At 38.8% G+C, this 72,089-nt stretch overlaps 5 protein-coding genes across 5 annotated transcripts; 2 read left to right on the top strand and 3 right to left on the bottom strand.

Annotated features, from left to right (window-relative positions):
* Positions 1-18,251: 18,251 nt before the first annotated feature.
* On the bottom strand, positions 18,252-20,608 carry LOC143534007 (purine permease 3-like). Its single transcript, XM_077028644.1, has 2 exons — positions 19,835-20,608; positions 18,252-18,682 (listed from the first exon to the last, which is right to left on the bottom strand). Exons 1-2 carry the CDS (start codon positions 20,513-20,515, stop codon positions 18,335-18,337), a joined length of 1,029 nt encoding a protein of 342 aa, XP_076884759.1. The 5' UTR covers positions 20,516-20,608; the 3' UTR covers positions 18,252-18,334.
* A 5,914-nt stretch (positions 20,609-26,522) lies between these two features.
* Positions 26,523-27,468, bottom strand: LOC143533919 (bet1-like protein At4g14600). The gene is made up of 4 exons (XM_077028565.1): positions 27,410-27,468; positions 27,149-27,272; positions 26,749-26,805; positions 26,523-26,666 (listed from the first exon to the last, which is right to left on the bottom strand). Exons 1-4 carry the CDS (start codon positions 27,466-27,468, stop codon positions 26,523-26,525), a joined length of 384 nt encoding a protein of 127 aa, XP_076884680.1.
* Positions 27,469-42,744: 15,276 nt separating this feature from the next.
* Positions 42,745-43,681, top strand: LOC143541891 (uncharacterized). The gene is made up of 2 exons (XM_077034610.1): positions 42,745-43,006; positions 43,071-43,681. The coding sequence occupies exons 1-2, from the start codon at positions 42,745-42,747 to the stop codon at positions 43,679-43,681; spliced, it is 873 nt and encodes a 290-aa protein (XP_076890725.1).
* A 4,385-nt stretch (positions 43,682-48,066) lies between these two features.
* Positions 48,067-50,303, bottom strand: LOC143553962 (transport inhibitor response 1-like protein). The gene is made up of 2 exons (XM_077043866.1): positions 49,787-50,303; positions 48,067-49,184 (listed from the first exon to the last, which is right to left on the bottom strand). Exons 1-2 carry the CDS (start codon positions 50,198-50,200, stop codon positions 48,420-48,422), a joined length of 1,179 nt encoding a protein of 392 aa, XP_076899981.1. The 5' UTR covers positions 50,201-50,303; the 3' UTR covers positions 48,067-48,419.
* A 16,647-nt stretch (positions 50,304-66,950) lies between these two features.
* LOC143533834 (zinc-finger homeodomain protein 2-like) lies at positions 66,951-67,565 on the top strand. The gene has a single exon (XM_077028500.1). It carries the CDS (start codon positions 66,951-66,953, stop codon positions 67,563-67,565), a length of 615 nt encoding a protein of 204 aa, XP_076884615.1.
* Positions 67,566-72,089: the final 4,524 nt, after the last annotated feature.

Raw genomic sequence — 72,089 nt, 5'->3', positions numbered from 1 at the left:
TTTGCCCTCCATATCTCTCCAGTCATGTGTTGCAATTATGCATTTCTAGTCTTCTACAACTGTCCATTTTAATAATATTAACCCCATATCCGCCGGTGTATGAATAATCATGATTTCACACACGTATTTAATATATAACATGATGAATCATTTTTGCCCTACTTTAACTTTATATAAACAGCTCATTTCGAAAAAATTTAGGTATTGTTAAAAACTTGGACATTTATGAACATTTTAACAAAAATCCATTAACTAAAAATTAGTAGAAACTATTAGTCTGAAGTGCAGCATTTTAATATTTTTTAAAAATTAAAAATTTCTCACACACATAGTGGTTAGATACCGTATGAAATGATTTTTGTGTTCGATATGTTACGAAAGATTCATAATACGACAAACAAAATTTAGTGTTAAATCCACCATTATATATACGTCATTATATATACGCAGGGCCGGCCCATAGAGGGGGCTGGGTGGTCGACGGCCACAGGCCTGACACCCCGCTAGGCCTGAATTTTTTTAAAAAAAAAACATATGTATTTTTATTAAAATAATATATATATTTATTGTTTACACATTTGCATAAACATTAGCTTGGTCTAGTCGCAAAGAGGTATCAATCCCAACCAAAAAGTTATCAGTTTTAGTCTCATTTGAGACATGTTTAATCCTATTTTTATACAAAAGTTTTTTACACAACCTAAATTATAACCAATTAAGTCAATATCAAAATTAAATTGTTTAAACCCAACAAAATACCCTTTTTAATTAAGGTCCAAAAAAATTTTTGCCTTCGACCCAAAATTTTTTTTGTTTTCTCGGAGCCGAGCCTGTATATACGTTAGACACAATTGTCAATAGTACATTAGTTTTTTTTAGGTGCCATGATTACTTAAAAATTGAAGTGTTGCTTTTAGAAAACAATACATAACCTATTTCTTAATCTATAGTAATTTGATGTAATGCATAGAAAAAGATTACAAACTTGTTTTTTCTTTTTTCTCAAGATTTATTAATTCTTTAAGAAAACAATACGAACCCATTTTTAAATCTATTTTCAAGTCCTTGATCAATATCATTTTTTTTTTCAATATGGAGACTGATATCGTGTAAAATATCTCACCCACTCTTTAAAACTTATTCTAACAAATTATAAAATGGTATAATCTTTATTTTGCACAACTACAAGTGGTAATTATGGAAATATATTATGATCTTAAATTCTTAACCGGTAGATTAGTTGATGTATATGGATACACAGTTTGTAGATGATAAAGGCTAAACTTTACCCGGATTCGATATTTCAATCTAACTTTCACTAGTTTTCTGTCTTTTTATTCTTTCGAAATCACCACCTTAACACAAAGTCACAAATTGTGCTCTTGATCCATTTGAACTCACTGAAAGTATTTATCAAAGTATTGATATATTGATAAAGTCACGTAAGTATACCTGTAACAGAATCCACGCGATTTACTTCCGTCGGCAAAGAAATGCTAGCAATGAATATGTGGTGTATGGATTTTCATTTTATTATTCTCCTAGTGACATAATCTGCAATATACAATTATGCTAGTTGAAAAATGGATGCGAGTAACAATTCATGTCACGAGCTTTCCTTTCATACCAAACAAACTAGACATATAGTTTAATCTCCAATTGATTTCAAGCCATTAACATTGTAACATAAACAAACCCATGCTTTGAAATATTATATGTCCTAAGTTAATAAAACTTAATGCTCATATTGATCACCTCAAGATATTGATTAAAAAACTGCAAAATCCGATCCATTTTATAAATATACTAGTTTGAGACCCGTCTATTACACGGGTAGTTCTTGAAAATTCAATATTTAATAAATAATCTATATAAAGAAACAATAAACTTATTAAACACTATTAATACATAGTCGTTGTACGATAGTTTTTAAAACAGTTTTAAAGTAAAATATTATTACAAATATCAAATATTTGAAAAAAATAGGAAGTAAATATTAAATTAACAAATTTTGAAGCATAAATTTTAAAAATAGTAAATTATTATTTTGCTATTATAAATTTGTTAAAATGATAAAGTTTAATGTGGGAATGACAAGTGACAAAACTTGTAGCTTTTTATTACAGAGTATAGATTATTTTTTCAAATACCTTTGTTGCTAATCTACTTGTGACATTTAATTGCTTGCGATGGAACTCACTTTGCGAAAAAAAGTAACTATCAATAAAATATAAGGACAATGTCCTCAAAAAATTGATAGGTGCCGGATCCAGAGAGAATTTATATAGCTTTGTATATATTACAATAAGATATGCTATAGATACAAAAGACTATGAATCATCAAAAGCATTATGACTTGCTAGCCTAACAATTTAAATAAACATCAAGAGACATATACAACTTTGTACGTATAGCGAATATGGAAAAAAGACCCCACTCCATGTCATTTTCATACTGTTAACATCCTAGAATATTATCCATAACTTTATAATGGTTAGGCTACAAAAGTTTGAAACACGACATCGATAAAGCAAACATATTTTTCTTATTTGAAATAATGCAAGTCTACTCTAATAACTCTACCTACTCCACAACAAAACATCAAAAATAAATAAATAAACAGGAAAATGTGACCGTTGCCAAACATGTGGTAAAATTGGCCTACCAAGATTCTAAATATAATACGGGTGGGGTCACATGGGCCCTAACCAAACCCATTTTTTTTGGGAAGTGCATGAACCCATGAATGCAAAGTTGTACTTGTGCATGTGGTAGAATTGGCACACCGATATTCTAAATAGAATTCGGGTCGGGTCACATGGGCCACAATAATGTGAGAAGTGCATGAATGCAAGTTGTATTTCGTTGATCATGAGAAGGTAGTGGTTAGGTAAGGTCATCTTTCGTTCAATTTCATAATAGAGCACATTAATTAAGTAATAGTTAAGTTTTTTTATATTATTATTGGATTAATCTACAAAATCTACTATTACATACTATATCACATGCCTTGAACATAACGTATATTCAACACAAAAGTATACACATGAGTCGATATATGTAAGTCATTACCTCCTTCAGTTAGTTATCACTAACACATTTTTAAATATGGGGGGTTCAAGGAAATTGACTGTGGCTTATCCTTACTATTCTCCTCCACCACCGCCACCAAAACCTGAATGTCCTCCACCACCATCACCGCCTCCGCCTCCACCGCCAAAGCCTGCATGCCCCCCTCCACCACCACCGCCACCACCACCAAAACCTGCATGCCCCCCTCCGCCACCACCACCAAAACCTTCATGCCCCCCTCCACCACCACCACCCGTTCCATGTCCTCCACCAAAACCAGGACATTGGAAGCCACCACCTTCTCCCTCCCCTGAGACACCAACTTACCCTCCCAAAGCCCATCCACCAAAACACGCACATCCACCACATGGTCCAAAGCCTCCTACTCCAAGTGGCCCGGCTAGTCCACCAAAAGGAGCAAAACCACCAACCCCTGGAGGACATGCTTATCCACCTAAGGGATCAAAACCACCTACACCTGGAGGACATGCTTATCCACCTAAGGGATCAAAACCACCAACACCAGGCGGGCCAGCAAGCCCGCCTGAAAAGTCCAAGCCACCAACACCTGGTGGCCATGCTTATCCGCCTAAGGGATCAAAACCACCAACACCTGGAGGCCATGCTTATCCACCTAAAGAGTCAAAACTACCAACACCTGGTGGTCCGGCTTATCCACCTAAGGGATCAAAACCACCAACACCTGGTGGTCATGCTTATCCGCCTAAAGAGTCGAAACCACCAACACCTGGTGGTCCGGCTTATCCACCAAAGGGATCGAAACCACCAACACCAGGTGGCCATGCTTATCCGCCAAAAGGATCAAAACCACCAACACCAAGCAGTTGGCCTCCTAAAGCGCAACCTCCTCTACCACCTTACCCCGTCTGAAGAGGTAGGTCCCAGCAGAGCCCAGTTGGACCCGCAAGACTCACCTTGAAAAGGGACGTCTGCGCAGTTGAACCCGCAAGACTCCTTAACGGACGTCTGCGCGGTTGAACCCGCAAGACTTAACTTTAAGGGACGTCTGCGCAGAGACCAACTGGATCCGCAGGACCCACCATGCTCAGAGACGTGACGTCCTTACGCGCAGTACGCAAGCTGGTCCCGCAGGAAAAGCCTCCCAATGGTGAAGTACTCCGCCTGTTCCCGCAGCTGCGGATACAAGCCATTAGGGAAGGCTACCCGCGCAGCAAGGCTACACGCACAAGGCACTTAACTCATAATAATTCAGTAATGTCACCTGAAGAAGGAATGAGCAAAGCCGGGAATACTCCCGCCCAAATGAGCCAGTCCGTACGATACTGGAGGATCTTTTGTACTGTACCTGACGAGGTATGGACAAAAGATCTGACCAAAGATACGACAGCTCACTGACAACAGTATGAAGAGCAGCACGCTCTTGTACTGTATGTCACTATTAGCCGCTGCCTACTCACCAACCTGTCGGAGGACGTACATAGCCTGCAGTTGGTGGAACAGGAATAGTACACAGCCGGCCTGGTCACTATCAGCCGCTGCCTACCCACCAACCACCAGCATGGCATGTGCGTAGCCCACAGTTGGCAGAACAGGAACACTATTCAGCCGGCTGTACCTGCTTGGAAACCTACCTTCGGCTATAAATACTCCAACACCTTGGAATGGTAGGATATATCTTATCTCATATCTTATATCTTGATATATTACCTGATATCTGCTCTAGTCATTCTCTTAAATTCCAGAGCAATCTAGTCTGATTCTCACGCCGGAGGGTGGTCACAAGGAGGTACCCCCCCCCTTCTCAGTGACGAGCTCACGGTGTCTGTTTTGCAGGTTATCAGAAGAACCATCTTTGCCGGATCTAACCCCACGTGGGAAACATCTATTTAACCCCCAGATTATCCGTAATCTGCCCGGGGACGATTAGTGTTTCTTCATTGGCGCCATCCGTGCATAAAAGCTAGAACTTAATCCTTTTCAGTTCTCAAAACTTCTGGAAAGATGGTTAAAGTTACTCCGGTCCCAAAACCAACGAGTGACCAAGAAACCCCGGTAACCACAACCCCAGCTACTGGGGGGAATACCGGCGACTACACAGTTTTTACGAACACTACCCCGGTTACCCAAGCCAGGGCAAGTGCAGTAAATTTTACGAACACTACCCCAGTTACCCGAGCTGGGGCAAGTGCAGTAAATAATCTTTCACTGGGATTCACCGATACCCAGTTAGAGAGACAACGAACGAGGCTCCCCCGCCAAACACTCGATGAAGTTAAAGCGTAGGCGGAAGCACGTCAAAAAGAATTCCAAGCTGAGTTGGATGAACGCTTACATTCACTCCAACAGGCTGATGAATTCGGAGAGTACTTGGACGATGATTCGGAGGAATCCGATAGTGACGCAAACCCTCGTCATAGGGCGAAAGGGGAGCGTAAGGAAACGGACTCCCAACCGAGAAGGCATTTTGGAGAAACCTTCAAACCAAAAAACGCGGGTGAAAACCCACGTGACTTCTTCAAAACATTTAGACCAGCTGCAAATACGGGAACGTCCAAATTTGCAAGGGACATTGCGGAAGCAATCGCCCCGAAAAGTGCCAAACAGATGTCCAACATCGGCACTTACGTGGTATATCTGATGCAGACGATCATTTGAACAGATTCATAGCGGGGGCAACCGTCAGTAGTTGGACGGAACCTACGTGGTGTTACATGTTCCAAATGACGCTTGTTGGGGCAGCTAGAGCGTGGTTCGATCGTATAGACCGGTCCACCACATCTACGATTGGGCAGACTTCCAGCAGAAGTTCAGCCAACACTTCAGCCAACAAAGAAAGTATACCGAAAAGCAATGGACAATCCTCAACTGCATCCGAGAGGAAGATGAGTCTTTACTAGACTTCATCACGCGCTTCAATTCAAAGAAGCTAAGTCTGGGTAATATTAGCGAAGATCTTGTTCGCGCTGCTTTCATCCAGGGCGCGAATGACCCAGAGCTCATCCGCACCTTAACGGGTAAAGATTGCATGCCATCCACATGGGATGCCATCATGACAGCAGCTAAACGCTTTGCGGAAACGGAGAAGCACCTGGGTAGAGATCTCCCCCAGAGCACAAACCTCTACCAAAAAACAAGAGAAGACAACGTCCTTACCGCCCGACTAAACAAAAAGCGGAAGCTAGGCATTTGGCAGTCAAGGGTAAACTTTGACACCTCATCCGGCTTGCAACATCGGTTAGGCGGAAGGGATAACGTACAGTCGAACCAGAACTCCAGATGGACGCCACTCACCAAAAGCGTCACCGAGATATTCGCCACTGAGAAGCTCCCATGGCCAAAGGCTCCAATAATCCGACATCGTCACAATGCTGATCGGAGCAAATACTGTGACTTTCACAGGACAAAAGGCCACAACACTGAAGAATGCACAGATTTGAAGGACACTGTCGAAGCATTTGTCAGAGATGGGACGCCCGCGCACCTCGTGGCGTAACGAACGCTGAGCAGGCTGATGCGTGTAGAACCCCAGTTGGGGAAAACACGAATAAAACTGCAGCTTCAATGTTGGAGACTACATACTGCGTAAACAACGAGATTCCGAACCAAGTGCATATCGGCTCGAAAGGCTCGATAACACTCCCAAGAACATGGAAGGGAGCTCAATTACACAGTCTGCATGTAGATCAATTCCAAACTTGTAGAAGAAAAGGCCCAGAGCCACTTCTAATGGAAATGATTCTCCTTACCACATTGATGCTGATGGTCTTACATTTATACTTAATGAACTTTCCACACTAATATGCCGGTCTTCACCGCATACATAAGTGGCGAAGTAAGTCGTTGCTTGTGGAAGGCGGCAAAACCCGCATAAACACAAAAAACGGCAAACCTTCACGCATGTCAGTCATAGGTAAAGTTTGGTGATCCCACTAAATGAAAGTGCCGGTCCTAACCGCACAAATCATGATAGAGGAAACCGAACTAACCTATTAATAACCGCGCGTCGAACGGTTAATTTATTCAAAACACTGATATGCCGGTTTTCACCGCATAAATAAGTGTAAAGAAATCGTTGCGTGTGGACGGCGGCAAAACCCGCGTAAACACAATAAACGGAAAACCTTCACGCAGGTCAGTTATAGGTAAAGTTTGGTGATCCCACTAAATGAAAGTGTCGGTCCTAACCGCACAAATCATGATAGAAGAAACCGAACTAACCTATTGACAACCGCGCGTCGAACGGTTAACCTATTCAAAATGCTTAGAAAATTTCTAACGGAAGGATGAGGAAAACCTCCACGCAGGTCAGATATAGGTGAAGTTTAACCATCCTACCAAGTGCAAGTGACGGTTTTACCCGCGCAATCACGAAGGAGGAAGCAAAACTTCAACCTATTATCTACCACGTTCAAAGGTTATCTTATTCTAAACACTTATAAAATTTCTAACGAAAAGATGAGGAAAACCTCCACGCAGGTCAGATATAGGTAAAGTTTAGCCATCCTACTAAGTGCAAGTGACGGTCTTACCCGCACAATCACGAAGGAAGAAGCAAAACTTCAACCTATTATCTACCACGTTCAAAGGTTAACTTATTCAGAACACTTGGAAAGTTGCTAATTTAAACTAAAGTATGCACGAGCAAGTCATATAACGTTTATAAAGCAAGTCATCAAGTGAAAGTAGCGGTCTTACCCGCACAAAGATTTATATTTCATAATAATTCATTACAAGAATGGCCGGGTAACTACACGCCTACATGAATATAAATCTATACAATGTAAACCTATCCTAACAGTGGGAAGGGATCTTAAGGTTCAAGCTTCAGGACCACTCCCTCCAAACCCACTTGTACCCGCACCATCAGTTGGCTGTGGCGGTTCAAGGAAGGTCTTTAGAATGGCTAGCCCATCATCAGCAGCAGCAACTTCGTTCACCTTCTCCACCACCGGATGCGGGAAGGCGGCATACTGTTTCACTGCTTGGTCATATACAGCTTCAGTATCCACATCATATAAAGGAAAGTTGGAAGGCGGGATGCCCTTCTCAACGAACCCTAGACCAAGCAGGAAGCCGGCCTTTTCCCCATCCTCATGAGAAGCGTTGAGGGCTGCGCTCATGGCATCGTCAAATGATGTGTCCGTGAAAACTCGATGCACAACCTACAAGAAAAAATACAAGTATCAAAACCTTTTCTATGTACAAAGAAAAGCGTAAAGATATTATGAAATTACGCATACCTGAGACAACGCTTCTCGAAAAAGCCATTCATTGGCAACCAGAGCCTCCTGGAGGGCAGCTTGAGCTTGGTTACGGGCGCGTTCGGCTTCACTTTTGCTAAGGTTGGCGAGCAACACTTCCTTAGCAGCAGCCTCTTCAACGCCCTTTAGCTTCCGATCAGTGTGGTCAAGCACGCCCCTCTGGTCCAAGATCTCCTGGAGCTTCTTGGCGTCTTCCATAGCCAAGGCATCATGAGCCTGCTGGAGCCTCTCTAGCTTGGCTTTAAGCTCCTCATTCTCAATGCGTAGAGGCTCAGCAACAGCTTCAGCCTTGGTGGCCCTCTCAGTTGCGTTCCGTGCAGTTTCCTTAGCCAGCCGAAGTTGTTCGTTAACAGCTTGGGCAGCCTTGGAACGGGCCTCGAGACGGGCCTGAACTTCAACTTCAAGGGCCTGGAAGGCCTTCTCCTTTTCCGCAGCCACTGCGGCAAGCCTCTTGTTCTCCTCCCGGATGGCCCGCGCCTGAGCCACTTCCAGGCTACGCGCCGTCTTTAACTTGTCGTTTTCACGACAAAGTAACTCGACGCGCGGCTGCATCTGGGCAAGGAGAATCCGCAGTTCATTCGACAGCCTACCCTCCTGGTAGCTGGACATGGCTTCCCCCAGCGCACCAGCGGGGGCGGCGTGGCGCGCCCATTCGACGCATTCTACAGGCGTCCGAAGGGTTGTTCCTCGGCGGATGTTCCATCGTGGAACATACACTTCATTGGAATCCGACACTGCAAAAGCAAAAAGCAGTTAGGAAAAGATGATAAAATATATATATATATATAATAAAGGCCAAAATAACCCTACGCACCTGTAGGGTCGACGACAGGCCTGTAGCCGCCAAACCCATCACCCGAACCTAACGGATATCCATCCAAGAGGTCAGGCAGATGGGAAGGAGGCAGAGATTGGCTTGACGCCCCAACCCCGGACATACCTGAAGGACCGGGCGTAGTCGCCGACGCCGGAGGAGGCATAGCGGAGGCCGCCGTGGTAGAAACCAGCGGAGGTGAACTCACAACCGCGGCCGCGGCTGTGGAAGAATCAACAGAAATACTCACCGCCGGCTCAATGAAAGAATCAGTGAATATGGCACTGACAGCCGGCGGGGACGTCGTCACAGTTGGAACAGTTGGCTCAACTGGGTGAGCAACTGAACCAACTGAAGCAGGCGCAGTCGCCTGGGTCATCGCCTCAGGTAGGTTGACCAAGCCTACCGTCATGGGTCCGGAGGTGCTCCTCCCTGGAATGCGGTAGCATCCACGCCTACACGAAGACAAGATATATAAGTATAATGGTGGAAAGATATGAAGTTAAAAGTAAAGGAAGTTTGTACTTACGGGTTTTCTTGAGCCTAAAGGTGCGAACAGGCGGGGACGAACCCGATGGAGCCGGCCTCTTCATACCGGTCACCGTCGTCGTCCTGGGCTGCTCGGAGGTGACAATCGTCTCAGCCTCCGGAACAGTGGTCTCAACACCACCTGGGTTCCCCGCCGCCTCCTCGCTCTCGGTCTCCGAGTTTGACCGGTTCCCCGGATCGGCAGTGGAGGCAACCTTCGCCTTCTCTTTCCCGCCGGCAGCCTTCTTCTTCCTCGCCAATAAAGGACCATCTGCGGATTCCTCATCAGAAGATGACAAAATTAGAGGAATTCCCGCAGAGGTTTGAGCATTGAGAGGGCGAGGATCAAAAAGTTCTTTACCTGGCCGCCTGGCGCTCAGGATCTCGTGGCCTGGCGGGTAGACCTCCACGAACCGATCCGCCGTTTGCTCAATGATGGGCAACTCGTGCTCATCTAGAGCACGAGTACCCATCCGAGCGGGACCATCACTCTCCCGCGGCTGCAGGAGAGACTGCAAGTCGTTTCCCTCTGAAATAAAAAAAGAAACAGTTAGAAGAAAAACCTATATCAACAAAGAAGACAGAGCATACCGTAAGGGACAGAGTTCAAACCGTATTCGAGGACGATGGGAATCTGTGACGCCTCCTTCCACACCCGGTTCATCCCGAGCATCACCATCCCGGACTCCGCAAAGCGGTACACCGGAGTCTGGATCCGGGAGATCTTGGCGAACCATTCCGCCTCCTGGTAGTTGAGGGCGTGAAGGGCGGGGAGTGCTCTCCCATTCTTAAACGTCATCGCAAGGGGGACGACGCGAGCGGAGATATAGAAAAACTCCCGCTTCCACGACCGAAGACTGCGCTCGGTAGCGCAGATCTTCAAACCCTTGATCCGATTGACCAAGGTGTACCACTGCTGGATGCACCTCCAGGAGTAGAAAGTCATCAACCGATCAACGTGGGGCTCCACGCCCAGAATGAGGCACACCCACTCAAAGTGGCGGATCTTGGCGATCGCCATCGGGTGTACCTCCGTCAGATGCACACCGTGCCTCTCCAAGACACGGTATACAAACTTCGTCAATGGGAACCTGAGATTCCCATAAACGAAGAATGCAGCGTACACCCCTATCTTGCCCTTGGGGGCATCGTACACCGTCTGGTGTGGCTCCGGAAACTCAGGCTCGAACGGCTCGAGCATGAACTTCCGGACGACGTACTGATAGAGGTCGGCCGGAAGAGCACACTGGCACTCGCCGGCAGTACTCTTGTCATCCTTATCGGAAGTGGACGACGGATTCTCGACGAACACGTCAGACTCCTCGGCAGTAGCCTCAACATCATGGGAAGAAGACATTCTGGAAGGATGAAAGGCAACGATTTCAGAAAGAATATTCGCCGGAAATCGCTTAGAAGGAGAAGATAGAAGTGAAAGTGTGGATTACAAAGGACCCTCTCCCCCTTTATATACTCATCGCAATAAATGCGATGAATTTAATGCGGAAGAGAGAGAAATCAAAGGTGCAATGAAACTATGACACGTGGCAAAGACCAAGCTGGCAACAGCTGTCGAAAAGACGCATGCCATAAATTTCGCGGCCACGCGCCCACGCGCCTGAAAAAGCGTCTGGAATGACCATGTACTGTCACGTCGCATTAACTTCCTGCACGTCCTGACACTGTCAGAAGAAACCGTCGGACGACGTTTCAACAGTTTGGACTGTTCTAATCCTTTCACCAACTCTTCGAATTTCAAAAAGATTCAAAAGTAAGGGGAATATACCCCTTACCTTGGCAACCAAGTAACTATAAGACAGGTGCGAGTACAGTGTTGAGGCAAAACCCTTCACATACTTAGCACCTGCAGGGAATTGAAGCCAAGAATACCTCGGCAACCAAGTAACCATAAGACGGGTGCGAGTACAGTGTCAAGGCAAAACCCTTCACATACTTAGCACCCGCAGGGAATTGAAGCCAGGAATACCTTGGAAGTAAAGTAACTATAAGACGAGTGCGGGTACAGTATCAAGGCGAAACCCTTCACATACCTAGCACTCCGCAGGGAATTGAAACCAAGAAGGATCTTCTGGGCAGTGCTTGCGGAAACGGGAATAACATCCCCGCATAGCGGGAACGTCGAGAACTAGATTGTTTGAACCTCCAAGATGGAATTGGTTGTTTAAACATAATTGATCACTATGTTCAAAACTACCAAAACCTCATGGAGAATCTACACAAGTGGAACTCAACGCTCCTGACTTGCGAGGAGGTTACAGACCTACCCGCATCACACCCAAAGATCAAGCAGAAAAGTCGGGAATTTCTGTACGTGACATTAGGACTTCCGCGGGAAGAATCCCCATGGAAAACCTTAAAACTAAACCCTTTTCAAAACCCCTTGCTTAAGTCCAAAAGTTCACCTCACTTATTAACAATTCATGAGAAGAACATTGGACTGGGGGGACTTGAAGAGGTAGGTCCCAGCAGAGCCCAGTTGGACCCGCAAGACTCACCTTGAAAAGGGACGTCTGCGCAGTTGAACCCGCAAGACTCCTTAACGGACGTCTGCGCGGTTGAACCCGCAAGACTTAACTTTAAGGGACGTCTGCGCAGAGACCAACTGGATCCGCAGGACCCACCATGCTCAGAGACGTGACGTCCTTACGCGCAGTACGCAAGCTGGTCCCGCAGGAAAAGCCTCCCAATGGTGAAGTACTCCGCCTGTTCTCGCAGCTGCGGATACAAGCCATCAGGGAAGGCTACCCGCGCAGCAAGGCTACACGCACAAAGCACTTAACTCATAATAATTCAGTAATGTCACCTGAAGAAGGAATGAGCAAAGCCGGGAATACTCCCGCCCAAATGAGCCAGTCCGTACGATACTGGAGGATCTTTTGTACTGTACCTGACGAGGTATGGACAAAAGATCTGACCAAAGATACGACAGCTCACTGACAACAGTATGACGAGCAGCACGCTCTTGTACTGTATGTCACTATTAGCCGCTGCCTACTCACCAACCTGTCGGAGGACGTGCATAGCCTGCAGTTGGTGGAACAGGAATAGTACATAGCCGGCCTGGTCACTATCAGCCGCTGCCTACCCACCAACCACCAGCATGGCATGTGCGTAGCCCACAGTTGGCAGAACAGGAACACTATTCAGCCGGCTGTACCTGCTTGAAAACCTACCTTCGGCTATAAATACTCCAACACCTTGGAATGGTAGGATATATCTTATCTCATATCTTATATCTTGATATATTACCTGATATCTGCTCTAGTCATTCTCTTAAATTCAAGAGCAATCTAGTCTGATTCTCACGCCGGATGGTGGTCACAAGGAGGTTACCCCCCCTTCTCAGTGACGAGCTCACGGTGTCTGTTTTGCAGGTTTTCAGAAGAACCATCTTTGCCGGATCTAACCCCTCGTGGGAAACATCTATTTAACCCCCAGGTTATCCGTAATCTGCCCGGTGACGATTAGTGTTTCTTCACTGTCCCTCCTCCACAGCCTTACAATGCTGTCCCACCATCTGGTAACATTCTCACACCGCCAACGCCACCAGGTGGCGGTGGCAACGATCACACTGTCGTCATTGCCGTGTGTGCATCACTAGGTGGTGTATTCTTCCTAGCATTCTTAGCAGCCGGACTTTTCTGCTTGGCAAAGAGAAAGAAGAAGCCAATCTTAGTCCCGGCAGCAACTCCATATGGTCATGGCGGCGGTGAAGGACATGGTCATGGCCATGGCGGTGGCGGTGCTCATGGTGGCGAACACTAAGTATGAAATGCATAAAGGAAGCCACTTGGTGGTCACAGCTCATCACTTTCGTAATAATATTAAATTTGTTTTATAAATCATTTAAAATCGTTGTGTGGACTCAAAAACATTCATGTTGTATCATGTGTTGTACGTTGTTGTATGTGAAAGGGGTATAGTTTTTAGGTAGGGCTCGTGAAATTCAAATTTGTACTTAATTTGATCAATAAAACTTGCTCATTGTTTGCATTAATTCTTGTTATTCATGTTGCAAAATATGAAGTTTTTTTAACGACCAACAAATAAAGTTCGGGTACTCAGAATAACCCAATGATAAAAAGTGACCTCATACATCTAAGACAATTTTAGATAGTCCAAACACACCATCTCCTGTCCGGGAAAAACCCGTTGCTCGAAGGCCTACTGCGGTAAAACCCGATGGGATTGAATTCCAACGTGAGACCTTTCAGCCTCTAGTCTAATTTTTCACTTCTCTTCCAATGCCAGTTGAGTTAAAGCTAACCGGCAAAAATATAAAAAAAAATTAAGTAAATAAAATAACATAAAAATTGCAATTTTTGTTTTCTTATGTTATTGTTGTGGATATACAAAAATAAGAAAAATATGATAAATGCTTAAATCAAAGAAAAGTTGAACTCTACAAACCCAAAGAGATTTGAATAGCTTTCAAAATAGTGATATTAATTAATTGACAAAGTATATAATTGCACTAAATTAATTATGTTGTTAACAGCCTACCAAATTCTAAATAATGTTTATGACAGAACTGAAGCTGTGTGATAATATTCGAATAATCTTTTGAATATGTTACTGTCTTTTTGTGTTTTTGAAATCTAGCGATTAATGGGAAACAAAAATATAGTCATTAGAAAAACAGTTAATTCTACTTACAAGTTGCTTCGGAAATTAAAAAACGATAATACCCGCACATATTTTGATTTATGCTTAAAAAAAATAATAATTTATACAAAGTTGTATTCCTTTCTGATTTATTAAACATAATATGATAGGTTTGATTCTCACTACATATTTATGTTTGGGCACGTACTGTGAAATTATCTATAGATGTTTTTTTATCTAATGTAGAAAGATGTCATATGTTTTAAAATTCTTTAATCATGGCGAGGCATATATGCAAATAGGATGTATGTTAAATTAAAATGGTTTTATTTTGTTGATGGCAATATGCTATAAACTTTGGTGTTATATAACAGTTGACATTACGGGATTCAAATTTGGGTAGTGATGATTGATACGGCGGATCGAAACGACGGTTCAAGAAAAATATAATTTGCATAAATTGGTTATGGGTAAGTATTTGCGAGTGAAAGGTTTTAAGTGAAATTTTGGTGTTAAATATGTGTTGTTTATAAATATATATATATAATTTGCATAAATCTTATTTTATTATGTGGAAGCATTATGTGCAGAACCAGAGGTGATTGATCCTTCCATTGGGTTTCAAATTCAACCTATTTAAATTTCTTTATTAACAGCAGCATACCTAAAAGTCGCTATTTTTATTTTAATTTTTGTTTAGTTTTGACCCCTCAAATTATAACAGAAGTTGATATGAGGTATAAAAAAGGGAAAATTCTCAAAATGAGCATTTATGAAAACAAATTTCTAATTTTAGGTATCATTTGAAAAAAAATTTAAAAGGAGGTATCATAAACTAGTCGTGACGAGTAGTTTGTAGAACCAATTAAAACTTGTCGCATGCCCTTAAACTAACCAAAATGAGTACGTTCACTAATCATTTACTTGTCAAAAATAAATAAGTTTCATGCCTCGTAATCAACGCCACAAGTAATTCTAAGTCCTTTAGTCGCGACGACTAGTTTACCCGGTTTACATTCCCTACACGAGTAGTTTATTAGTAGTTAACTCGCCTCGACTAGTTTAACCTTATAATCTACTCGTCACGACAAAATGACTTGTGAATTACTCGTGTGCGTTGATTACGAGACATGAAACTTGTTTAGTCGTGACGAGTAAATGATTAGTGAACGTGCTTGTTACGGTTAGTTTAAGGACACGTGACAAGTTCTAGTTTCTACAAACTAGTCGTCACGACTAATTTATAATACCTATTTCTGAAATTTTTTACAAATGATACATAAAAATAGAAATTTGTTTTCATAGATGCTTATTTTATGAGATTTCTCTATAAAAAAATCCTATTCCTAACAAGAGGACAAAAATTGAAGATATAAAAAGTGGACAAGAAAGAAGGGAAATTACAGATGATCACCTCACTCACCAACTCCATTACTTACTAATGAGTGAAAGAAAAATGAGACAAATGTGGCGGCTGTCAATAAAATCCAAAATGATTTGTTGGCAGCTGAATAATTTACACATGTTTTAGTTCATTATGTATATATTCTACATCAGCAAATTGTGCTTTATATTTTTATTTCCACCAACTTAGGGCTGCCAGCTAGCTGGCTCATTTCCAAACATTCATATTCTTATAGAATGTGATGATTAGGCAATAAAAGTTTTAAGGAAGAATCATCAAAACAGCTATGTTGAGTTATGAAGTTTAAGAAACTGTTATTTGAGTACACAAAATAATGCATCCATTAAAATATTGATACATGTCCTTAACTTTATAGCCAAATCAGATCATAATTCATAAGTTACATATTTATGTCACCTACGTCACATAGACACATGAACATGAAATATATGGGCCATGTTTTCAATAATTATACCACTATGTGCCAAGTTGGAGCATTAATATGGGAGTTATGCGTCAAAACAAATCAAATTGTTAAAACTCCGTAGAGGTGCACAAGCCGGAACAACATCTAAATATCGTTTGATTTGTGAAACTAAAGTGTAAAGGTGCACAAACCGGATTTCAGGAACCAGTTCCGGGTATGGCCAACAAAAGTTAAAACCCGGTCAGGGTATAGTCGGGTATTTGACCGGGTTTTCGGGCTTTTTTCAGGTTTCGGGTAGGGTAGGGTAGGGTCAGGTTTTGACCGGGTATTCCCGTTCCAGGTCCGGGTCGGTTCCGGGTACGAGAACGGCTTTGAGGAGAAATCCTATATCAGGTCCTACCCGCGGGTACGGTACAGGTAGGAACCGGTTCCGAATCGGGTTCAAAACCGGGTATATTATGCATCTTTGCTAAAGTGCATTGAAATCCAATAGCAATTTCCATTTCCTTTGCAGAAGATAAACTCGCCATCCTTGTTCGGCCCAATGTTATGAGACCAATTTGTTGAGGCCCAGTCATAAAGTGATTGTCAGCCCAAATTTGTTATCCTTGACTTGAGTTGCTGGAGCCTGGAGCCCAACAAAAACAATAATGACCCAACATTGTCGTACATTGTGTTTGATAGGGTAATAGGGGTGTTCAGGGTCTGATTTTGACAGTTTTTGATAAAACTGTAAGCCAAACCGATAGTAATGGTTTTTGAAAATTGAAAACTGAAACCGAACTATTTAAATTTAAGACCAAACCAAACCAAAACGTTACGAACGGTTTGGTTTTATGGTTTTGATCAAATGCAATTCGAGTACCTAATTTCAAGTAACATACGGAACAAAATTTTATTTACCTTTAAGGGATTGGAAGGATAATCAATTGAATAATTAACTAAAAATAAGAACATCGTCATAGAAAATGTTTAAATATGTTTAGCGTTTAAATTCTGTAGTAAAATTTTGATTTGACTTCTACGCTATAAATTGTGCAAATGAAATAATGTATAAGACTATCTGAATAGCTATAAAATGGGGAGATTTTCGACATATGGCGCCACGTCAGCAGATGAGCGATTTTTATTTTAGTGGTGTAGTGGTGTTCATACCCTTTGTAGCCTCCTTTTAAATTTATATTATTATTTTCATACATATACATGCAACAAAGGTATGCCCCCCCCCCCCCTCCCGGCGATTTTTGGGTGCCAAAAATTACATGTGGACCTAGTGGAAGGAGCTTTGTAGGATTTAAGACCAAAGTAAGAATGAGAAAGCGCAAACAAATCTACCAACAAACCAAGTAACTGATAAATAAAAAGAATAAAATAGTTAAATATGCCTAATAAAATATATCTAAAAAATTTGTATTTCCGATCCAGTTTTATATGACCGGTTTTCGATATAAACTGTAAACCAACATTTGCTATGGTGAGTTTTTTTGAAACTGACCGGCCGAAAGTAAAAGGAAAACCAGTCACAAACAAAACTGATAGTCGTTTAGGCGATTTCACGGTTTTGAACTAAACCGTGAACACCCCTAGTACCGTCTCATTTGTAAAGAAAGGTAATTCAAGGAAAGTAGAAATGGTTAATTGAATCTAGCCTAGATAATTAGGTTGATTGTCATGTTTGCTATAAATGTATCCCAAGTTAAGAGTTGTATTTGGCACATACAAACATACGGTCATGGTTGTAAAAATCTTGACTACACACCGATCAATCGCCTATTAATCCTAATTAATCATGACTAATTCAGAATAAATAGACCTTATTAATTGCTAGTCCCCACCCACGACTAAGGATTACTGCAATATTATATATGGTTATAACTCCTAACACACAAATAAAAAATAAAGAAAAATCTCACTTACTCTCGGCATCATCTTCACTATATTCAATTTAGATTCTCTGGTAGAGTATGTATTATCGAACTGACGAACTAGTTTAAATGTATGGATGTTATATGAGAGCAACTTTAACACTCACCATCTTTGTCTTTGATCGAGTCTTCAATCATATTGTATGTGCTAAATGTGATTTATCAGAACAATTTACTTCACACACACTAGTTATATAACAAAGCTTTTAATAACCTAACTCCATTGACATATTCTACATATAATTTTGGAATAAACCAATGTAAAATCAAAATAAAAGTACTCTAAACAATTGCATATCATACTGCAGAGCAATTAGTTTGAGGTTGATCATTAGAAGATTGTTCTATATCCTTCTTTTTCATGCTTTTATACTCACCGTAAAAATAAGATGTAAATCCCCAAAGAGAGAGAACAAGCGCGATACCCTTCTCGACGTGAAAGGGTTCTTTATAAAAGACCACAGCCAATGTCTCAGTCACTGGAAGTAGGACGGCGATTATTATTCCTGATAACAACGAGGACGCACAAAAGACCACTCCAATGGCTCCCAGAAAGAAGCATTGCCAAAATACTACATCAACACATAATACTACGTAATATGCGCCTTTGCCTAGACCAAAATGCGTCGCCTCTCTCGGAATTACCTACATAGTTAATGGAATCATTTTATAATTTAAAATTAAAAACTGAATTAATCAAAATTAAATTTTGATAACCCAAGCTATGACTTATTGATAAATAATAATCTACACTCATAATGCAACCAATGTTACTCCTAATTAAAGTACATTACTCCTGTATAATTAAGAACTTTGGTGCCGCAAGTGTCCTATTGGGCTACTTGGTGGCACTATATTGGTCTGTGACTTTTTTGTTGTTTTGTTTTTTTTTTGTTTTAGTTCGATTACTATAAAGAATGTAAAGGAAACCGACCAAGTGTCATTTTTTTAGTTCCGGCAGAATAACAAATCTCACGGAAGCCAACCAAATTCACGCAGACTCGCCATCTCAATGCCCATGATCGACAATGCTCGGATTTTACCAAAGCGCAAGTTTACCGACCGACCCCCCCCCCCCCCCAATTGGCCATTAGTTCGCCTCAATTTTTATATATATTTTTTTCGTTTCTTAACTCTGGTACCGACTATTCGTATCGAGTTACCGCCTCAATGCCCCGGACCGATAACACTTGGGAACCGTCCGAGTTTGCCGACCAAATAAACATCATTTTAAATATTTTGTTTTTGTATACGTTAATTTGACGAATTAATTTTTTGGGTTTTAACGCTCAAATTTTACCAAATGGTGTGTATACTGTAACAAACGTAGTGGTACCGACCAAATTCGCGTCAACCCACCGTAGTAACACTCAGGTTTTATCGACGCCCGAATTTCAACACCGGTGGTTTGCCAACTGCCCTAGCGTGTTATGCCGGGTAAAAAACTAGTTGTGAATTAAAACAATTCACTATAGTGAAATAGTAACACGCTTTATGTTACTCCTAACTCCTAGTATCACACTCATAATGCAACTAATGTTTCTCCCAACTCCTAGGATCACTTTTGTTGTCAAAACAATTACACTCCAACAAAAAGGTACCCTTGTATACCCTTTAGGCTTTAACTTTCATTTATGTTTTTTCAAAACAAATTACAACATTTTAATTAAGTTTAGGATCAGTCAGTTCTTCATTAGGGAGGGTATGAAATTGTACAATGGTCAACATTGATTATTATCGACTAATGAACCATACCATAAAAGGAACTTAACTTAATCAAAGCCTTGTAAATATTACCTTAAAATCATTGTTGATGATCATCCCAATGATGCAAAAAACTGTAGCAAATAGACACAACACCATTTGAATCTCCAACACAAGTGTATAAGTAATCGCCTGTTTAGCTTTGTTATAGGTAAGTTCCACCTTCGACACCCCGTTGGGGCGGTCACTGTTCGTGTGAAACGCGAGCACAGCTGCCCCAACGGTCAGCAGCACCACCGCGTTTATTGTGTAGGCAGTGAACTTCTGTTTCACTAGCAAATACGCGAAAAACGCGGTGAAGCTAAGCTGGGAGGCGATAATAAGCGACGTGGTGGAGACCGGAAGCCGAGCTACACCACACGCGTATAGGTAGTCATCGAGCCCGGTCATGAGACCGAGAACTGCCGCCGCTAAAAACATCCTCGGACGCATGTAAACAACCCGACAATGGTCCGAGGTTGTTTTACAACGGCGGCAAAAGTAGAGAACTATAAGAACGACTAAAATAAACGGCCAGCCAGCCGTTTTGAGGAAGGCGGAGAGCCAGATACGTTTGCCACCGTGAAGAAAGTAAAGGCGCATGACCAACGGTCCGCCGGAGTTTCCGACTGCTAGTAATAAGCAGTTGAGGATCATTAGTGTCTTTTTGGCCGGTGGGCTGACTTTGGTGGCCACGGTGGTGGTGGAGGCTGTAGTTTCATCCTCAATATTCATTGTTAAAGTAACGAATTGGTAGCATGGATTATTAGTGTGTGTATATTTAGTATATGTTTTTGATAGGGTTACAAAGGTAAGGATATTATGAATATGAAGACGTAGTCAAATTCAAATTTTTATAGATATATGTTGTGGGGTGTTACAATATCTTAACAGATTTGAATATTTCTATACCAAAAACTGTTTGCAGATAATAAAGGGTTCCCATTTTAGGTTGGGAAATTATTAAGTTCGCTCCAATTCAAGTAGGATTACAAAAGACTTCAAACGTTTTATATGGGTATTCGAGTGTTAAAATGAGTATTTTAGTTTTGTTGCGGGTATGGGATGACCATGGTACTAGCTGATAATCGGAAGATAACCAATATATGCGTATTTGTTCATCCAAATTATAATTAGGCAATTCTATGTTTGTTGGTTGTTTAAAGAAAAATAAATACAATTATTAAAAAGTTAATATATATAGAAATGTATTTGGGATTCTGAGATATATAGTTATGGCATAATTAATTGTGGGATTATCTTTTATGACTATTCAAACTTTAAATAATTACGGGATTATGTTTTCAATCTACTTTTAAAACTCTGGTTATCTTTTCTTTCAAGTTGATTCCTACTTTGGCAGAGATTGTAGCGTTTGACAAATTAATGAGTACATAATATGTGTTACTTGATCAGAAATTAACTCACGAGTATTAACCTAGATATGATGTTACAAGACTGGAAACATCTGGATTATAGATACATTTCAAGTCTTAAGAAGTACTTCACACTAATATGATTTTACGATTTGAAATTGGTAGCTACAACCTTTCTTTTTTTAGTTATATTGGGTCCCTCAAGTTTTGGCGTTCAGGTTTTTGTCTTTAAAAGTTGCATGCATAGAAAAATGTTTCCTTCTTGTGACTTCAAGTTTTTGGCAAAATCATATGATCAGCCATTCCGACTCTTGATGATTTTTATTTTTTTTTGTTTTGTCCAATTATAATTCTGCGTTTCATACAGTAGCATGTGATTTTCCATGATTCCTTTTGTTGTTATATGTCTTAGACAAACACTTTGTTCCCAAGTCTCATTTAACAAGGAAAGTGGAAGGAAACGAGAGGAAAATATGAAACAATTATGTTCCGGACATTTTTTAAGAAAGGGAAGGAAGGGGAAATAATAAGAAATTATAGCTTTCCTTTCTATTCCTCTTAACTCGGGAAAACCAAAAATGTTTAATTTCCTTTTTTTTCCTTTCTTTTTCATTAAACTCAGATACACAAAATAAAATCACATATTTTCATTCCCTTAGCTTTCTTTCCTGTCATACTTCATTCCCCTTTCTTCCCCTCCTCTCGTTAAATGAGAGTCGAAAACACAGCGTAAGGGGCATGGATGTTAAAATGGCAATGAAAGATAAAGCGGCCCTAACGCCAGCAGCAAACACCGTCCCCTCATGTTGGGGCAGCTCATCGATAAGAGAATTAGGGTAATTCCACGACTAAATCACCGCCCATTTTTTTAAAATAATAATTAATTTATCAAATAATATAAATAAGCCCACATTATTCATTTTTATCTCACCAACAAATTACAAATTTCTCTATAGTTAAACCCTTAATTCAATTTTACTATATGGATTTTCATCCAATGACGGATCTAGTTCACTCGTTCTGGTTGTTATACACCCGATTGTGACATGCAAGAGCATCATATTCTTATGTTGGATTTAGCGGATCATATTTACGACCTATCAACAAATTAGTGATGCTTTTTTATTCAATATTATAAATATAATGTAATGTTTTCAAATATATTATTTTGTTTTTTTATTTAGTAATAAAATAAAAATGTTATTTTATTTGAAAGTGAGGGCAACAAAATTAAGGAGTATTTCCTTGATAGAGTGGAAGAGAGTGGAATGGAATAGAGTCGGGTGTAATGTGTCAGTGTCCTAGCACGATAGGGAGAGTGTAAAAATACCAAAAATGCCCATGGTCGTAATCATTTTGTTTTGATTGATACCTAAAACTTGAAACTAATCTATAACAATTTTAATCTTGACCCTTGAGGTTAAAATGACCCGTCACAATGAATGTAAGAAAGTCTCTTTGTTTTAAATTTGACCCGTTTACAAATTATTGATCAATATAACTTGTATTCAAAACTTCTAATTGCATTTGCTAAAGAAAAAAATATGAAGATGGTTCAAATATCCTACTGTGATTCTTGAAAATGTACAGCTTTTATTTAGCCTTTTTTAGCTTCCAATTAAATTATTACTGAATCATGTTATCAACTCATGAGATTACCAGTTTTATCAAGCAGCCTTGTTAAAAATAAAGTTTAAATGGTAAATTTTGTAGTTCGGTATGAACTATACCAAAACCTAAAAACCCTAATCATATTTTTCTACGAAACAAAGAGAATTGACTGAAAATAAATATACTAGACTCAGTCACTTTCTTTCTTAGGCTTTACCAAACAATTCCTAAATAGAATAAATACTTAATTTAAAGATTATCGAGTTTACCAGGAAGATAACAAACCAAAAAACTATTCGAATTCAACGGAAAATAAAAGCTAGATACAAGTTATTACCTGTGACACCCGTCAAACCAAGTCAATATTCGTACAACTCTAAACACTGGTTAAACATGCTTACCTTATATAAAGTGTCCTCCCATTAATCAAACTATAATAACTAAAAAATATAAAAAGAAATCATTTATTTTTATGACTTATTTCTCTACTCTCTTAATTTTTTATCCCACACAAATATAATTATTTATGCACTACAATTTCTTACTATGGAAAAAGATTTTCTTCAAACTCAATCTATCAATATTCATCAACACATAACTTTCTTTATAGCCATCATCACATAATTTAATTCAATTAACATACATACATGCATACATACATACATAGATACATACATACATGCGTACATACATACATACATAAATACATAAAATAACACGTAGTTTCATTTTGATGAATAATATAAAAAATATCCAACACATGTTTGCATTAAATATTTTTAAGTCTAAGATTTGAGAATATATTATCGATTGGATGATCTTGATGGATTGCCTTATGTTAATGAAGTTTCGCGTTAACAAAGATTTAAAGTTTTGAAGGAAGTTTCGCATAAACTACTTGGGTTCTTCATGAATAGGCGTTTTAGCTTAAAACAAGGCTTAAGGGACTATAAATAGGGAACTAGACCTCGGAGAAGTATAAAATGAAAACCCACTTGAGTTGTGAAAACTTATGTAACATCGTTTTTTTTTTTGTTACACACGTAATATATGTTGTAACATTTAATACAAAACATCGAAAACAAAAAAAAATGTTTTGCTATTTTTTAACATTTTTTTACTAATTTTTATATATATTTTCAGAAGAAAGAAAAAATTATATTTATGTTTACATTTTTTATTAACTTTAATTGTGGATCACAAAATTTAAACTTCAATTAAAAACATGTGGTTGAGAATGGGTTTCTAGAGTTTTTACAACTCAAGTGAGTTTTCATTTTAACCTTACCCACTAAGTCTCTACTTGTTGGGATTGGTTTATGTGTGAGCCACAACCCTGGGGGAGCTTACCCGAGGTGGATGAAAGTTATGTAACCATTTTATTTTGTACTCGTCTTTATTGTAATCATAGCTTTCGATCTACTATATACTAATATTTATTGTTTGTTTGGGTCGTAACAACCCGTCTCTACCATTTCTATCAAAAACAAGCTTGGAAAGAAGGTCATGGATTCTAAAATACTAACAAAAAAATATGCAACATACACAAAAGCATATAACCTACATTTTTTCTGAACAACCTATACAAAAACATGAAGCCCACGCATGCAATTTAGTATCAACAGTTATATATAAACTACCCGAAAAAATGCATATATCCTACATATGTATACATTAAATATTAATAAAAATATATGCCTCACACAAAAACATAAACTTACACTATATCTTCATGTGTACATATTTCAGCATCAACAATTATATATAACATACACGAAAATACACATAGCCTACTGATAGCAAATCACCGGTAACGGGTATAAAAATTGAAATGAAAATTAAAATGGATAGTTCAACGATCGATTTCGGATACAGATACACCAACGAAATAAATCGTTGGGCTACGATCTTTAACCGAAGATACAGACACACCACTTCGGATAAGAAACCGTGTCTAAGAACACCACTCGAGATGCAAAATCAAGCTAGCATAGACAAATCAACTTTATTCAAAATTCATTGAGAAAATTAACCAAAATTTTTTGTTTTTAACATAAATCATCTGCCTCATTCATGACCCTTTAAATAAGGCAATTACATGCGGTTATAATCCCCTAAAATAACTAAACATGATACCCATGTTTTACTACCACTACTACATTAAATAACTGAAAAAAAAAACAAATTTGCAAACATAAATAAACAAAAGTAAATAATTAAAACTAAACATATTGCATGGAGGTAGTGGAAAATGTCACGTGTACTTGAAATGGGAAAAAAAGGTTGCATGAAATAGGACCCACTTTATTATCATGCCATCTTCGGAGCCGAATCGGATTGACCAGCTAACGGACCCGCCTTTAACAAGTGACCATTGGCTCGATAGATGTCTATCACCTACACATACATTTAGTATTAACAAAAACATTTGGAAGCTATATTTTAAAATACACATGTGTAACTTATATATACTTATTGATGCTGAAATATATATATATGTTATATGTTTTTTATACATTATATGTTTTTATGTAAAAACACAAGTGCATGTTATATATTTTTGTATAGGTTTTATATTTTTGTTAATATTTAATTTACACATGTAGGATATATGTATTTTGTGTAATTTATATAATTACTAACTAGGTTAGAGCTCGTGTTTCATACGGGTGAAAAATATAATAAAAATAAAAAATTGTTATATGTAATACATTAATTATAAGTGAATTAACAATATATCATTTAGAAGTCAAGAAATTCAACACAACAACTGCTTAAGTGGAGTTGGTAAGCATCTTTAGTTTGAAACATGGGGTCTTGGGTTTGAGATTTGTATCACACAATAATTTATTTTTCAAAATTTTACAAAATGTTATCTTTTGTGTTTGAAAGAAGAGATGATAAAATAGGAAACTGTTCACATGGCATTTATGTGGCATATTATGTGGAAGCCCTAGAATGATGTCATACGAAAACTTGATTAGATTAGATAAGATGTTAAATTACATGGTAGATTCTATATTTTTGTGTATGTTATACGTGTTGTTTTGTTTTGTTTTCCTCAAAGTATAGGTTATATGTTTTGTGTAAGTTTTATATATATTGTTCATATTACACATGTGTGCATGAAACATAAAATACAAGCCTAAAATAAGTTAATTAAAACCGGCCCCTTTGTGATTCTACCCGCAGACCTCCATGAGTCCAAAAGAGGCCCAAGGCCTTCACAACCCGAACCCTTTAAATTCTTTGAAAAGCAAATATTGACAATTTTTCTTGAAAGGAGAATTACTTTTTAATCTTTATTGTTTATGAGACTTGAACCATAAATCTTCCCCTTCTAAACCCATGTTTTTACCTTTGCCAATGGATCACCGCCTCAGTGGTGTGAATATTGGCATTGACGTTAACCATTTGATCGATGCATGAATTTTAAACTTGTTCTTCCCACTACTTAATCAAGTTTTCTTCTCAAATTTGATTCACCCTCCAACGCATTAGAATTAACTCTTTACTCATATGTAAGTGCTCTTTGGCTAAATAAACATATGGAATAGAAGAAATGTTACATCTGCCCTAAGTTAAAAGGCAAACTTGTAAAACTGATAACTATCTTGATTAGTGTTTGGTTTTGGATAGGGTTTCAGAAACATAGTTTTACATACATGTATGATATAACCTAATGTGAACAAGTGGTATAATGTAAATCACATTTCCTAAAATACTAAAGCACATATGAAACACACCCTAACAGTTCATCTTCTTGAAACTTTCAACCAAATGTAAACCATGAAAACGCAAAAAAGTGCAAACAGAACGACATGAAGAACATGGTTCGATCCAGACTGAATGATGCTTTTGTTTAACTTTCTCATATTGTTCTTCAATAGTGCCATTTGCTGCATACAAAAAGACAGATTAATAAACCTCACATTTTCCAAAATTTGTAAACTAGTTTTCTAAATTGTTATGAAAATGCACCAGTTGATTAATAAGGTCATTCTGATTCTTGGCTTCTGACTCTATCTCCGATGCTACCTATTACACCACAATTAAAAAGCAACTCATGAAACAAAATATATCGTCGGGTGTTTCACAATAGACTACAGTACAGTTCATATAATCAGAGGCGAAGTTTACTTAGGGCCCGGGGTGGGCCCAGCCCCCCTGTTTTTTGCGTAGTAGTGTAAATTTACTCGTTTTCTCACGAAATTTTTTATACGTAGTGTAAATTTAGCCGTCTTAGGCCAAAATTTGTAAATTTTTATATACATTTTGAGTCTTCCCCCCCTGGGGTGTCTTAGTCCAAGCTTCGCCACTGCATATAATACAAAAATATAGTAGCACATAAGTAAATAATAAATACAAAAGAGTTACTTACATTCTTTAACTGTTTAACTTGCTTACGTAGGCCGTTGATCTCATCATCCAGGTCAGCATGCATCGGATCAATGTGCAGCTGGATTTCATCAGAATTAGTAACAGGCCTGGTGCTAAGACCTTCTCTGAAATAAATAAATAAATAAACAAAAAGATGTAAATATACAATAAACAGTTAGTGAATTTAAACATTCTTTTTAATTTTATTTTTCTACTAACTTACTGTGAAATAAACTTGAGAAAATTACAATATACAAAGTACCTTGATCTAAATGGAACCGCGCCATAGTAACTGCTACCTTTGTGAGAACTAGATGCCATTGCAGTGATAGAAAATCTGAAATTCATATGTAAAAGTTTTATTAAACCGTGTTAAATTCAGAGAGCTTAGCTTAATAAATATCATCATATCATTATGATATGAGCAACATACAATCAGACACAAATTCAAAAAGGGGTTCTTACTTTTTAAATCAAATCTAATAAAAAGTTGAGAATATTATGATACGAGCAGCATACAATTTCAAGCTAACAAGAACATAGATGATGATGATGATGATGATGATGATGATATAAACCATAAATCCATACAGTAATCTCAATCATCATTGAAGAGGTAGGTCCCAGCAGAGCCCAGTTGGACCCGCAAGACTCACCTTGAAGAGGATCGTCTACGCAGAAACCAACTGGATCCGCAGGACCAACCATGCTCAGAGACGTGACGTCCTTACGCGCAGTACGCAAGCTGGTCCCGCAGGAAATGCCTCCCAATGGTGAAGGACTCCGCCTGTCCCCGCAGCCTCGGATACAAGCCATCAGGGAAGGCCACCCGCGCAGCAAGGCTACACGCACAAGGCACTTAGCTCTCAATCACTCAGTGTCACCTGAAGGAATGAGCGAAGCCGGGAACAATCCCGCACAAGGGCGGGAGGGGGAATACTCCCGCCCAAGTAAGCCAGTCCGTACGATACGGGAAGATCTTCTGTACTGTACCTGACGAGGTATGGGAAAAAGATCTGAGTAAAGATACGACAGCTTATTGACAACAGTATGGCGAGCAGCATGCTCCTGTACTGTGTCACTATTAGCCGCTGCCTACTCACCAACTACTGCTATACCACGTGCGTAGCCGGCAGTTGGTGGAAAAGGAATAGTACACAGCAGGCCTGGTCACTATCAGCCGCTGCCTACCCACCAACTACCAGCAGGGCACGTGCGTAGGCCACTGTTGGTGGAACAGGAATACTGTTGCAGCCGGCCACACCTCCTTGGAAACCTACCTTCGGCTATAAATACCACAAATGGTATGATCATCTGATCTCAACATATCTTATCTTATATCATCATATTATACCTGATATCTGCTCTAGCAATCTCTTAATATACATTTATATTTAAAGAGCAATCTAGTCTGATTCTCACGCCGGAGGGTGGTCACAAGGAGGAACCCCCCCCCCTTCTCAGTGACAAGCTTACGGTGTCTGTTTTGCAGGTTATCAGAAGAACCATCTTCTCAGGGTCTAACCCCTCGTGGGAAACATCTATCTAACCCCCAGGTTACCAGTAATCTGCCCGGGGTCCGGTTAGTGTTTCTTCATTGGCGCCATCCGTGCATAAAGCTAGAACATTTTTCTCCAGTTTTTTCAAACTTCCAAGATGGTTAAAGAAACTCCGGTAACCACAACCCCAGCTACTGGGGGGAATACCGGCAACACAGTTTTTACAAACACTACCCCGGCTACCCAAGCCGGGGCAAGTGAAGTAAATTTTACGAACACTACCCCGGCTACCCAAGCTGGGGCAAGTGCAGTAAATAATCGCTCACTGGGATTCACCGATACCCAGTTAGAGAAACGAACAAGACTCCCCCGCCAAACACTCGATGAGGTTAAGGCATGGGCGGAGGCACGTCAAAAGGAATTCCAAGCTGAGTTGGACGAACGCTTGCGTTCCGTCCAACAGGCCGACGAATTCGAAGGATACTGGGAGGATGACTCAGAGGAGTCCGACTCCGACGTGAACCCTCGCCATAGGGCAAAAAGGAAGCGTAAGGAAACGGACTCCCAACCGAAAAGGCATTTTGGACAAGCCTTCAAACCAAAAAGCACAGGTGGAAGTCCACGAGACTTCTCCAAAACATTCAGACCGAACGTTGCAAATGCGGGAACGTCCAAATTTGCAAGGGACATTGCGGAAGCAATTGCCCCAAAAAGTGCCAAACAAATGTCCAGCATAGGCACATATGATGGTATATCCGACCCAGATGATCATTTGAACAGATTCATAGCGGGGGCAACCGTCAGTAGTTGGACGGAACCCACGTGGTGTTACATGTTCCAAATGGCACTGGTCGGGGCTGCTAGAGCGTGGTTCGACCGTCTACCGGTCAACCACATCTACGACTGGGCTGACTTCCAACAGAAGTTTAGCCAACACTTCAGCCAGCAAAGAAAGTATACTGAGGAGCAATGGACAATCCTCAAGTGCATTCGAGAAAAAGATGAATCTTTGCTAGACTTCATCACTCGCTTCAACTCGAAACATTAGCGAATATCTTGTTCGCGCTGCCTTTATCCAGGGCGCGAACGACCCAGAGCTCATCCGCACCTTAACGGGTAAAGATGGCATGCCATCCACATGGTATGCCATCATGACAGCAGCTAAACGCTTTGCGGAAACGGAGAAGCAACTGGGTAGAGATCTCCCACAGAGCACAAACCTCTACACCCAGAAAACAAGGGAAGACAACGTCCTTACCGCCCGATTAAACAAAAAGCGAAAGCTTGGCATTTGGCAGTCAAGGGTAAACTTTGACACCTCATCCGGCTTGCAAAATCGGTTAGGCGGAAGGGATAACGTACAGCCAAATAAGAACTCCAGATGGACGCCACTCACCAAAAGCGTCACCGAGATATTCGCCACCGAGGAGCTCCCATGGCCAAAGCCTCAAATAATCCGACATCGTCACAATGCTGATCGGAGCAAATACTGTGACTTTCACAGGACAAAAGGCCACGAAACTGAAGAATGCATAGACGTTAAGGACATGGTCGAAGCATTCGTCAGAGATGGAACGCTCGCGCACCTCGTGGCGCAATGAACGCTGAGCAGGCTGATGCGTGTAGAACCCCAGCTGGGGAAAACACTAAAATTCCAGCTTCAATGTGAAGACTACATGCTGCGTAAAGAACGAGATCCCGAACCAGGTGCGTATCGGCTCGATGGCACTCCCATCCCAACAACATGAAAGGGAGCTCATTTACACAGTTTGCATGTAAATCAATTCCAAATTTGTAAAGAAAAGGCCAAGAGCCACTTCTAATGGAAATGATTCTCCTTAAAACATTGACGCTGACGATTTTACATTCATACTTTTATGAACTATCAACACGAATATGCCGGTTTTCACCGCATAATTACGTGGAAAGTCGTTGCATGGGGAAGGCGGCAAAACCCGCATAAACCCAAAAAACGACAAACCTTCACGCAGGTCAGTTGAAGGGGAAAAGTTCAGTTATCCCACTAAATGAAAGTGCCGGTCTATCCGCATGAATCATGATAAGAGGAAACTGAACACTAACCTATTAACAACCGCGCGTCGAACGGTTAATTTATTCAACACTAATACGCCGGTTTTCACCGCATAATTACGTGGAAAGTCGTTGCATGGGGAAGGCGGCAAAACCCGCATAAACCCAAAAAATGACAAACCTTCACGCAGGTCAGTTGAAGGGGAAAAGTTCAGTTATCCCATTAAATGAAAGTGCCGGTCTAACCGCATGAATCATGAAAAAGGGAACTGAACACTAACCTATTGACAACTGCGCGTCGAACGGTTCAAAACATAATTTCTAACAAAAGGATGAGGAAAACCTACACGCAGGTTAGACGCAGGTAAAGTTTAGCCATCCTACTAAGTGCAAGTGACGGTCCTACCCGCACAATCACGAAAGAGGAAGCAAAACTTCACACCTATTATCTACCACGTTCAAAGGTTAACTTATCCTCAAAAAAGGATGAGGAAAACCTACACGCAGGTCAGATATGGGTAAAGTTTAGCCATCCTACTAAGTGCAAGTGACGGTCCTACCCGCACAATCACGAAAGAGGAAGCAAAACTTCACACCTATTATCTACCACGTTCAAAGGTTAACTTATTCTAAACACTTGGAAAATTGCTAATTTAAACTAAAGTATGCAAGTCATACAACGTTTACAAAGCAAGGAATCCAACGAAAGTAGCGGTCTTACCCGCAAAAAGATTTATATTTCACAAAGATTCATTACAAGAATGGCCGGGTAACTACCCGCCTACAAGAAAATAAATCTATACAAGCTAAATCTATCCTAGCAGTGGGAAGGGATCTTCAGGATCAGGCTTCAGGGCCACTTCCACTTGGACCAGCACCGTCAGAGCGTGGCAGTTCAAGGAAAGCCTTAAGGATAGCTAGCCCATCATCAGCAGCAGCAACTTCATTCACCTTCTCCACCACCGGATGCGGGAAGGCGGCATACTGATTCACTGCTTGGTCGTAAACAGCTTCAGTATCAACATTGTACAAAGGGAAGGTGGAAGGCGGGATGCCTTTCTCAACGAACCCTAGACCAAGCAGGAAGCCGACCTTTTCCCCATCTTCGTGAGAAGCGTTGAGGGCTGCGCTCATAGCATCATCGTAAGAGGTCTCAGCAAAGACCAAATGCACAACCTACAAAAGAAAATATACAAGTATCAAAAACCTTTTCTACTTACAAAGAAAAGCGTAAAGACAAGAAAAGATTACCTGAGACAACGCTTCTCGAAGAAGCCATTCCTTGGCAACCAGGGCTTCTTGGAGGGCAGCTTGAGCTTCATTACGGGCGCGATCGGCTTCACTCTTGTTAAGGTTGGCAAGCAACACTTCTTTAGCCGCAGCCTCTCCGACGCCCTTCAGCTTACGCTCAGCATGGTCAAGCACCCCCCTCTGGTCCAGGATTTCTTGGAGCTTTTTGGCGTCTTCCATCGCCAAGGCATCATGAGCCTGCTGGAGAGCCTCTAATTTGGCTTTAAGTTCTTCATTCTCCAAGCGTAGAGGCTCAGCAACAGCTTCAGCCTTGGTGGCCCTCTCGGTTGCGTTCCTTGCAGTTTCCTTAGCCAGCCGAAGCTGTTCATTAACAGCTTGGGCAGCCTTGGAACGGGCCTCGAGTCGTGCCTGAACTTCAACCTCGAGGGCCTTGAAGGCCTTCTCCCTTTCCGCAGCTACGGCGGAAAGCCTTTGGTTCTCCTCCCGGACAGCCCGCGCCTGAGCCACTTCTTTAAGGCGAGCTGCTTTTAACTTGTCGTTTTCACGACAAAGCAGCTCGACACGCGGCTGCATCCGGGCCAGGAGAACCCGAAGCTCATTGGTTAGCCTACCCTCCTGGTAGCTAGCCATGGCTTCCCCCAACGCACCACTGGGAGCAGCGTGACGAGCCCATTCCACGCACTCCACATGGGTACTAAGGGTTGTTCCTCGGCGAATGTTCCATCATGGAACATACACTTCATTGGAATCCGACACTGCAAAAAACATAAAGCAGTTAGGAAAAGATGATAAAAATATATATATAAATGGGCCAAAAGAACCCTACGCACCTGTAGGGTCAATAACAGGCCGATAGCCGCCGAACCCATCACCTGAACCCAAGGGAAATCCATCCAAGAGGTCAGGCAGATGGGAAGGTGGCAGAGATCGGCGAGAAGCCCCATGCGTACCTGATGGATCGGCCGTCGTTGCCGATGGCGGGGGCATGGTAGCAGCCGCCGCGGTCGCCGCCGCGGAATCCGCAGCAATAGTAACCGCCGGCTCGGTGAAGGATGCTGTAAAAATCGCACTCACAGCCGGCGGTGACGTCATCTCAGCTGGAACAGTCCGCTCAAAGGAGTGAGCAACTGAACCAGCGGAAGCAGGCGCAGGCGCCTGGGTCGTCGCCTCAGGTAGGCTGACCGGGCCTACCGTCATTGGCGGGGACGTACCACTCTGCGCTCCACCCTGGAATGCGTCAACATCCACGCCTGCGTAAAGAAGATAAGTGTTAATGATATTAAGCTATGAAGTTAAAAGATAAGTTTGTACTTACGGGTTTTCTTGAGCCTAAAGGTACGGAGAGGCGGGGACGGACCCGATGGAGCCGGCCTCTTTGCGCCGGTCACCGTCATCTTCTTTGGCTCTCCGGAGGTGACAGTCGCAACCTCCGGAGCGGTGGTCTTATCACCACCGGGATTCCCCGCCACCTCTTCGCTCTCGGTCTCCGAATCAGACCGAGGCGCTGGATCGGCAGTGGAGGCCTTCTCCTTCCCCTTCCCGCCGGCAGCCTTCTTCTTCCGCACCAACGGAGGACCATCTGCGGATTCCTCATCAGAACATATGATTAGAGGAATTCCAGCAGAGGTTTCAACATTGAGGGGTTGAGGGTCGAATAGCGCCTTACCTGGCCGACGGGCGCTAAGGATCTCATGGCCTAGCGGATAGACCTCCACGAACCGATCCGCCGTTTGTTCTAGGATGGGCAACTCGTTCTCGTTTAGAGCACGAGTACCCATCCGAGCGGGACCGTCAGTCTCCCGCGGGTTCAGGAGCGACTGCAAGTCGTTCCCCTCTGAAATAAACAGGAAAAAAGTTAGAAGAAATTCTAAATCAACAAAAAGAAAGAAAGCATACCGTAAGGAACAGAGTTCGAATCGTATTCGAGGACGATTGGGACCTTATGCGCATCCGCAGCCTTCCACACTCGGCTCATCCCCAGCATCACCATCCCGGACTCCGCAAACCGGTAAACCGGAGATTGGACCCGAGATATCTTCGCAAACCATTCCGCCTCCTGGTAGCTGGAGGCGTGAAGGCTGGGAAGTGCTTGCCCGTTCTTGAATTTCATGGCAATGGGGATGGCGCGAGCGGATATGAAGAAGAACTCCCGCTTCCACGAGCGAAGACTGCGCTCGGTCGCGCAGATCTTTAAACCCTTAATCCGGGTTGTCAACGTGTACCACCCCTGGATGCACCTCCAAGTATAGAAGGTCATCAGGCGGTCAACATAGGGCTCAACGCCCAGTATCCGGCACACCCACTCAAAGTGGCGAATCTTGGCGATCGCCATGGGGTGCAACTCGGTCAAATGAACACCGTGCCTCTCAAGGACACGGTAAACAAACTTTGTCAATGGGAACCTAAGATTCCCATAGACAAAGAATGCAGCATAAACCCCGATCTTGCCTCTGGGGGCATCGTACACCGTCTGGTGGGGTTCAGGAAACTCAGGCTCGAGAGACTCGAGCATGAACTTCCTGACGACGTACCGATATAGATCGCCAGGCAGAGCACACTGGCACTCGCCAGCAGTACTCTTGTCATCGACTGTAGATTCGAGATCACGAGACATCTTGTAAAAGAAGAAGAAAACGATTTCGGGAGAATGCTTGCCTGAAAAGGTGAGTATTCGCCGGAAATCGCAAAGAAGATGAAGAGAAGAGTGAAAGTGTGGATTACAAAGAACCCTCTCCCCCTTTATATACTAATCGCAATTAATGCGATGAAATTAATGCGGAAGAGAGAGAAAACGAAGGTGCAATGAAACTATGACACGTGGCAAAAAGCAAGCTGGCAACAGCTGTTGACAGGACGCGTACCATTAATTTCGCGGCCACGCGCCCGAAAAATCGCGCCCACGCGCCTGAAAAAGCGTCTGGAATGACCATGTACTGTCAAGTCACCATAACTTCCTGCACGATCCGACACAGTCAGAAGAAACCGTCGCACGACGTTTTAGAGTTTTGGACTGTTCTTATCTTTCCACCAACTCTTCGAATTTCAAAATTCAAAATTCAAAAAGATTAAAAAGTAAGCGGGAAAATACCCCTTACCTTGGCAAACAAGTAACCGTAAGACGGATGCGGGTACAGTGTTAAGGCAAAACCCTTCACATACCTAACACCCGCAGGGAATTGAAGCCAAGTAAACCTTGGCGAACAAGTAACCGTAAGACGGATGCGGGTACAGTGTTAAGGCAAAACACTTCACATACCTAGCACCCGCAGGGAATTGAAGCCAAGTAAACCTTGGCGAACAAGTAACCGTAAGACGGATGCGGGTACAGTGTTAAGGCAAAACCCTTCACATACCTAGCACCCGCAGGGAATTGAAGCCAAGTAAACCTTGGCGAACAAGTAACCGTAAGACGGATGCGGGTACAGTGTTAAGGCAAAACCTTTCACATACCTAGCACCCGCAGGGAATTGAAGCCAAGTATACCTCGGCAACCAAGTAACTATAAGACGGGTGCGGGTACAGTGTAAAGGCAAAACCCTTCACATACCTAGCACCCGCAGGAAATTAACGCCAGGAATACCTTGGAAGTAAAGTAACCGTAAGACGAGCGCAGGTACAGTGTTAAGGCAAAACCCTTCACATACCTAGCGCTCCGCTGGGAATTGAAACCAAGAAGGATCTTCTGGGCAATGCTTGCGGAAACGGAAATGACATCCCCGCATAGCGGGAACGTCGAGTACTACGTTGTTTGAAGCTCCAGGATGGAATTGGTGGTTTTAACATAATTGATCACTATGTTCAAAACTACCAAAACCCCATGGAGAATCCACACAAGTAGGACTCAACGCTCCTGACTTGCGAGGAGGTTACAGCCTACCCGCATCATACCCAAAGACCAAGCAGGAAACTCGGGCATTTCTGCAAGTGACAAGGACTTCCACGGGAGGAATCCCCATGGAAAACCTTAAAAAACCCTTTTCAAAAACCCTTTGCTTAAGTCCAAAAGTTCACCTCACTTTATTAAACACTCATGAGAAGAACATTGGACTGGGGGGACTTGAAGAGGTAGGTCCCAGCAGAGCCCAGTTGGACCCGCAAGACTCACCTTGAAGAGGAACGTCTGCGCAGAAACCAACTGGATCCGCAGGACCAACCATGCTCAGAGACGTGACGTCCTTACGCGCAGTACGCAAGCTGGTCCCGCAGGAAATGCCTCCCAATGGTGAAGGACTCCGCCTGTCCCCGCAGCCTCGGATACAAGCCATCAGGGAAGGCCACCCGCGCAGCAAGGCTACACGCACAAGGCACTTAGCTCTCAATCACTCAGTGTCACCTGAAGGAATGAGCGAAGCCGGGAACAATCCCGCACAAGGGCGGGAGGGGGAATACTCCCGCCCAAGTAAGCCAGTCCGTACGATACGGGAAGATCTTCTGTACTGTACCTGACGAGGTATGGGAAAAAGATCTGAGTAAAGATACGACAGCTTATTGACAACAGTATGGCGAGCAGCATGCTCCTGTACTGTGTCACTATTAGCCGCTGCCTACTCACCAACTACTGCTATACCACGTGCGTAGCCGGCAGTTGGTGGAAAAGGAATAGTACACAGCAGGCCTGGTCACTATCAGCCGCTGCCTACCCACCAACTACCAGCAGGGCACGTGCGTAGGCCACTGTTGGTGGAACAGGAATACTGTTGCAGCCGGCCACACCTCCTTGGAAACCTACCTTCGGCTATAAATACCACAAATGGTATGATCATCTGATCTCAACATATCTTCTCTTATATCATCATATTATACCTGATATCTGCTCTAGCAATCTCTTAATATACATTTATATTTAAAGAGCAATCTAGTCTGATTCTCACGCCGGAGGGTGGTCACAAGGAGGAACCCCCCCCCCCCCCCCTTCTCAGTGACAAGCTTACGGTGTCTGTTTTGCAGGTTATCAGAAGAACCATCTTCTCAGGGTCTAACCCCTCGTGGGAAACATCTATCTAACCCCCAGGTTACCAGTAATCTGCCCGGGGTCCGGTTAGTGTTTCTTCAATCATATACAGGAAAACAGAAGATCACAGAGCACTTACTGGTTAATTTCTGTTTGCCGGCGATGATTCTGATTACCGATCAAAGTTGTATTTAGAATACAGAAAACAAAATTCGTTGATTAATAATAATAATAATAATAATAATAATAATAAAAGCACAATGGAAAAACGGAAAATGATCGTGCGTGCGATGAAACTTACAAGAAAAGGAAGGAAACATATATTATATACTTGTAAATTATGCATTACGAGCTGTACTTTTTCAATGAGGCAGGAGATGTTCGTTATTGCTTACGACTTTTTGAACAAAGCGATCAAATGCCAAGAGGCCCAATAGCCACAGCCTTGCAATTTGCAAGAGAGGTCGGGCTCAGGCTCAAGCCCAGCCCAACGTTTGAAGCGTAAGAACTAAGAAGTAAGGGTAAGTGACTAAGTGGTAACTGGGTAGAAAATAGTACATGGAATGTGATGGTTGAGTTATTTTATATAAGGTCATAAAAAATAATACGTGTGGGAAGCTATAATTAGTTGGCATATGTTAATTAGGGACCAAAGTAAGAAGAACATAAAAGTATTAACACATGTTTTCTCTTTCCAAATGCAAGACATATGTCAATTCGCCCATCATTTTAAAACGTCTATAACATTTTCATATGATATTTTTTTAAAAAATTCACCATGATAACACGCGTTTTTTATCTTTAATATGTGTATGAATTTGTTATATAAAAATTAAAACAAAAATTACGCCATTGTGTCATTCTGCTTGTCATTGTGTCTTTTTATTCATCATTGTATTTTTTTTTAATACTAATAACACCGGTGTGTAATCCTAATATGTAAATATGGTGCTAAAATAACAATTTATCAAATACATAAAACACAATGATTAATGTATATTACACAATAACCTGAAACGTAACATAAAATAGTGAATGCATATTACACAGTGACCATAAACGTAAAACACAATGGAAAGTATATATTACACGATGAGATGAACGTAACACACAATAAACGTAATACTCTGTTTCTCAAATTAAGTGAATGCCACATATCAATCACGAACAAAAGGCAATGAACGTGATACACAATGATGAGTAGAAATACACAATGACGAACAAAAAATATGATGAGCAGAAAAACATAATGACGTAATTTTTGTTTTAATTTTTATCTTTAATATGAGTACTAATTGAAAAACACAATGACCAGAACCAATAACACAATGCATATAAAAAATCCAATTGAAAAATACAATGACCAACCAATAACACAATGCATAATAATCACTATTTTTTTAATTTTATATGACAATATGATACTCAGATTAAAGATAAAAATGTTTGTTATTATGGTAATTTTTTTTTCTTTTTAAAATATCGCATGAAAAAGTTATTGACATTTTAAAATGGTGGGGAAATTAGCATGTGCCTTGTATGTGAAAAGAGAAAGTCAACAAATGTAGGATCTTCCTTTTATGCCTTTTTTTTCCTTTTAATTTGATCACAACCATTCAAATATAAGATTAATGAACTAGATTACTTCTCACACTTTTTATTTTTGTGATCCTCTGTCTTTTAACCTTAACCTAGAATGTGAATGCTCTTAATTAGTGAGCATGACGACCCTAAAATCTAAATTTTCAGATATTGCTTAACTAGTGAGTATCAAGACCTATAAATTTTTCAAAGATCAGAATGCTTCTTCTTACTTAATTAGGTGTATTATGAGGTTTCTAGGGAAAGACTATGGCTAGCTAGTATATTGGATAGAATAATGAAGAGGAGATTGAGATCATTTGGGCATGTGAAGAGCATAAAAGAGATGTCACAAGTTAAAGTGATTGAAGCCCTCTTTGTGTAGGGGAAGAAGGGTATAGGTAGACCTAGGCTCACTTGGGATGAGCAGATTGAGCGAGATTTGTATAGGGTTACCCCTCTGTGAGTACATGGCCCAAAATAGAAGTTCAACGCGATGCAATATTATAGTTAAGGACCTTTAGGGGAGGGTACACCTTATGTGATCTTCGCTTCTTATTTTCTTCCTGCAATGTTGTCTATTTGATATTTTATGACGTATATGTTAGTATTTTTTTCACTCTAACACGGCATCCTTTTTTAGTAGTGGCTTTGTATACATGCTGTTGGCACAATTGTTGTTTGGCCCAAGTGTAAAGCTCAGCCCAAGAATTATTAGGGTTTATTATATTTGGTAATATCTTGACTAGCAAACGTAGTTAGTCTATATAAGCCGAGTTATGGTTAGACATTAGAAAAAGTGAAGTTGGTGTAAACGAGTTAGGGTTCATCAAGAGTCAAACCAAGTTAGGGTTTGAGAGTTGTAATCAGTTTTTTTAGTTATGTTTTCTAGATTAATATAAACGAGAGTTAGTCGTTTAATTCGTGTTTGATTATCGATCTGGGACTTGAATTGGTATCAGAGCCAAGTTCAAGAAATCGATAAGAAGAAGACCGGAAACATCAATCAAGGTAGTGATCGATTAGAAGGGATCACGTTTTCTTTTTGGCTGCGACGTATCACTACCATTAAATTAATTCATTCTAATTTATGATTGCACGCCGCCACAGTTTGATAGCAAGGAAGCTTTCTCTGTGATTGAGAAAATTAATAATCGCAAAGTCAAAGTGCTAAAGTCTGTGGCTGCTACAAAAGAATCTTATAATTATTTTTGTCTTTGGTGTTGACTTGAAATTCAAGAAAGCAAACAGGAATTCGAAGAAGATTAATAATTCACAAGTTAATTTGTTTTGTTTCTTGGTTGAATTCGGTTTGGTTAAACAAGTTGGTTTACCCACTCTTGCTAGATATTTTTTGTATTTGGGTTGAACAGGCGGGTTCAATTCAGGGTTTTAAGTTTTATTCGGGTTGAACGAGTTAGGTTTTAACCAAGGTTTGATTTATTTTGTGAGCAAGCGGGTTCGGTTCTGAAAAGTTGTTCAGACTGATTGGTTTGTATTTGTTCCAAAGAAGTGGAGCAAAGGGGTTCGACATCAATGGCAGGTGACGAAGAAAGATCGGTAATCCAACCCAAAGCGAGTGGGGGGATTTCGTTACAGGTTCCAAAGCTGAATAGAACTAATTACATCACATGGGCGATTGTAGTAGAAGCGATATTTGTGACATTCGTCAATTTTGGGTCTTGTTTGTATTTGTTTTTGTATTTGTTTATTATGTAAACCGACCCGATTTGTAAACCGAAGCTTATGTTATAATCAAAATGATGAATTTATGTTACAATATTGTTTCACACTTGTTGGGTTTTGAAAACATCTTATTTTTATTTTTATTATTATTATTATTATTATTTATTTATTTTTGTTGTTTGTGTTTTTGTCTTGATCCATTTTGAATGAAAACTCTTGTGTGTCACACTCATATTTGACCACCAACATTACCCTATATATACACCACCTTTTCTCTTCATTTTCCCTTGCTATAACTCCAAAAAAAGAAAAAAACTCTCTCAAACATCAAAAATTCAAGGTTATCTTCTTAAGTGTTCTTGAAGGTTTTTTAGTCTTTCATCTTAATTAGGTTATGTAGCCTTATTAATACTTGTTTATGGTTGTGCAACATATATATAATACACACCCCTTGTTTACCTTTGGTAGTTACTTCTCCGATTCCGGTCGGTGAGGTTTCGGACCTCATAACGCAAGGCTTCATGGAGGACTTCGTATCCTTGATATATATACATCTATATAACTTGTTCATACATATTAATATTGCTTATTTTAGTTTGTTGGTCATGTTTACAAGTTCCATGGTTATGGGTTTTTAAGAGTTTATGCTTCAGTTTAACCGTAAATAACTCTAAACAGTAAACCAAACTTTGTTACTAGTTTTGTTAAATAATTGTTTAAACATACTTATTGTTAGATCTAAGTTCTAAAATCATTTTTACAAATTCTATGGTTATGGGTTTGTAGAATCTTACCTCGGTCTTAACCCGAAACACGATCCGAACCGAAAACCAAACTTTTGTTTAAAGACTTTAATGTTAACTTTTGGTATTTTTTATTTGTACATTATTATACAAGTTCTTTAGTGTTTGGACATCTGGAAATCATCTATGAACTTGTTGTGAGATGGAAACCGAACCAAACCGATTCTTATTCGCTTAAGACACACAAGTGTGTGTTTTTTTAGCCATCAAGACTTGTATATTTTTTTAAAAATAGTTACAAATTGATTTTTAAATATTTTCTTAAGTACTTGGAAATGTTGGATCCAACTTGATCTCATAACAAAGTTTTGACCGACAAAACCGAACACTCGCTTAACGTGCGTTGTTAGTTCTAAAACAATGAAACTACATGCTTGGTTAAGTCTTATTAAATTTTATTGAGTTATCTCATAACATTAAATATTTTGGAAAGTTGACTTTGGGTTTGACCAATTATCAAGACCCGAACCGACAACCCGAACACTCGATAAAAAAACCGTTTTAGTATCTTTATTCCAAAGGGATTTGCATTCTTGCATTTTACCCACCTTATTACTTAACATAGGTTGAGAAAATATTAAGGATAGATACTTTAACTCGGTTTCGAACAAACTTACATTTTTAAAGGGTTATTATTATAAATTCTTAAATAGTTACATTTTAAAACCTTGAACTTTAATTATTTACATTTCTCAACATTTATTTTGTTTAAAGACCTTCAAGACAACCTTTCTAAATTCAAGACTTATTTTCTTTTTAGGCATTGTGCGTTAAACTCGTCGTTCCGACAAATCTCCAAATTATCATCTTTCAAGTTTACTACTTGAAGGTGAGTACTTCATACCCCATTTTTCATCTTTTATTTTGGGGGTGACATTTCATACTTATTCAACAAAATGCTTTATATTTGAATCTTAAACCACAAACGTAGTTGTATACTTTACCTAAATAATTGCTCGATTTGGTGTTCTATGCTTATATGCCTATGTGTTTATCGCTTTTGGTTGGTGGAACTATAAAATCCTAGACTATTTGGCATTCCCTTATAGCAAGGTGTCGTTAACGTAATGCAATTAACGATAACTATAAAATCCTAGACTGTTTGGCATCCCCTTATAGCTAGGTGTCGCTAATGTGTTTAGCGATATCTATTTATCCAAATTACCACTTTTATTTATCGTTTCGTATGCAAGTTTTGTGGCTATCTTTATTATATACTAATATGATTAAACTTATGAATTGCTCACCAACCTTTGTGTTGACAAACTTTATTTTATGAAATGTTGCAGATTTGCATCTTGGTTGATTTATGATTGTGAAGAAAACGACATCAAAGACCTTAGGATATTAGTAAAAATGAACAATATCAAATTTGCCATATTTTGTGATATCTTGTTTATGGTTATTTTATGGATAATTGTTATGTGACATTTTCGATGTTGTGAAATGAAATGAGTTTATTAAATAATGTCACTTTAATTAGTGTCATGTGCTTATGGACAATCGTTACACCTCGGCATGTTCCGCCGCCTTTGGTCGGGGTGTGACAATATTGGATGATCAAGACCTATGGGAAGTTGTTCAACCGAAAAAGGGTGCGGTTATTGTTGAGAAGAAGAATAAAACGGCAAGATCGTTTTTGTTTCAAGTGGTGGATGGTGATATTTTTCTTTAGATTTCTCAATACAAGAATGCCCGAGATATATGGACGGCTTTGAAGGCACGGTATGTTGGGGCCGAGCGAGTTCAAAAGGCTCGACTGCTAACTCTGAAAAGTGAATTTGAGAAACTCAAGATGGCAGAAAACGAGACAGTTGACGAGTTTGTAGGAAAAATAACAAGTATGGTTTCAAAGGCAACGGGTCTAAGTCACGTGTTCGAGCAAGATGTCTTGGTGAAGAAGTTACTAGATGCGGTTCCTGACAAATACTTTCAACTCATAGCCTCAATCGAGCAAAGTGTTGATCTTGATAGTTTGATGTTTGAAGATGCTATTGAAAGACTTAAGGCATTTGAGGAACGTCTAAGAGGGAGAGAACGCGTTTCAAATTCAAAAGGTCAGTTACTTTTCAATCGATCGAAAAGTAGTTATAAAGGCAAGTCGTATGATCAATCCGGTAGCCGAGGTAAGGGTTGACCGAGTTCACAAGGGCATGAAAAAGGCCGTGAAACCGGAGGTCAAGACCGAGACGATGAAGACCAAGATGGTTGAAAACCGAGGTGGTCAAGATTGTGGGTCAAGTCATAAGGGACAAAGAAGAACCAATTATCGTCAAAGGGGAAGAAAGGATAGATCACAAGTTCAGTGTTACCGTTGTGATGAGTTCGGTCACTTTGCGACTATGTGCCCGGAACGTATGAAGAAAAAGGAAGAATCTAATTTGAACAAAGTTGACGATATTGATCCATCTTTGTTTATGATAAAAGGTGATAAGAAGACAGTTTTACTGAATGAAGAAAATGTGATTTCAAAGCGTTTTGAAACCGAGCCGATGGAGAAAGATGTTTGGTATCTCGACAACGGAGCATCAAATCACATGACGGGTAAAAAAGCGTACTTTTATGAACTGAATGAACAAAAAACGGGAACTGTGAAGTTCGGAGATGAATCTTGTATTGATATTCGGGGAAAAGGGTCAGTGTTAATTGAAGGGAAAACGGGGGAGCAGCGCCTGTTGACCGATGTCTACTACATCCCGAGCCTAAAGTGTAATATCATAAGTCTTGGTTAAGCAACGGAAGGTGGATGCGAGATTTATATGAAACAAGATTTGCTAACCATTAAAGATGATACCAGAAAGCTTTTGATGAAGGTGACAAGGACCAAGGACCGATTATACAAGATTAGCCTCAATATACCAAGTCCCAGCAAATGAGCTAGCATTGGAATGAAGAATTTTGCAGGTTGGGATCTTCAAAGTGTTGGACTGAAAGAATACAAGCCGGTTGCGAGTCAGATTCCAATCAAAGATCCAAGTTCTAAAATTCAAAGTCCAAAGAAGAGTGTTCAAGAAACTAAACACGTGGTCAAGAAAGTGATTCAAGCCCAAGAGAAGGTGTCTAATGATCAAACAAAGCAAGTGTTACTTCAAGCTAGGTGGAGCTCAAAGAACATTGCAAGAGATCAAGAAAATCATCGGGAGAATCAAGAGAATGATAACAAGCGTGAAGTTGAAGATCCGCCAATTTCGAGTCAGAAATTAGGGGGTGAGTTGGCTGAGTCGGATACAACAATTGGGGAGGTGATTGTTGGCACAATTGTTGTTTGGCCCAAGTGTAAAGCCCAACCCAAAAATTATTAGGGTTTATTATATTTGGTAATGTCTTGACTAACAAGCTTGGTAGTCTATATAAGCCGAGTTATGGTTAGACATTAGAAAAAGTGAAGTTGGTGTAACCGAGTTAGGGTTCATCAAGAGTCAAACCAAGTTAGAGTTTGAGAGTTGTAATCAGTTTTTTGAGTTATATTTTCTGATTAATATAAACGAGAGTTAGTAGTTTAATTCGTGTTTGATTATCGATCTGGGACTTGACATGCAATTTTGGAAACATCATTAACGCACTAACACTATATATTTTGAACTATGTTTTGCATGCATGTCCTTCAATGAGTTGAGTGTCTCACTAGAAATAACCTCTCTATGTTTTGCTTACATCCCATCATTTTTGTACCCCACCAATAGCTTTGCTATGGGCATGGTTATACCAGGCATGGCTGGTTTTTCTTTTTCTTTATGTAATACTGATGATCATTTTATTATATAAAAAAATATTTAAACTTTATTATACTTTAAAAGACAGGTAAAACAACATTTAAGATCAAAAATCCGTTAAATCAAACCGTTCTAATTATGGTTCCCTAGTTCAAAAATCCGTTAAATCAAACCGTTCTAATTATGGTTCCCTAGTTCAGATACCCTAAACCAGGCCAAACTGGTTTGTTGTTTTCTAACATCATAACCAGTCTAATTGTACATGTTTTTGCTTAAACCAATCAAACCAAATCATAAACAGCAAGAATGTTGATGAACTAGAAATTAGGCTCCACCCATGAGAAAAGCAAATCGGCCTGCAAATTCTTGTCCGAAACTTCTTTTGACCACAAAACCACTATTTTTAGACCTCTTTCTTATTTGAAATTAAGGCCAAATCTGACACCACCACTTCCATTCAATATAAAAGCCTGCAACTATCATTCAAAAGGGTTTCATTCCATTAAAATCCATCATACACAAACACCAATCATCCATTTGAAGGCTCTTTTTAGGCTCCTAGGAAATATATCCAATTTCAGTTTAACTTCATAGTAACGGTTTCATAATTTTTTGGGCTAAAACTTTGTTTTTACTAAGATCGGTCTTGCTATCCAAAAATGATTAAGACGTAGCTTGCTTTTATTGTAATAGTTTGAAATAAAAATGTGAAAAGATAAATGATTTATTTTATTTATTTTCCTATTCTGGCAAAATATTGTTAAATCTAAAACCCTCCCGTATATTACGATATGCATATTGAATGGTTGGTGTGAATGATTGGTTTCATCTTTACTTTATCATAACCCAATGAAGTGCTTTCAACTAACCAAGACCTTTAGTGGCTTCGAATAGTGATGGCCGAATTCAATGGTCGCAAATGATTATATTTACGAATATTGTTTTTCTTATTCTTGCCGTTACTTCTATATACCTTAATATTTCATTTTATTTATTTATTTATTTTTGTTTCAATGATATTTTTGATTATTAATAAGTATTATAAACATAACCAGCAAAACAGGAAATTGTTTGTTGTTAACAAATAACATGCATGTTCATCAATTAATTTGATGTAGTAATAATCTTAATATATTTGAATATAATTCAGTCATCATGAAATAATTAAGTTGGAATTTTTGGAATGATTGTTAGACGAATGACTTATTTCATCGCAACTTGTTACCAACTCATTCGGTCATATTATTTACACGATCCATTATCGTATAAGTTGATTCTTGTCAACATATATGCTAGGAATGAAAAATTTCTTGTTTGGTGTAATTAAATGGACTTACTTACGAGTAAAAATAGCTCGGCTTGTAACAAATGTGCTAAAATATGATCATACATCGAGGTTGATAAAATACAAAGGCTAAATATTTTTTTATCTATAATTATAATTTACATATATAGTAGGTATAATATTATATATATAGGGTTTGGATCAAATATAAATGAAATTAACGTGCTAAACGTGAAAATCAAGTAGAGTAATTATATAATTACATCATAGAGTAATTACGTAATTACTTTATGATGTAATTACATAATTACTCTACTTGATTCTCATATTTAGCACGTTAATTTTATTTGTACGTTAACTTTCCCATATATATATATATATATATATATATATAATAAAATGACAAAACGATGGATGAAGAAAGTGGAGCAACACCAAAGATACCACACTTTAGTGGTTGACCTCGTGCTTACTTCACCCATGAATGAAACTTAAGACAAAAGTTGTATAGAAAGGTATGGGGATATTTGCCTATTAATAGATATTAATTTTGCAATAAAAAAATGTAATATCTATTTTGCTTAGTTTATTGGTAATAACTTTTGGTCATGTTACTAATAATTTATGAGTTCAATAACTATATCAAATGAGTTAATCATATTGTCTTGTTGACAAAAGAAAAGGTAATGTTTCTTCACATATTAATGCCTAACACAAAAAAGTTTATACCCAAAAACTATTAAAATATGATAATATAACGAGAGAGTAGGGTTTCATAGTTAATCGGGCATTGGATTTGTTAGCTTCTAGAGCATCTCTAACGCTCCTTCTTCAAAGAGAAGGCTGTGTTGGCCATCCAACCTTTTATATCACGAATGAGAAGGCTCTCTCTCACAGACCACGTAGATACTCCCATCTAACAAAACCCACAAACTTATCTCACAGTCCTTCTGTGGATACATATGATGGTCTCTCCATTCACGAAGATACTTCCCTTTTGTGTCATATCTACGATGATCTTCAAGGTCAATTATTCTATAATGTCAAAGGTGGCGCGTGGCGTAAGGTGGGGCCTCAGCCAAAGCCATGTTCCTACTGAGTAGTGACCTCCGCGGAAGGTGTGGACCTTCCTGCGAACATTTTTATTCCTTTCAGGTGGGTCCAGAACCCTACCTCTTAGATTCTTTCAAAACCGGTAGAAAATATTGTGAAAATAGTTCAGGATGCACAAGATCATATATAGCTTTCAAGTACTTAATTTTTTAATAGTGCCTATTTATAAAAGTACAAAGCGCGTTACATTATCCTTTTGAAAACATGATAGTTTAAAAATTAAAATAAATCTAAATTTTTATTTGTAATTGTATAACTAGAAAGATAATGTCATTCCTTTTTTAGTGGAATGGTCAGAGAGGTTTTCTCTAAATGTTTCTTTCCTGGGGTGGCTAGGGTTTGAATTTTCCCCTAGGCAAAAATTTGCCAAAGTAACCTCTGGTGTAGGAATCCTGGGTGTTTGCTGTTCAAATAATAAAAAATAACTAGAGCGATATTTGAGTATCGTGAATAGGGTTTCTTTGTGTTGTAATTCTGGCTTTAGCTTCTTGTTAAAAGCCGGTTATAAAAAAATATAAAAATACTGGAATCAATAAAAAGATTATTATTTATTGATTCTTTATTATGCTATTAAAGGTTTTGACTACTTTTAACCCAAAAGATTCACCAAAGGTAAGATACCTGGATGGACAAGAGGATTTCTTGTAAAGCAAATTCAAGTGGTGTGACATCAAAAAGATAACATGACCCTACAAAAATCAAAACTATCCAATGAGACTTTAGCCCCACTTGAAATTGATGTACCTCCCATCAAGCACAAAGTACCAAGGTCTAGCCATCTTGTACTTGTAAACCCGGTCTCATTATTCACACACCCTTTGACTTATACACACCAACTTTTAAGTGTATGTAGGATGTGTGGATAACCAAAGAGTTTATGAATAAAATATCCTAACTTATTCTATCAACATATAAAATTTGAAAAAGTACAACTCCTCAGTGTAGGGTACATGCCAACATAGCATGATGCAACTCAACAATACTAATTTTCATAGCTACAAAAAAAGTAATCGGTTTACAACTCTCAACGCTCACGGTACAAGTCCATATAGCATGGTTTCTAACTTTTACAATTACATCTCAAAAGAAAAGAGTTGTCAAAACATAAGCAAAATAAACAGAAAACACTAATACGACAATCATCTATCCTCATTTGCCTAGTGCTACAAGATTACCAAATCCTCATCTAAATGTACAACACAAGATGCAAAAGGTACAATTCTCCTAATCCCCGGATATCGATTCCGAAACTTAATGAATATAAAGTAAAAATACTGAAAAAAATAGCACAAAACCGTGTTGGGTCGCCCCAGGAAAAACAAATTTTCTACCAGGCCGGGCCAGGCCCGTTCCGTCCCGTCACAAGATGTTGACAAACCGTGGTGCATCGGCCCGCGGGCCATCAAGAGACCGATACATATATAATGTATCGACAAAATCACTCTTCTCCCCGCCTTCTTCCTCATCCCTACGGAACAGTTCCACCACCAAGCGGGGCAGTTGTCGGGCCACATCCAAACAACCTTCTCGGGTCACCCGACAAGATGACATCCAAACAAATCTCATATTATAAAAACGGTGTAAACCCGACCAAAAACCCGAATCACCAAAGGGGCTATCTCTAATCTCGAGTTTTTGTAAATTGGTGCATCCTTCCAACACGTATTTCAGCCCGATATCACTATCCCCCGCAAATGCAACTGATAATGTTCTCACAAGTTTACCATATCGCCCGATGTAACTAAACGCTCTATCAGTTAGTAAACCCGAAACCGCAAGCCGGGTTAGTTTCTTACAGTTTTTGACAATGGCTCCAAAGCCCTCATCCATGGGTTCACCGGTTACATGGTCTGGCCTGAACCGGCCAATTATACAGAGCCGAAAGACAACAAGATCCGGGCAATTTTTAGACATGGCTACAACCGCAGCGTTAGTCATCTGCTGGCAAAAGTAAAGAATCGATTGTAGTTTCCTACACCCGATAGATATCGCGAGCAGGCCTGTTTCTGAAACAGGTCCCTCGCCGTTTTCGGTTGCGTCTATAGGGAAAACCCGTAGCTCACGAAGATCTTTGCATGTTTCGGCCACCGCTTGAAGCCCTTCATCACCTATTGAATCAAGAGCCTGAAAAGAGGATTATTAACAAGAATAGATCTAAATTAGTGAAATTATTTAATCACCTATACCTTTTTGGTGTGATGTACATCATAGACGTGCACGAGTGTGAATTTCTAACATGACATGAAGCCAACATAAAACTCTGGGGTTTGGGTTTAGTCTAAAAAGATCGGGCTAGTTTTGGGTCGAACCCCTGCAACCCTGTTTAGCTACACGAGTCGTGTTAGGGTCGACCTGATGGGTTTGTGGGTTGACTCATCTAGCCAGTTTTCCTTAATATTTATTTTAATTTTTGTTGATAAATACATTTTAGTTCACAATATAAACGCATAAAAGAGAAATAAGCATCTATAAAGAAAACATAATTATCTTATCTCCATTTGCATTTTTGTTTTTAATTGTAATTTTAGAGTATTAATATGAAAAAATTAATAAAAATAAAATAGTCGCTTTAAGCAAAATATTCATATCATGTTTGGTTTCATGTGTCTGGCACGATTTCTGGGTTTCTGTCTCGTTGTCAACCCACAAACACAACCCGTGCAACAACCCTAGACACGTTAATAAAGATTCAAGTTTTTTAAAGAAACATAACGTATACGACTTACCCAAAAAACCCGAAGCTTGTGACAGTGGCAGATAACAGGCTTTAACTGCTCGGCATTGATGTTCGCATAGCTAAGATTTAACGAACTAAGATTCGTACAAACCGGGATAATAGCCGGAAGATATTCAGGTGCGATTTCTCTAAACCCCGAAAGACAAACAACCGACTTACAACTCACAAATGCCGAAACATAATCCGATACGCGATAGTTATCATTTTCGAGCTGTTCGGGTTGCTCGGGCGGGCTAAACGACCCGGTTCCCAAATGGGTCAATTGCGGCGCACGGGTCATCAACCGGTGAAGCTGCCCGATAGTCACAAACCGGTTCAATCTAAGTTTCTTTAATAATGGGGATCTTGCCACAAGATTCTCTAAAGATTCAAAATTTATCGGAGATTCAACACAATCAAACATTAAAGATTCCAAATTTGTCAGACCATCCGCCGGAAAACACGAAATCCAGTCCACGTAATCATCGGAAACCTCATCTTCAATCAGCTCAAGAACTTGCAAACCCCTGAACCAATTCACAAATTAATCAAAACCCAGTAAAATAATCAACAGATCTACACAACCCAGTAATCAATTTAACCAAATTTTAACTAAAAACATAATAATTTTTTTTACCGGCAGCGGCTGACGAAGGCGGCGAGCCCGGCGCTTCCAAAACCTTCACAACACACCAACACAAGCTCCTTAAACCGCGGGAAAGAGTTAGCGACAGCCGCCAGGTCATCATCGGTAACAGACATCCTTTTAAGGTGAATCTTTTCAAGCGTACGATAAGCAGTGGCCATGCCGGAGACCCATGGGGTGAAGTGCGCACCCCAGTTAACCGGAAGCAAGCTAAAATCGGCGAACCGGGGCTTACCCTTGATAGTAACGGACTGGACGCGGGTGAACCGCTCGGTGGCTCGGCGTGGGGACACCGCGTAGCAGTTTCCGATGAAGACGTGGGATCTGGTGTATGCTTCGGCACGGAACCATGACTTGCAGACGAGTGACACGGCGTTACGGTCACGGCGGGAGTGTAAGAAAGCTAGAACGTTTTCGAGTACGTTTTCGAGGACTTGATCTGGGTAAGGGGTAAAATGGTCGTTTGTTGTTGATTCCGGCATTTTTATTTTTCTTCCGGTGATGGGATCTGGAGTGATTTATGGAGTGGTGGTGGATGGGTTGATTGTTAAAATAAAAAAGATCGAATCTTGATCAGACAGAGACAGAGAGAGAAAGAGAGGGGAATAATAATAATAATAATAATAATAAAATAATAATAGTTTGGGTTTTTCTTTTTTTAATTTCCTCTCTCATGAATGCATGTTGTTCATCTGCAAATCTAATGGCTTCCCACAAGAACAAAGACAGGGATGCAAGGGACTGGTCACTCAGTTCATTATTAAAGCTTTTGTCTTTTATTTTGTACAGTGTAACTGTTACTTTTTTTTCTCTCTCTGTGTCTTCAAATTATATTTCCAACTGAAACTTTACATCAATATTTTGATTTTTACTTTGTAGGTTGTGTTTGTTTTTGCTTAAAATATTTGCAGGAGACATATGTCTGTGGGCGCGCAAACATAAACTTCTGAAAACTGTTTGTTTTTTTTTTTAAATAAGATCTGCAAACTGCTTTTATGGTCTTAAAAAAGAAGCTATTGTTCAACTTCTTTACACATCTTCACACTTCTTAACATCCTACCAACACCCAATGTCCAACACCACCACCACCCATCATGCGCCGCCGCCACCACCACCACCCACCGTCCGCCACCACCACCACGCACCACCACCGTCCACCACCACCACCACCGTCCATCACCACCACCCACCCGTCGGCCACAACCATTGTCCACTACCGCCACCCACCGTTCGCCACCACCACCACCTACCATCCGCCACCAACACCATCCACCACCCACCACCATCACCGTCTATCACCACCACCACCACCACCTACCATCCGCCACCAACACCATCCACCACCCACCACCACCGTCCACCACCACCACCATCACCCGTCTGCCACAACCATCTTCCACTACCACCACCCACCGTCCGCCACCACCACCACCTACCGTCCTCCACCAACACCGTCCACCACCAACTATTTTACTGGTCTACAGACATTAAATGATTTCTATCTACTATGATATGTATGATATATAACTAATTTTCAGCTTATGCAGACGATACCCAGTTTATAAAACAAACAATATTATATTTTCATATTGCAGACCTTCAGACGACATCTTCATTTGCATACATGAAATCAGATGAAATCAGATTGCAGACAGTTTTTGTCTTCAAAAACAAACAGCACCTTAGTCTTTCTTAAGATTTGTTTGATCATATATTCATATTTGCCCGATTTGTTTTAGTTCACTTTAATTTTATTTTTTTTAACTTGTTCTGTTGTTCATTTTCAAAATGTGTCATTTTCATCTGATTATCCCTATGTGAGGGGTATTTTTGTCATTTTAGTCACGTTTATTAACAACGAATGCCAGTTTTATTAGACTCTGTTCACACAAAATCTTCTTTCGATGAAGAACAAGAATCGGCATGTTCATGTGGCTCTTCAACATCAATTTGCACATCCTAGACTTCTTTAACATTGGGCGTCGAGTCTACTGTTGTGCAAGAACAATAAGAACTGATTTTTTGCCAAATTTTTAAATGCGCCTTTAACACAAGTCATATTACAAGTTTTTTGGGTAGGTGGGCAGATCCTCAAACGTATACAAGAGTGGCGAAAATCATTCTTGGCTTGTTAAGATCTATCGATGATCATGAAGAACTAGTAAGAAGAATTGCAAAGCAACATCGTTTGTTTTATGAGTTAGTTGAGTGTGCTTTGGCATCTATTCAATACCATTGTGTAATCAACAATAATACCTTTGTGACTAATCATTAGGCACCCAACTCAATTGGGATAAAATTACCCTAAGTACATGTACATTTAATCATATACGCAATATCATTTCTCAGAACAGTCTCGTAGACTTCCATAGGCATGTTTAATGATATGCATGGCCTCGGGGAACTCCGAATCACCATGTATAAATGGATCCTGACACATGTATACTTTTAATCATAGTGTCTGTTTCTTATTATTGTAACACAAGGTTTTAGGGACTCATAGATCCTATGCAAACAATCTGACTCTAAAAGAGTTTGTAAAAGTTTAGAGTGTATTCAACTTTTCTGTTTGTAATCAGTTTCCTATACTGATTCCTGTTTATGATCAGTTTCTGTTACTGACCCCTGCTTCTGATTTCTGATTGATTGTTATCTCGGACCTCACACGGGTATTCGGAGTTAGACGCCTAAGGTGTTGTTTGTTTTTTAAGAGGTAAAATGTCTGCAGTATGTGGACCATATCTACAGGCATCTGCAGCATAAGAGGTAAACCAAACCTCTGCAGTCTGTAACAAGAAAACTGCTTGTTTTTTAACGTTTGCAGATTACTATAATAAACGAAAAATTAAATAAACCGATTTTTTTAAACTTTTTTCAACAACAAACTAGTAATAAATTTACAATTTTAACAAAAATCAAAAAACAAACATCCATAAACCTTCTAGAAACTTTAATCAATAACAAACTAATTTTTAACAAAAAATCAAATAACACATTCGTAAATCTAAACCTTCTACAAACTTTAATCAACAACAAACTAGTAGTAATAGAACAATTACAATAATAGTGAATAGACTATCAAATCTTGAAGAAATAAACATGCCAAGGTAGACGGTGGTGGAGGTGACAGCTAGGGTTGGAGGTGGTGGAGCAGTGTGCGGCGGCGGTGATGTGGGGAGAAAGGAAGGCAGCGGCGATCGGTTGGGGTAGGTGGAGGATCAATGGCGGTCAGCTGGGTTAGGTGGAGGAGCAGCCGCGGCGACAGCTAGAGAGGCGGCAGAGGATCGGCGGCGGCTAGGGAGGTGGCCGGCGGCCAGCGAGATGGCTGGGGTTTGGTGGAGGAGAGGAGAGGAGATAAGATTAGGGTTTAAGGGAGGAGGGGAGAGGAGTTGACGAAAAATATATTTGAGAAGAGGTTAAAGAGGCAAGAAGTGGTTGGACCATGTCTGCACCATGAAGAGGCGCAAAAGCTTTTTAATGAAACGTCTTCAAAAAAACAAACAGTCTGCAGAGGGCAATGTCTGCCATGGTCTGCGCAGCGCAGACAAAAGAGGTCAGGAAGATCTTTTTAGAAAAAACAAACACCACTTAAGACTGATCGAGTAGCAGTTCTACTCTCTATCGCGTACCAGAGCTTAAACAGTCAGATTTTCGAAGCTTGGCACGTATTACGATACTCGGAACGCATCCCAAGGTAAACGTGTGTGTAAACTATGTTTTCGATATGAGATGGGGAGTGCCATGAACCCTCCTATTTATAGCCGTTTTAGTGCCACTTCGCATAGCGTGATGGAAAAGAAGAACGGTCGTTCGCGTAGCGCGAATTGCCATATATTTTGATGAGTCATCGCTTGGATCGCCACAGGCACCACGTGGTCTGACACGTGATGCCACGTGTCCACACGTGTCACGCATGTATAGAAGTTACTTCCCGAAGTGGTTTTCACTTTTAGTCTTTTAACTTTTCCAAAAATACTAAAGGCAACTCTTAAGCGGTTTGCAGCGATGCGAGTGTGCGTAGTGCAAAGTGCGCAATCGAAACGCCACATTACGTCCATCGCCCGAGCCCGTGCGCGTCGGGTGTTTCTCACCCTCCGTTAGGACTAATGAGAGTGGTTAGCCACGTAAGAATATTACTATAGAAACTTTCTTTCTTATAAAGAGCTTCCAAGTTTTATAATTTTTTCCAATGTGAGATGAAAGTTATTTTTCCTATTTATACCTATGTGGAATGCTTCCACCTTATTTCTTCTTTCCAGTGGAATGGATTTTCTTTATTTCTTTAACATGAGATGCCTTTATTTTTCTTATCTCATTTTTTCCCATTCCTGTGTTGAGAATATTTTTGATCCTTCATCTTTCAAAGTTAACATTTTAGCCCAAAATAAATATGTGACTTTCCGGAATGTTACATAAGTCTTACAAAGTTACAAGCTGCAATACTTATTTACAACAATTAGGAAGTATGATTTTGATTGCAACCGAGAAAATTAATTAATTGGTAGTTTAATAAATCTTAGAAACAATAATTAATAGGCTGGTGGAAAATGAAAAAGGAGGACAACAGTAAGAATTGAGCTTGTGACTTGTGGGAATGAAAACAGCGTATCACCAACATGCTAATATGGCACTCTGCTATTTACATTCGATGTTTGTTAATGAGGCCAATATCTTATGAGTTCGCTTGATTTCCGATAGCTTATTTTACATTAAATTGCGAAAAACTATAGGTTCTCTTGAACTCGGTTGTCACACCCCAACCTAACGGCGGAACATGCCTGGGCAAGACATAATTTGTATGATAGTTCAAAAACAGTAAAATAAATATAAAATGTCAATATCTAATCTATTTATTACAATCATCGTACACAACTACACAAGAGTTTCACAAATCAAAATCATCCCAAAATTATTACATTAACTAATACATATAAATTGTTCTTTATTTTATTAGACCGCTAAGGTATAACTAATGTCTTGCATCTTCAATCATCCCATGTAGCTACCTGCGATATGCGTAAAAATAGATATATTTTGTCAACAATAATATTGAGGAAGTAATCACAAGTTTTGAGATATATTTAATGATAAAAATGACAATTCTTTGCGATAATGTGTATTACATCAACTAGCAAAAACTCAAATAAAAGTGTCTTTTTAACATGCCACTAGATTCGGACATGTTTACTCGGACGACGTATGATCATACTATGAGGATGAAGATGAAATACCAACCAACCATAAAAATTGTAAACACATAGTCATATAACATTTAGCAACTAATCGAGCAATATCACGATATGCAAATAGTGGAATTGTGTTTGAGTATATACTTGTATAATAAATAAATAATAAAGTTGTGTACGCATAAAGTCCCCAAACCAAAAATAGAAAAAGGGGAGTGTGATTACTCACCTTGATTGATGAATGAAAAGACCGGGTCTTTGGTTAAGCTTGGGTGAGTCCTAATGAGTAATCACTAAATACAAGTAATTAAGGTTTCTTGAGAATGTGTTGGATAAATAAAGGTCAAAGAAACATATAACACAACTAGAAATTGAAGAAGAAACAACAAAAAAATGAAATCAGTTTTGGACAGATTTCTGTCATCAATTGCATAAATGTTTACAAATATTAATAATTTCTCAAAAATTATAAAAATCTTTAGTAAACTAAATTAATATGTAAGGAAAAAATTTGCTTTATAAAGTTTGCCCATATTCAGACCTCAGATAGGCTAAAATAGTTGATCTTCATAGAGGGTACAAATCTGTGCACTAATTTTAAAATAACGATTGTGAAGTCATGCGTACAAACAAATATTCGTTAGAACCGTAACTCAACAATGTTATGACCAATTTTAGGCTTTGACCTTGCATCTTTCCAGCTTGTTATGACCAATTTATTGCTCAACCTTTGTCGAACAAGTCTGTTGTCAAATCCGATACATTGTAATCAACAATGTTTTTTATGCTTTGGAATGGATTTTGATAAAGAAAATTATGAACCACTATAAATACAATATGTTTGGTTATATATCATCAAAATCCTTATGGTTCTTGAATCAAAATAAATTAAACAAAAAAAAACTTAAAGAACGTAAGAACTTATTAAGGTGTGACAATTAATGTCATCTTGCAACCTTATATTCCTTGTCTCCTTCACCCAGCACACCATGGTGTGTTGACTAGGTGGGATCATATCATCATATACATGATTATTTGATGGTATTAAAACCATTATAAAAAAAAGAAAAATAAGAGGAAATGAAGAACAAACACAAAAAAGATTTTACAACATAATCAGCGTCATTCATCAGCTGTGTGCTGACGTATTTTCCCTCATATTTCAGGAAAACAGTAAAGATTAGAACAGACAACCAAGACATATTAGAAGATTGGAGGGATGGTAATTAGACGTTATCTGATTGCTCAGATATTTTATTCAGAACATTATAAAGAATCATATTTTCAAAATACAGGTATTTGAAATATCAAACGGATATTCAAATCCCGAGTTTTTAATATAATAGTAATTTATTCAAAGACTTTCGCTAAAAGAACGTAACTCTGATATATTTAGAAAACAGATGCCAACTAATGGGTATCACGCCTAGGCCCTAAGCCGGGGTGTAATATCTTATTTGCTTTTATTTTTGTTTTTAATTAATTATTTACTTTTTATGCTTAATTTTGTTTGTGTTTCTTAATCAAGTTAAAATGATTACTAAACTAAGAGAGATCAGTTGTTTGTTCACATTATTCCTTCAAGTGGTTATTTTATCAACGCTAAATAATTTTCTTAGCCTAGTGTCCTAACTTATTTTTAAGCTAACCATATTTTTCCTCAAATAAAATAAGGTTAATGGATATGCTATCACGTTAATATAATTTTGTGGTATTGTATTTTATTACTCCACCACACCAGACCTGACCCAAACTAACCTATAATATGGTGTTGGTTATTAGAACTCTGAGTAACGAAAAATAGTGAACTTATAGGAAAATTTTCCAGACTCCGTCACTAGAGGTGATTACACAAAAAAAGCTAAGGGTGGCAAAACAAACCCAAATGGCTTGTTTTGGGTCAATTTGGATAACTTTTAAAATTGAAATAAGTCAGGATTGATCAAAATAATTTGGAAGAAGGTCGGATAGGTTGAGAAAATGATAGTGACTTTTGGTTATATGTTAGAATGGATTTGTTTATGGGTTGGCTAGAATGGAATAAAAAAAGCTTTATCAATTTTATTTCAAACAAAACCCACGAAACCAAATAAAAGTCGAGAAATCGAAACCGAAATTATTGAAATCGAGCACGTACCAAAACCAACTGAAATAAAAAAAAAAGCAAAACCGAAGCGAAAAAAAACTGAAAAAACCGAACCTGAACCGAGACAAAACCGAGTTTTTTTAATGAACGAGGAAGATGGAGGAAACATTTTAGTTATTTTACTTTTTGCGTTTTCGATTTATATTTTGAGTTATTAATTTTTTATTAAATTTTTTGAATATTTGTTTGAAGAGTTTTAGAAATCCTTTGCATTTTAACCTTTACTTAGTTCAAGATGGGTTAACTTTACCCATTTTGACCCATACCTATCCTAAACCGAATAAAATCGAGAAATTGAAACCGAACAAAAACCGAAAACATTGAAACCGAATAGATACCAAAATAAAAAAAAAAGCAAAAAAGAACCGAAAAAAACCGAACCTGAACCAAGACAAAACCGAGTTTTTTTTATTTTTTTATTAACGAGGACGACGGGGGAGACATTTTAGTTATTTTAGTTTTTGCTTTTTTTATTTATATTTTGAGTTATTAATTTTTTAAATATTTTATTGAAGGGTTTTTGAAACTATTTATATTTTAACCTTTATTTGGGTCAAGATGAATTATCTTTACCCATTTTTACCCATACCCATCATAACCGTCTATTTTAAAAACCTTTCCTGACCAATACCCATTCTATTCCAAACCTATTTTAGCCCATCACTCAAATCTAACACAACCCACTCATATTATCAATTTACCACTTCTAAAAATAGCCAATCATAGCTATTAAGAATCAATATTGTTACTATCAGAACCTTTCATTAAAATTATATGACTAAAATTCAGAGTAAACAATAAAACACACAAACAAACTCTTTCTTTATTGAAAGGAATTGATTTTTCTTCTAGATTCGCGTCGAACTCCGTAGCCAAAAAGTTGTCGTCCAAAACCCCTTGCCGTCACGTATGTTTGTGAGGTGATATCCCAAAATTGTGTGCGCCCCCGTTTTTTTAATTTTGTCCCGTGCGTTTTTCTTCTGCCCACACTATTGGGCTTTATCTTTTAATTTCTTGTGGGCCATTTTGTTAGTAGATTAATTCCCACAACCAAACCACTTCATAGATCCATAACAATAAAAGTCCACGTGACTTTAGTTTTGTAATGGCCCATTTTGAGTTCTTCTTCATGAATGATCATTTTAACTTGCAAATTCCACTTCAAATAATTATTTCAATCTATTTATGTATGTTAGGTATGTATGCATATTATGTATCTATTTTGCTATTTATATGTTACGTACGTAGGTATGTATATTATGTACTAGCTTTTAACCCGCGTGTTACGCGGGTTATTTTAATTTTTTCTAATGTACATAATGTTATGGAGTTTATTGTAAAAAGCAATCAATAACATTACAGTATGAACTTCTTGATTTTTTTAGCGATTTCCTTATATTTGGAGACACCTTTTGTAAGAATATATTTGGATAAAATTCAAATAAATCTTTTTAAATATAAATAATAAGAGAGAATCAATTAATTATACTAATTATCTAATTACATGTAATAACAATTTAGAAATTACAATCAATCAAAATTTCAATGCATGTTTTGTAGATAAGCATATTGGATTTTCAGTTTCAAAGGTATACTTGTTTCCAAAATTGTTACGATTTATGACTAAGAGGCATAAAACATTAGATATAGTGCTTGTGACTCCATGGTCACAAAACGATTACGTCCGACTGGTTTTATTACAAGATTACATGTAGTTAGCAATAGTCCAAAACGAAAAATAAAACTTAAAACTTAATTAGACTTTGGCCCATTTAGTTTTGCCAAAAAAATCATGTTTTAATATATGTGATTAATCTGTTGGATCACAAACTATTGATGTTATCATAATGGAAACGATGAAAGGTAACCTTATCTAGCTTGTCGAGATCTAATCCGTCAAAGTTCTTCAAGGTAAGATTTGACAACAGATAACAGCTGTAAATGGACACATTCAATAATATAGTTAGGAAATATAAATTTTCACAAATAACAAAGCAATAATATACATGTGTTTTTAATCATATTTCCTTTAGCCAAATTTTATGGTATCAACAGTGAGAGCAATCACTTATAACCAGCCTTTTCGGCTCGTTTCACCAGCTAAGTTACCACATTCTTGTCTTTATACACATGGTAATTAGCAGAAACAGTTACGAACATGTAGAAATATTGTTTATATCAAAATAATTTACCATGACTACTGTATGATCAAAGGATCCACTGAGAAGAACTCCATGCTCATTATGATTCCATGCAACTGCTTGGACCGGAATGAAAATCAAATTTATATGTAATTGCTAAAAAAAAATTCCTAGTTTAAAGTACATCATGTTGGTTATTTTATCAGTTAATTCATAAAATAATCAGAATTTGCCAAAGACTTAAAAACGTCTTATAAAATTGCCATATCGGTATGGTGCTCCATGGTAAGCATGCATTTGCCAGTCACCACATCCCAAATCTTCACCAATTTATCAGCACTACCGCTCGCAAGAATATTCCTAATTCACCAATTTGACAAAATGACATCATCATACAAAAAATTAAAGATTAATATTAAAATTTTTAAACTCAATAACATAGGCCCGATGTAACTATCTTCTTTAAACTTGATGGATTCCTACAATAGGTTTACAAAAATAACAAAAATGTTTTTAAAAATGAAAATAAAATAATTAGTGAATTAATTAAAATACCTTAAGGTAGTGTTTGGTATGAAAGAATGAAAGGAGGAATATAATGTGTCATTTCAACGGAATGGAAAAAAACATGTTTGGTTACCAAACATGAATGGAATAGAGCATTCCATAAGGAATAAAACCATTTTCATTTTTAAGATTTTCATTCTTTTGGGTATGAGTATTTTTTTTCCATTCCTTCAAAGAATGACAAAGTCAAAGTAGTTAACAATTGTTATTACTATTATAATTATTATATTATTTATTATATTGTAATTATGATTATAATTATAATATATTATGTTTATTATTATTTTTTAATTATAATTATTATATTATTATATAATTATCATTATTGTTTTGTATATTATACGTTGTTATTGGTTGTAAAAAAAAATAAAATAAAAAACTTTTGTCGGTAACCTCGTCGGTGCAGTGCACATGTGTAATAGTGTGCATTGCATATATGAAAAAGTGTTTGTATTGCATAGAATACAACACTATTACACATATTTGATATACACTATTGTATATATGCAATATAAAACTAATACGCGCATCGAATACACATTAGTACGTATGTGTAATACAACATTAACGCACATGTGTACTCCATCGACTTTTATTTTTTTATTATTTTTTTCATACAATACAACACTACACAACATATACAATACACAAATATTGAATATATGTAATTAAACACTATTAAACATAAAAATACATAGTAATACACATGTGTAATACAACGGTATCGCACAGTAATACGTATGTGCATTACAACGGTTATTTTTTTATTTTTTTCGAGCAAAGGGTAAGAAATTATAAGAATAATGGCAAAAACAGAATTTTGAAAATATTTTTTTTTATTTTTAATTAAAAATATTTCTTTAGGAGTTTTTAAGTTTTCTCTCTAAAGATGAGTTTTCTCTTGATCATCTCCCTATATATATATATGAAAATTCAAATTGTCTCGTATAGCTCATACAACTCGTATAGGCCTCCACTCGTATAGGCCTTCTCGTATTAACTGGTCAACGGATACCGACAAGAAGCTGCCACCTATACGAGTAGTATGAGCTATACGACTCGTATAGATGGGCCAAGGTGTCTAAACAGCAAAATGGGTGTTTGAATAGAGAATGCCTTTACATTCTCATGCTTATTGAAAAGTGGTTCAGAACCCTTATTAATATACGCCGCGTATTTGTGGATTTTCTAGAAAAACCAACTAAACTTTTGTCTTATTATGTTTTTTTCTTTGGTTTTCTTTTCTTTTATTTTTATTGTTTTTTATAATAAATTTATAAAATAAATAAATTGTTTTTTCTTATTTCATATTAATAAATATTTGCAACCAACAGTCAGCTCATTTTGTAAGAGTTCGGTCAAAACAAATAACACATCTATACACCAAAACAAGTATTATATACAAAACATGTACAAATAAAACAAAATACAACAAATAAAACAAAAGTATGAAAATCTACCAAAACCCCCCTGAAAGTTTATGTCGCCGGGGGCCCTAAACGTCGCGTCACCTACGTCGTCTTCGTCCTCTGCCCTGTGCTTGACCCCCGATCCCTCACCGGCGGCGTCCACGTCGTCGCCACGTCCGCATCTGACGCCCGACGTGCTCGCCTCGTGGTCAAAACTAGGCCGGGGGGGGGGGGGGAGGGGGAGGTCACAGGGTAGCTCTGTTTAGCTTGCTGCGCTGCCAGATAGCTAACAATACAGCTAATCTGGTGCGACATATGCATCATCCCCTGCTCTGTGCGTAGCGAGCGACGCTCAACGGCCCGCAACCTGCCTTTGGGGGTGGGATCCAAACGCACCGCGCGATAAGTACGTGGAACTTGCTGCGGCGGCGGCTAATAACAAAACAATATAAAAATGTTTAATAAATATAAGATTTAATAGCAACCGTAAAACGATGATATAATAAAACGTACCTCAGGTGCGTCGGGATCCGGAGGCATGTCCCCACCAGCATCCGCATCCCCGCCAGCCCCCTCGTCAACAGGCTGATCGACAATATGCACCTCCGCTGCCGCGAGCGAAGGACGCTGGACTAAAGGCACCGTGACGTAAGGGGCACGTGCCCCAACCCCGGTCACCAGTCAATCGTACGACCGTTGGGCCCATCGAACGAATGCACAATGTGCATGTGGGGACAACGACCGCGGTCCAGCGGGTTCGGAGGGGTTGATGAGATAGCCAAGCCGTCCACCAGGTCTCCATGGCCTAACGAGATCGCAAGCGGGGTGACGTACGTGTCACCCATCAAGGACCCTCATGCCTGCCTGTGGTAATACCCGGAAAAGTAGTGTGCAAATCCCCCTAGCGAGGTTGCAGGCCATGCCGGTCAGCAGACACCTAAAAAAAAGTAGGTCGCGGAGGCTGCAGTGCTCCGCGCCCTGACTACGACTCGAAACAGACGTCGCAATCAGTCTGTGTAGATACATGTATAATATGAATATAGCATAACATAACATAACATAACATAACATAACATAACATAAATGTTATGTTATGCTATGCTACGTTATGTTATCTTATATAATATAATAAACATTAGGAACGTACCTGTGCAGCGAGCCCCTAATGGCGGAGACCTTGGCCTTTGAGGCCATATCCCCGAATGGCTCATCGCTAATGGCGCTCCACTAACCCCACAGGCCGTCGTCAGCCATACGGTGGATGCTCTCCGTGTAAATCGGAAGGCGTGCCTTTGCCTTCGTGTATAGGCCGAGAGCCACGACGAACTCCTCCATGGAGAGGTGGATATCCTACCTGAATATATGGAAATAAACCTCCGAACGTGTCGTATCGACACCTGCCACCCTTATTCGTATCTCCGCCGTACCCGGCGCACGTGGCCTGAAATAATATAATATAATATAAAAATACCTAACGTGTATTGTGGAGTAAACCTCCAGTGTCAACTCTCGGTGCTCTGATCGAGCCATAATGAAGCATCAGCTCCATGGTTGCGACGTACTCGGCCGCTCGCTCCTTCGCGTCACAGTCCTCCAAAAACGGCCAACAAATGACCGTGTTGTAAAACGGGGTCATCTGTCGCAGGCGCTGATACCGAACAGCAGGGCCGGTACCCTCCTGAAACTGTAAGTGTAGGTACACGACCAATATGTCGTCACCCCTCTATCGGGTCCAGGAGCACCGGCCCTCGCCCCTACTCAAGCTTGAGCTCCATCTCAACCTCATCATCCTCCATCTATAACAACAACAACAATAATTAATAACTAACAATAATAACTAATAATAACAACGATAAAATTAATAATAATAATTAACAATAACAATAATAATAAATAACTAACAATAATAATTAATAACTAACAATAATAATTAATGATAATAATAATAATAAATAATAATTATTATTATAAAAATAATAATAAAAATCAATAATAATAATAATAATAATAATAATAATAATAATAATAATCAATAATCAATAATAATAATAATAATAATTAATAACAATAAAAAAAAGTATCAGCGGCGGCGTACAGCTTAATACGTCGCCGTTGGTCTTCCCTGCCAAAAAAACGGCCGGAATCCGATTTCTTGTGTATCAAATGATACTTGTTTACAAGTAGACCAAGAGCCTTAATTGACACCCTTTTTAGTAGCTTTTTTAACCAGGCGTGCTGTCGATATTCTTTCATGACCTTAGAACGTGAGTCTTCAAACGTTCCACCGATTTCTTTCATCTGAGCGTTAACCATTTTAAGGACATGCCTCTTAATGGTGTCGAGAGAATTGTTGGTTCCATTGAGGTACCTTTTCAAATTGGCATGCTGACTCTACTCGGTTTGTTTTGTGCTCGCCGTAGTTTCGTCGTTCGCCAATCCAGCAAGCTACAAACTTGTGTTTGTATGGATCCAACCAGTTGTAACGAATGTATTGCCAGACCTCTGACAAAATAAAGGGAAATGCTAATAAGATGTCTATCTAGACTATTTAAAACTGTCAATTGATATGACGACTCACCTTCTCTGTCGTGTTGTTGTAAATGATGTTCCATCTTTGTTCAATGATGGTCGAACTTTTGTAACGTCAGAGACTGATACAGGACCTTCCACCAGTACGCGAAGTCCGTCCCGATATATGTTTTATAAAGACTCTTAAATTTTTTTCTTTATATTATAGGATATGTGCCACCTACATAAATTTTTGGTGGCATTAGGGAAGACTGCGTAGCAGGAGTTCATGAGGGCTTGGTCCGCGTCAGTCAGTATCACGCGTGGCTCCATACAATCATTGAGCATTTCTATAAGTTTCTCGAGAGCCCAGGTGAAATTCCTCTCTCGTTCCCTAATAAAAAAACGCGTGGGCGATACAAAACGACTTTGATTTCAACGTCACACCAACAAATTCAACCAATGGCCAGTTGTACATGTTGGTGTTGTACGTCGTGTCAATCAACAAATACCTCAGGGAACGCACGCCACATGTTATGTGACTTATTATGACAGAAGAAAATATCCTCCGTCCTGTTGTTGGTTGCATTCTCCCGGGTATAGTACATGAAACCGTTGTCACGGAGAAAGTTTTCCAGCACCTGCATTGGATTAAATAGAACTTTAATAAATATTATAAACACAACCTCTATATAGTAAAACTACGAAGGTTTTCAACTACCTTAATGGGGGTATTGCCAAGTATCTTATGACTTCTAAGCTTACTCAAGTAGTTGTACATGTCTTTGAGTTTGGGTTGGATTTACACATGAAATCCAAATCCTCTTTAATTTCCTTTGTTGGGCTATTAACGTCCGATGTCGTTCTTCCAAAACGATTTGTGTAGCTTTGCTTATTGATATTTTTCATCAAACTTGGTGGACTTTTCCTTGTAATGACTTGTGAAGTCAGTTATCACATGTATTAAATCCATATCGCTGCTTTGGGATGCTTTTTTATCCTTTTGCGGATATGCCTTTTTGATTCTGGAAGGAAAGGGTATTGGGAGAAAGGATCTTGCAAGTTAGGCTCGTGTGAAAATGGGTCATCATCATCGGCTTGCAAGTTGATGTCGATGTTTTGATATTTGGCGTTAGAAGAACTTGTATACGTGTTGGAAGCCGATATCTTTGTTTATTTAGGTGACTGGGTCATCGAAATGTCGGCTCCCGGTTCTAGGGGAGACCCCATTTCTTGCGAGTCCTAAAAACCTCTCACCCCTTTACATGAGGAAAACATTTTTTACTGTGTTCCTTCATATACTTGGCGAGTGATGCTGTAAAGATATCCTTCTCGTCTTGACCACTCATTCGCCCTGACAACCGTTCGTTGAAGATGTAGTTGAATTTGTTTACCTTTCCTTGCAAATCCTTCTATTTAGAATTAAGTTGTTGGGCATTGTGTTCGGTTGACCCAGTTTGAGTGGCGAAGTGATCAAGAATTGGTTTCCGAAATGAGTCGCGTTTTGTTTTTGTCGATCCTTCGAGTTCACCGATATCGCGCACCAAGCCCCAACTAACGCGAGTTTTTCGTGCTCGGACCTTGGTATCAACTTTTTCCCCCCTATAATTTTTTCTACTTTTCATAGGTGGGGGTCCTTTGACTGGTCGGATGTCTCGTTTGCTAGATTATCCCACTCTTCCTTTTCGTTTTTGTTGGATTTATCCAACTCTTGTTGTACGGATAGTACATAGAGTTCACCAAAAGATCAACGAACCTCGGAGATTGGTTTGGTGGAGTTGCAATTAGTTGCACGCTTTGGTATTGGGGCAGGATTTGACTCACAAACACATCGGACCCCATTTGAGATGACATTTGTTGATTTGGTTCGTGATTACAAGAACACTGACTCTCGCTTTCTTTGAACTTGTAGCTCTTCGTTAAGGATCCATATTTTTTTAAGAATGAATTTGTGTGTAAAATGTGTAGAGAAAAAAGAGAATGAATTTATACGCAAAATATGTTAATAGCTTAGGTTTATTTAAATTAAACCTAATTGTTTTTTTAATGATCGTTCAAATGGTTACATGACCGTTGAGTTGAGCGAGATGCTCGGCAACACTATCCCGAGACGGATAAAGATAAATAGTGTCTGGGACCGCATTTCTTAAAGCTTTGTTCCCGCCTGTACCGAAACGAACCCCCCCCCCCCCCCCCCCCGCGGCTAGTGATGCTTTAAAACTCAAGGTTAAGTGATGCCGTAGCTAGGGAAGCAGATTATTTATCTGAAATATTTTTGCTCATAAACACACACACACATTTTCTCTTTCACATACACATTTTTGCTTTATTATTATTATTATTCCTTTTTTTTTCTTTATTGCAGGCGAGGGGTTAATTAATGTCCACTCCCTCTTCCTTCACTTATCCTCATCACCTGATCTCATCAACCTCACCCTATTTAACTTATCATTATTATTCACCCTAATTCCTCATAAACCCATCTGTTAATTCAATTCACAAGTGTATGTTGTATGTTCATCTCCAGTAATAATATAATATAATATAATATCATTTGTGTAGAATTCTCTTATGGAGTTTGATGACCATGAAGAGCGAGAAGAAGAGGCCGGAATTCAGCTTCCGTCGGTGAATTTTGGGAGGAAAACCGGGTTCCGGTATAAAGAATGCTTAAAGAACCACGCGATAAGCATTGGCGGCCACGCACTGGACGGATGTGGAGAGTTTATGCCGGCCGGAGACGACGGCACTTTGGACGGACTTAAATGCGCCGCGTGCAACTGCCACCGCAACTTCCACCGAAAAGAGGTTTTAGCCCAACAGCCACTGCATCACCACCACCGGTACATCTCTCCACCGCCTTACTACCACAACCGACCGGCTGGGTACCTACACATTACCCCGCCACCGCTGGCTCTGCCGTCAACTGAAGATCTGGAAGAGATCTCAAACCCTAGCTCTAGCGGCGGTGGTGGAAACGGTGGCTCGAAGAATAAGAGGTTTCGGACGAAGTTTACGGCTGAACAGAAGGACAAGATGCTGGCGTTCTCGGAGGCGTTAGGGTGGCGGATTCAGAAGCATGATGAAGCAGCCGTGCAGCAGTTTTGTTCGGAAACTGGAGTTAAAAGGCATGTTCTTAAGGTTTGGATGCATAATAATAAGCACACAGTTGGTAAGAAACCCTAGACATATAATGTCTTTAATTAGTTAGTTAATTGGGAAGTTTTGTTTGAGTTTCAGTCCTTGTGATATTGTAATCTTTAACTTATCGAGCTGAATGTTAATTAATCATTTAATCGTTTGATTTTGTGTTGAATATTTATCTTCATACATGTGTAATTATTATCATGATTCATGCACTTCAAGTTGAAGTTTATGTTTGATAAATAATAATTAAGAGAAATGTAATGTAGAGAGAGAAAGAGAGGTGTGTGATGACGATATCTGAAAAAGATTGAGGAAGACGTGTTAGACATGCAAGGGTAGCTTCTGTCATCATCTCCTTAATTTGGTTAGATGTATGGCATTAAAGTCATTGCAATCACCAACTGTAAATGCTAATCTGGATAAACATGGAGAAGATGATGTGATGATAATGATAATGATAAATTGATAATCGCAATGAATGTGCATGGGTTCAGCATCCAACTAAACCACCCTAAATACTTAAGATTTACATTTACATGTTTACATGAAAATACTAAAAAGAAAAGAAAAGAAAAGAAAAAAAACAAACTTTTGTTAACTACATGGATATATATGGATGTAATTTATGTAATCCAACTAGACCGCAATTAATTAACTTCCAGTCGGCTTTGGTTAAAATCTCGGATGAAAGGTTATGCGTTTGGTTTAAATCTTCTCGTTTGGTTAAAGTAATAAACTTAGTAGTGTGTAAAATTTAAGTAAAAATGCTAGTAAGGTCATCATATATACGACTTACTTTAGTCAAAACCAAAAACACACGTCTTTTGTTCTCCTCCCTCTTTCCGTATAATTCGTTTGGCACGCCCAAGGATGCCACATAAGCTTAAAAAACGCCTTAAAACACCTACTGGCATGCTATATTAGTTTGAATTTGTTTTCACGTATCTACTTAACTAGACATTTAAGTCTTTTCTGTTTAGATGTACACTAAAAATAATAGCTTTGAAAACATAATTACTTACACACCAACGGTACATGTTACAAAAAACTATATAAAATGGCACCTGGTTGTTGTACACCACCTTGATTTTTACATCAGTTTACTAGACACGAAAATTGTTTGTTTACATTTTGTAAACGACAATTTTCAGTCGAAAAGTGGATTTTATTTCTCAAAAGTGATGTATGAAACCACAACCGCTTTTATACACATGTATAATTTGTTAGTAATATAGTGTGAAACTAACATTGGCAATGTGACCATAACTACGCATTTCGTTGTTGGCTCGTTAGCAATGTGATCATCGATGATCCATCAATAAATGAAAGTATCATGATCATGTGAGATGTGTAAGAAAACACTATTGTATTTTTGCAAATAAAGTTTTAAAACGATGAGTAAGACCCTCTAATTCTCACGAATATCTAGTTTTCCAACATAATGATACACAACCAAACTAATTAAAGATAATGATCAGTAGTTGAAATTAAAATGTATACACATTTTATAATACAAAATTATGAAACCCATAAGTACATCTAAAAGTATATTTTTTTCCATCGTTTTAAATCCAATAAAATATGTTTAAATAATAACTTAAGGGTAGAATTGTTTTGAGACATGATAGTTGACCATGAAGCATGGTATTGGTACATGCACTTGATGGGATCATGTTATAATGTTTAGTGAATTATATGTGTGTTGGGTGAGTGGGTTATTGGGAGAAAAAAATGAAGGTTGTCGGGCGAAATATATCCCTACATAATTTATAGAAATTGTACATTGCAAGTGTGGTAATTTGATAGATGAAAAAAATAATTAATTAAAATAACTAAAAACGAAAAGTGGTAATGGGGCTAAGGCTATGTGTTGTCGCTGAAGCCGGCAAGTGAATTAATCCAATCATGTTGTGACACGTGGCGCAGGCATGACCTAACCCTTCAACCCTTGTCGATTGTGACACCGGTGAGTTCACCCCATTTCGTTCGCGCCCGCTGAATTCATCTATTCGTGAGCCAACCCATCAATCTTCTTCCTTTAGCCAAAGCGACCACGCCCGGGGTCGCAGCGCCCGCTCGCGGCGAGTGGTGAATCGAGTGTGTTGCGGTGTTCGTGGCCGATGTGGCTCACGTCACTCACTGAAGCCGGTGCTCGCTTAACCACAACGCATAGTCTAAAGATTGACTCTCACGTATGCTTAAGTCTCAAATTTTGATTTAAAGAGTTTTTCTCAAATCTTTTTAATATAGTTTTTCTCTTCTCTTTCATATGTGCTTATAGTTTAAAGATTGACTCTCACCATAGTTTTTTTTTCTTTTCTCTTTCATTCGTTAAACAATGCATATTTATTAACCAAGTGATTGAATGTTTGTGCCTAGTATAAACGTAGGTGTATAACAATTTACGTTAACTACATAAAATTATTAAGCAAATATACCGTTTTAACACATGATTTAATAAAAAGAATATGTTTATTAATTGATCACAACCAAATGTTGTGAACTGTTTCATGTGTGGTCATTTGAGAACTCACTTGAATAGTTGAGTTGTAGGAACTCAAGAGAACTTTATTTTAACTTTGTAATAACTTAGCTTATCGATCATACATTGTACTGTTTAGGGGAGGGCATTGGCATGAGGGTTTTGTCTTTGTATGTTCACAACAATCCAAATTAATAACTTAATCGAGGTCATCAAATACTGCACTTAAAACTGTTTTAAATGCTTGTATTTTAGTCCTTTATGCATGATTAAACTTATTTAGAATAGATGTGTGATTTTGATATATCAAACTATTTGTAGATGTATAAGTAGATGGATATATGTTTGTAAATTAAATGGCTTCTGATGCCCATTTTAGAACATGTGGGGGTTGTCTCAACTCCTCAAACACTAATAGCAACAATCCATTTCTATCATGCAAAAGTCCATGTCTCACCTTCATATAATTTTCTTGTGTTGTCACATCCATGTGTTTGTTTCTAGTATGTGTATGACTGAATATTTCATTTTTTATATTTGTATTTCATCAGAAACTTAATTTTCAATAGATCAGGTTACAGAATAAGTACTTTTGGGACTATTGATGTATTAGTATATGACAATGTTAAGTAAAATGAAATACGTAAATATTACTGGCGCACAAATATGTATTAGGTATAAAAACATACGTAGCAACTTTGCTTTGAATTGGCAACGGTTTAGCCTACATATATATCATAGTAATATAGAGCCATAGAAAACTCCAGAAAAAAAACTTAATAAAGTCAATAGCAAATCAGTAGCAAAACTTAAGAGTAAATATTTAAAAAATAATTAAGCAAAATAATCTAGCAAATCTGTAGCCTAGCGCTTCGTTTTTAGTAGGATAGGCTTTGCTATTCAAATGGGTTTGCGGCGCAGCTTATTACCCGTTTATCTGCCACTTTATTGTAATCGTTTTGATTTTTAATAAAAAAATTTGTTTCTTCAGAAAAATCTGTAGCAAAGTTTAGAAACGATGTTGTATTTGAATATTCATAGCAAAAACGAAAATGGGTATTTAAATAATAAATAAAAATATCCTAATAAAATTTTGGTTTATTGGATTTTAATAATTCCTATTGACTGGTATTGACCGATAATAATCCCCCTATTTATTTTATCACCGTTGGTGGTCCCAAATTTAAAAAAGTTGGCCCCAATGGTCCCCCGTTAAAAATGACTTAACAGCGTTATACTTTTTTCCGAATTTCAAACTATTGTTTAGAGCTTTTGTTCAGAAATAGGATACGAGTCGATTGATGTAAAACTTAGCTCAAAACGGTGATCCAAACGACTTGATTTTTGTTAATCGTAAGTTCAAACAAACGAATTGAAGCATTGTTTCGTCGTGTTGGAGCACCATTTCGAACGAAGTTTTACATCAATCGACTCGTATCCTCCTTCCGATCAAAAACCCTAAAACATTAGTTTGAAATTCGGAAAAAAGTATAACACCGTTAAGTCATTTTTAACGGGGGACCATTGGGGACCAACTTTTTTAAATTTGAGACTGCCAGCGGTGATAAAATGAATAGGGATTATTATCGACCAATACTAGTCAATAGGGATTATTAAAATCCAATAAACCTAAAATTTTTAGCGCAAAAACGAAACACAAATACAGAAAAAATTAACTGAAAATAATTTAATAACTTTGTAGCAAAATAGTTTAATAACTCTGTATGTACATTTATGGAAATTTAAATACATATGAAACTTCGAAAAATAATATAAAAACAGTATACTATTTTCAATAAAACATGCCTCATTCTCGTTGAAACACAGTATATGGAAGGCAAAAAAATGCTAAAGTGTTCAACGGCGTCAGCTCAACAATAGAAGGGATAACTGAAGAAATAAAGGTACTAGAATTTTGGGTACTAAAGGCAAGATATCTCAAAGAAGCTTCCCAGTTCCCACTGATTGGGAAAATCACTTTTTTTTGTATATTTCGCAATTGTGAAAGTGTTGATATGGTGTTTTTGATTTTTTGTTTTTGTTTGGAAACTTGGAAATTGGAATATTAACTAGCTAGTTAA

Source organism: Bidens hawaiensis, unplaced genomic scaffold, assembly GCF_021521415.1.
Source record: "Bidens hawaiensis isolate Kalapana, Puna unplaced genomic scaffold, B.hawaiensis_p1.1 tig00000055_1, whole genome shotgun sequence".
NCBI lineage: Eukaryota > Viridiplantae > Streptophyta > Magnoliopsida > Asterales > Asteraceae > Bidens > Bidens hawaiensis.
The sequence above is the reverse complement of the archived record's forward strand: the minus strand, read 5'-3'. Positions and strand labels throughout refer to the sequence as shown.

What these genes read in the sequence shown, in the direction of transcription:
- LOC143534007 (XM_077028644.1), bottom strand. Translation starts at nt 20,515, where the DNA reads ATGAATATTGAGGATGAAACTACAGCCTCCACCACCACCGTGGCCACC. An exon ending in TCATCAACAATGATTTTAAG is followed by an intron (nt 18,683 to 19,834) that starts GTAATATTTACA and finishes TTAACTATGTAG; the next exon opens with GTAATTCCGAGAGAGGCGAC.
- LOC143533919 (XM_077028565.1), bottom strand. Translation starts at nt 27,468, where the DNA reads ATGGCATCTAGTTCTCACAAAGGTAGCAGTTACTATGGCGCGGTTCCA. An exon ending in AAGTTAAACAGTTAAAGAAT is followed by an intron (nt 26,806 to 27,148) that starts GTAAGTAACTCT and finishes GTGGTGTAATAG; the next exon opens with GTAGCATCGGAGATAGAGTC. An exon ending in ATGACCTTATTAATCAACTG is followed by an intron (nt 26,667 to 26,748) that starts GTGCATTTTCAT and finishes TTTTGTATGCAG; the next exon opens with CAAATGGCACTATTGAAGAA.
- LOC143541891 (XM_077034610.1), top strand. Translation starts at nt 42,745, where the DNA reads ATGGCAGAAAACGAGACAGTTGACGAGTTTGTAGGAAAAATAACAAGT. An exon ending in ACGCGTTTCAAATTCAAAAG is followed by an intron (nt 43,007 to 43,070) that starts GTCAGTTACTTT and finishes TCAATCCGGTAG; the next exon opens with CCGAGGTAAGGGTTGACCGA.
- LOC143553962 (XM_077043866.1), bottom strand. Translation starts at nt 50,200, where the DNA reads ATGTTTGATTGTGTTGAATCTCCGATAAATTTTGAATCTTTAGAGAAT. An exon ending in ACAAGCTTCGGGTTTTTTGG is followed by an intron (nt 49,185 to 49,786) that starts GTAAGTCGTATA and finishes TCCTCTTTTCAG; the next exon opens with GCTCTTGATTCAATAGGTGA.
- LOC143533834 (XM_077028500.1), top strand. Translation starts at nt 66,951, where the DNA reads ATGGAGTTTGATGACCATGAAGAGCGAGAAGAAGAGGCCGGAATTCAG.